Source organism: Cavia porcellus, unplaced genomic scaffold (genome assembly GCF_034190915.1).
Source record: "Cavia porcellus strain 051 isolate PalLab524CR breed Dunkin Hartley unplaced genomic scaffold, mCavPor4.1 scaffold_23, whole genome shotgun sequence".
NCBI lineage: Eukaryota > Metazoa > Chordata > Mammalia > Rodentia > Caviidae > Cavia > Cavia porcellus.
In genome coordinates this window covers 6,968,057-7,039,010 of record NW_026947506.1, presented here as the reverse complement: position 1 = coordinate 7,039,010, position 70,954 = coordinate 6,968,057, and the positions used below count along the sequence as shown (strand labels likewise).

Here is a 70,954-nt window from a genome sequence, read left to right as displayed (position 1 = left end):
AGGATGAGCCCAGCTCTGGATATTGGCTTATAGCACAGCACCTGTAGCCAACAGTAGTGACAGCATTCTAAAATACGTTCAACGGGCCAACAGGAAACAGGACCTACAGGAGCACAGGACATTCTAAGGGGACAGATGTGCTTAGTGCCTTGGCGGGGGTGACGGCACTTGATATGTAAACACTGAATGTGTGCCTTGTTCTGTTACTTCAAGTGTACTGCAGTGAAACTAAAAATACAAAAACTGCAAAAAGGATCTGGAGTGCACACATGGAAGGAGGTCTCAAGGAAGCGGGCAGGCAGCGGATCCAGAGTCTGCAGGGAAAGGTTTATCTTGAGAAAGGAAGGAGATTTCTCAGATAAAGACACGCTAGGGGAAGATAGAGACGTTCGGAGGAGACGGGAGGGAATGTGAGAGCTTCATTATTGGATAAAGTTCTCAATAAATTACCAAGCCATTCTCCGCCAGGAGCGCAGGAAGTGGGGGTGGACTGTGCACCCGGGGAGAGGGGGAAGATTGGGAACAGCTGTGGGAAGCCCCCAGACACCGGGGTCTGGTGTGGGCTGGCAAGGACCGGCTTGTCTTGGAGCCAAGGTGCGAGGTCGCCCAGCAGCATGGGCCAGAGGGAGAGGAGGCAGATGTGCCTTAGCCAGGCCGCTGCCCGACAAGGTGGTGTGGGGACAGGACAGCAGGGCAGGGAACGGGCTGTGCCTGAGGACAGTTGAAAATGGCTTCTGGAGGGACCTGTGAGATGAAGAAATGGGGACAAAAAGTAGGTGGGCACAGCCTGGGCAGAGGAGAGAGGGAGGGCAGCCTGTGTCCACTAGGGCCAAGGTCTGAGGGCCTGGAGGAATGCAAGGGCTAGGTGAGAGAGTGACCATGTGTGTCTGGACGCAGTGAAAAAGCGATCACCAGAGGGCCAGTGAGGCAGAGTTCTGGGGGCCTGGCCTGCTCCGAGGCTAATAACCTGTCTTCACCCTGACCTGGAGAAGACAAGGAACCTCTGGAGGACAGACGGGCTTCACGGACAGGCTGGCGGAGTGATCACCCATGGAGGAACAGGTACAGGAATACGCTGGGGGAGAGTCAGAGGAGGAGAAAAGCTGCCTGCTTTCCCCATGGTCCAAGAGTGCCTTCCTGTGGTGGTCGGTGTGGTGGGGTCAAGCAAGTGAGAGCTGGAGGCCGTTATTAATGGAGTAACAGGCTCTGTGGAGATGGTGGAGTGGAGGGTGGCGCGATCTGAGATGGTGCGACACGAGAAGATGCTGAGAGTGCGGGCTGGATAGTGAGGTCGTCCAGCCTGACCAGAGTGACCAGAGTGAGTGGGGATGGGAAGGACTGTGAGACTGTGGGCTGTGATGCTAAGACAGAGCCGGCAGGATAAAGTCACTGGGTGACACCGCAGCTGCCATCACGGTGACACTGACAGGCTTGTTATGTACCTGCAGCTTGAGGAGAGTTCAAAGCTAGTAATGGAAACTTTCATGTTACACCAAGGAGAGAGCGAACCCCTGAGACCAAAGGAAATGACCTGAGCCTAAATCCTACCACCGTGGGAGGCGGAGACAGGAGGATTGTGAGTTCAAGCCTGGCCAGGCAAGTGAGTGCCTTAGCAGACTCGTCTCTAAGTAAAATAAAATAAAATTTACAGAGATCTGGATGTAGCTCAGCACAAAGGCCCTGGGTTCGATCCCCATTACAAGGATAACAAAAGCAATCACCTTATCTGGGACAATGTACCTAGGAAAGAGAAAAGTTAAAAACAAGAACTTTTAATAGCTGGAAAGGGAAGAGGCTCCAGCAGAGGTGCAGCAGGAAGTTGAGGGGAGGAGCAGTCAGAGGGATGTGGCCCGGGAGGCAGGGAGAGAAGCGCGGGGCCCCTGTGGGAAGAGGAAGGAGATGAGGACCAGAGCGGAAGGTTTAGAGTCGGGAGCAGATTTGAGAAGAAGAGAAGAGAGCCTCAGGGCCCGGGAGGGAAGAGCCACAGGCAGATGTGACCTGTGTGTCACTGGAGTTCCAGCACAGAGGAGAGAAGGCAGGGGTGAGGAGCTATACCAAGAACTCACGTCTGGAAGTTTCTCAAATCTGAAAAAAAGACAAATAACGCAGATTCAAAACCCACATGAATTCCAGATAGAAAGACCCCAGAGAAATGTGTGGGATGACACGGAGTAGTCGAAGATCTGCAGGCTGTGAAGAAAACAATGCATTGCTCACCCAGGAAAGACAGAGCAGCAGCAGAATCCTGCCCGGAAGTCTAGAGGCCAGAAGAGATTCTAACAATGCACTTTACATATTGAAAGAAAAGGAGGTTCAACTTAGCAGCTTAGGTCCTGTGAAAATACTCTTCAAAACTGAAGGGGAAATTAAAAACCTGTAAGCATGCACATGACCAAGGCCTCAAATGTGGAATATATAAAAACTTCCAAATTCCTTTGCCAAAACAAACTGGTTAGAAAGTGAGCAAAAAACTGCAGAGACACTTAGCCCAGGAAGATATATGGATGGCAAATAAACACTGGCAAGGTGTTCAGGCTCGGTAGGCTCTCGGGAATTGCAAAAGGAAACTGCAGTGAGCTCTACCCCACACTCCGCTGGGCCAGCGAACACTAGATTAGTGAGCGCACCAACTTCGAGCAAGGTCTGAGAGAATGGATCTCTTGTACTTTGCTGATGCGAGTGTAAAATGCTCAGTCACATTGGGAAAGAGTTTTGTTGTTTATAAAGCTAACCATGCTCTTACCCCATGACCAGCAAGACAGTTCATCCAAGAAAATGAAAACTCCTGTCCATACACATCAGCTTCGTCTCTGAGGTCCAAAACTGGGAACAACTGAGGGAATGGTGCACACGTGCTATGTCCCAGTCGGGGCGTCATTCAGGAACACAAAGGGTGGACAGCTGATGTGTGCCACAGCTTGGGTGGCATGCAGGGGCGCTGCGTGAGGTGAGAAGTCAGGGTGCAAAGGTTGCTGTGTGATTTTTGTTTCTATAACTTTCCCTAAACGATGACATCACTATAGAGGACAAACTAATTGCTACTCAAATCTATACCAGTGATACAATAGGTCAGAAACACACACACACACACACACACACACACACACGCCTTGTGTCGATCTCAGATTCCAGGGTTTCATATGAGCTGTAGTTATGAGTGAGATACTACCATTGGTCCCACTTGAAAATGTTTTGAATTGGTGGTTATTTAAAAAATGAAAGGGAACTGTGACTAGTGAGGTGGCACATGCTGTAAATTTAGCACTCTATGAGGCTGAAGCAGGAAGACATTAAAATAGCAGAGATCCTGTTTCAAAATAACAAAAAGGGCTGGGATGTAACTCGGTGTAAAGGTCTCGGGTTCCACTTCCAGGACTGAAACAAAGGAAATAAATAAAACTAGGGAAGTAAAATCAATGCAATAAAAAACAACAAAGGGAAAGTTACCCTCAGGGTGACGGGAGTGACGGCAGACTTCTCATCTATGGCACCTGACGTAGGGGGCGATGGGAAGTGAGGACCAGTGAGCCTGGAGACCACAGTAAGGTCAGGAGGAGGCTGCCAGAGTCATGGCCCGCGGCCCCGGGACAAGGGCTGGCGCCCGGGTCCTGTTCATGTGGTCCTGCTCAGCATCACCATGAGCCATCGTGGGACAGACTGGAATTTTTCAGGCACCTTTTCTAATTGTTCTCAAGGCAGACTCTCCCGTGGTGGTTTAGAAATACAGAGGAAAGTGGAAAACATGGTACAGCTCCTACACACCGAGTGCACTGTAATTTAAAACACTGACAACGTGGAGAATGAAAGTAGTTTTACATCTTTGTAAGGAAACCTGGAAAAAGATGATTAAGCAGTGCTTGCCTGTTCATTCGGTGCATTATCATTTCTTTGCTGCATTGGTCCTCCTTTCTCAGCCAGGCCATCGTCTAACAAACCTGTTTCTGAAACGTCAGAGGGAAGCAAGGGGATCACTTACGGGCAGCTCATGGTTTGTGTGTGTAAATTGAATAGCTGATCACTGACAGGCAGATTGGACTGATGGATTGAAGAGCTAACAGCAAATTTCGAGGTTGTTCACAATTTCTTGCAGTTGCCAGGTCATGGTGACATTTGAACCGGATTGTTTGAGGATTGGGCAACTGAAATCTCACACGGCAGAACCATGCAAAGCCAGGGCTGCCTGCATCTCCAAACGTCGATGATGGCTCCTGAGGGGATGCGGAGGGAGAGACAGGCAGCTGGGGAGCATGTAGAACCTGTGACACATTCCACACGTCATCACTGATTCCTGATTGTCCAAACTAAAAGCACCCATTTATATCTAAAACTGGAAGAAAACTAACTTCAAACCCTTCTTCAAACCCTAACTCTGAACAGCACATCGAGGAGAGGGGATGAAGAGGTGGCAGCCTGTCAAGTCCCTGTTGTCCTGGACGAGGGGTGGAAGTGTGGCCGGAGGGACTTTTCCTCAGGGAAAAGATGAAGCTCAGTAACTATCTCGGACAGCTAAGGTATTGAGTACTGAGTACCAGAGCATATCTCACCAAGCAAGAAGAGAGAGAGAGACAGACAGACAGAGACAGAAAGAGAGGAGAGAGGAGACAGGAAAATAATAGGAAATTATGGAAAAAATGATAATATAATTGATGTCCAAATATATCAGCAATCACATAAAAGGGCTCACTGCCTGCTACAAGACAGATAACCATCAGATTGCAAGTTGAAAACTCCATCCACCTGATTCTTATAAGTGACACACAAAGAAACAAAACCACACTGAAGATACATAGGGCAGGCAAACCCAAACCCAAATAGTGATGTGGTATAAATAACAGAAGTCCGGGCTAAGGACTTGGGCCTCGGGAGCCTCACCAGGAAGTGGACCCTGGACCTCTGCACTGCTGGAGGGGAGAGGAAGGGGCTTGGGCACAGTGGGCGCCCTCCATAGGCAGGTGGGAGGGTTTGTGTGGGGCTGCTGGGTCCCCGAGAGGGCGAGAGCAGAGCCACGGCTGGGGACAGATGAAGCCCCACAGCAGGGCGTGGGCCTGGCTCCCGCAGGAGGAGAGTCTGTCGTGCACAGACAGAGCTGTCCTTGTCCTGGAGGTGATGGGAGCACACAGGTCACTGGAGTCCGGCTAAGGCTGGGCTCAGGCACGGGGGGATGTCAGTGCGACGGTGAAGGCCGGCGGGCTTGATGGTCCCGTTGCCTCAGAGTGGAGCTTACCGAAGACACCTGCAGACACGGACGCTACCCAGGGCCGGCCCAGGGATCTGGCCGAGGTGGTGGTCATTGCTTACGATGTCCCGAATGGAGAAAGGAAGCATACTTCTGGGCAAGGAAGTCTAGGTACCAAAGAATGGAGCTGCAACTTTTTAAAAGTTTCTGTCCAGTAAATTACAGAGTGAACTACTTAACACCATTTGTCAACTCAAGCCACAGAGGGTCAGCGGTCTGGGTGGGCTCCCTAGAGCCATCAGCTTGGGGTCCCCAAGACTGACATCGTGGTCTTTGGGCCAGGTCCACACTTGGGGCTACGGGAAAATCTGCTCTCAGCTCACGCTGGGTTCAAGCAGAGCTTGGGTCTTGTGGTTCTGGGACTGAGCACCCCGCTTTCTTGTGGACTGACGGCTCCCACTGCTGGAAGCCTTTTTGAGAACCCTGGCCCCAGGACCCCTGCTGCCATGGCCAAGGCGATCTCCTCTGGGTCTGGACCCCTCGGCCTCACACCTCTGCCTGCCCCATCCCCCCACTAGAGAGGAGGTCCAGTCCCCCCAGAAAAATACCCTTAAGGTCACCTGAAGAAAACCCTTGGTAACTAATCCCGCAGAGTCCTTGCCATGTCATTACCAGGTCACGGAGTGGCAGCTTGTCGTGGTCACAAGCCTCCTCTCTCTCACAACGCTGTACAGGGTTTGATGTGATTTTGTCCCCGAAGGCTCACGGGTAGCAGGTTGGTTCCCAATATGTGATGGGACATTTCAGAGGTGGCACCTAGTGGGAGGTGATCGGGTCATGGCTGATTCCATTGCATGCAAACCCCCAATTCCAGAGGGAGGCGAAGAACCCGGGGAGCCGTCTCTGTGAATGGGGGGTCGCTGGCAAGGATGGGAACCACACGTGCAGCTGGCACCTGGGTCTGGGGCCTGAAGTGGCAGGGGGCCTGGACCAGTGCCCGGACCTTCCTGTGTGCGGGGGACACTTGCCTCATGGCCTCATGTGATCTCACCCCTTCCTCCTTTCAGACATCTGGCTGTCTTCACGGTCACCTCAGGGGCTTTTGCAAAATGAAAAAGGCATGGGGCTGTGGCTATGATGGCCAGTTCTGAGATGGAGCCTGGAGGGGCTGGGGAATCCTGAAGTCTTTTGTGTTCAGGTACAGGTGTGTGTGTGCTCACGGTGGTGTGCTGTGTTTTTGCGTGTGTGCATGTGTTTCCATGCACTCCAGTTACTGGATGGTGTCCTGAGGCGTGGTGCTGACAGGGTCCACCAGGGGGCGCTGCCTGCCCGTGCAGAGCCACGCATGCCTTGGGTGTGTCTGAGAAGCCACCTCCCAGGGCTCCCCTCTTGTCTGCTTACAGCAGAGAACCTGCGGCCCTGCTCTGTCTCCTCAGCTGGCACTGCAGCCATCAGACCCGACCCAGCCATGGTGCCTGGAGGTCCTTGTCAGGCCCAGCCCCAAGGTGGCAGCTGGGAAGCCCATGCTAAGGGCTGCCCTCTCCTTCAAGGTCCAGAGGTCCTGGGGCGCCTGGAGCCCTGCCAGGCCAGCTTCTTCCTGCTCTTGCCCAGCCTGAGCAGGAGGCTAAGACTCAGTCTGGCTGGACAGGCTGGAGCTCTGGGCCAGCTGCCTGGTGCTGAAGCCTGATGACTGGCCAAGGGGAGAGTGACCAGGCTCATGGAACCACGGCTTTGCCTCTGCTTAGGGGCCAGAGGGGACACAGGTGGGCAGTACCAGGGCCCCTAGGTTCCCCAGGCGGCAGCCTTCACAGCAGGGAGCTAGGGTAGCAGGGGGCAGAGCCCTTCTTTGGGGCGAGGGTGGACTATTCCTTGCCAGGTGTCGTTGATCCCGAGGTCACTGCTGGCCACTGTGCCAATCTGCACGTGGCCCTGCAGCACAGCTCGAGGTGGGCACAGTCCGTGCACTCTGGTTGCACCAGACCAGGCCTCCCACCACCATGGAACGTGGGCAACACACCTCAGAGCTTGGTTTCGCTCCTGTACAGTGCTTCTTCCAGTGGTGAATGTAAAGATCAGGGGAGCCAGGTGTGATGGGCCGTGGCCATGTACTCCCAGCACCCCAGGGGATTGCAAGTTCAAGTCCAGCTGGGGTACTTTAATGATTCCTTGAGACCCTGTCTCAGACTAAAAAGTGAGAGAGGATTGTGGATGTAGCTCAGTGTGAAGACCTGGGTCCAGTGCCAGCGCTGAAAACAAAATCTCACGGGGTGCACGCTGCAAAGTGTTGCTGTGCTTGGCAGGGACCCCCGTCACCCTGCTCCTTTCAGCCACCCCCCACCCCATCCCAGCAGCCTGCATGGCACTGCTCTCAGACCAGCACTGTGCACCACGTCACCGTGGCCCGGAGCCAGCCGGAGCCACCCCATAAGCATGCCTTCCCCAGCCATCCCTCTGGGCTTAGAGCTCACAGCTCACAGCTCCTGCTGGGCCTAGAGGTCTCCGGCAGCCCCAGGACCCCCAAGGTCAGGCAGGTTGAGATCTGAGCGGCTGCTGGACCTTTGGCTTGCAGGGTGGGAGATATGGGGATTTCAGCCCTGCAGAAGTCCGGCTGTCTGGTCTGAGCCTTCCTCCTGGTCCCCCACAGGGGCCATAGTGTGCAAGTCTCTATGGCTGAGAGGTGAGGGCCAGAGGGGAGGTGAGAGTCACAGGTACCCAGCTCCCTGGTGCTAAGTGACAGGCCAGTGCCCAGGCAGGCAAGACGTTCCTGTTCCCAGCTCATCACCCCATCCACTTCCTTTGCAGAGAAGGGACCTGGGGCTCCGGAGGTCAGGGTTGGCCTAGCTGCCCAGTCCAGTTCAGACACTGCAATGTCTCCACTGTCCCCCAGCACCTCTGCATCTGAAGATATCCTACTGGGGACTGGGGACAGGAGGGGACAGGAGGACAGCGCAGTCTTCTGAGGGCACTGGGCCAGCTGGAGCAGAGGTCCTGGAGGGAGCTGGGTGGCCCTGCAGTCCCGGGCTGCAGTCCATCCCCAGAGGGCATTCAGGCTGCTGCTGTGGGCCGTGGAGACCCTGGCATGTCACCGAGCCCCTCGGGAGCCCCACTCGGCCTGCTGCTCTCCCTGCCCAGGTGGCTGGGCCTGTGCTCCTCACCTGGTTCATGCGGACAGGCTTCGTAACACAGTGCCCTACTCACAGGGCAGCTTAAACAGAAGGTTCTTGTGGGGCTGCTCTCGGGGCTGGAAGGCCGAGGTCAGGGTGGCAGCAGGGCTAGTGCCTCCTGGGCATTCTCTCCTGTCCTCAGCTGTGTTGCCTCTGTCTGCACACAGTAGCCCTTGGGTGTGTGTCTGGGTCCCCTCTCTCCTCCTCAGAAGGACAGGGGTTGTGGCGGGTCACAGCCCAGATGAGCGCCTTGGTGAAAACCCTCTCTCTAGTTACACCCAGGGGACCCTGGGATTAGGCTGTCAACATCTAGGTTTTGAGGGGGCCCCCATGTGGCCCATAGTGGCACTCCAGAGATGGATTTCCAGGACTTGGGGAGAAGGCTGGAACCTCCCCTGCAGCCAGGGGTGACCTGGGATGACCTGCTCTCTCCGGGCTCCGCTCCAGTGGTGAATGGAGGGACGAGCAGGGTAGGCAGATGGGCATGACTCCTGCAGATTCCGCAAGGTGGCTGAGGCGGGTGACCTCAAGGCCAGCTTGGCTGTGCTGGCCACTGGGGACTTTGTGTGCCAACCACAGCTCTCAGCAGCCCCATGCTTGGTACCCAGCCTGTATAGACTGGGCCGCCGCTGCCCCTCCTGGCGTCCTCTGGGTTTCTCAGCCTGGTTTTTATTTTCTACCCCACGAGAAGGAGCACACTGCCTGCATGTGAGAGCTCAGACACGTGCTGGCCCGTGTCCACTGGCCTTGGCGGTGGCCTGGGAACAGGACACGGTCGCAGGAGTGAGGGCCATTGGATAATCACAAACATGTGCTCTCTGATGAGGACGCTGCAGGCTGTGAAGAAATCCGAGTGCTGTTAGGGGAGCAGGGCCACAGGCCGGCCCGGCTGCCCACCCGGTCCTCTGCGGGGCAGATGCTGACCTCTCATGGTGCCCAGCCACGGAGACAAACTCAGCTGCCAGGTCTGCAGTCATTCTCGGGTCTCACCCAGGCTGCTCGCACACGTGGGACGCAATCAGTGCAACCCGAGGCTTAGCTGCAGAGTGTGCTTGGTCAGGATGCAGGCCAGCTGTTCCCCTGCTTCCGCAGCCAGCTGACCTTTCCAACTCCCTTCCGCATGCTCACTGAATGCTCAGGCTGCGTTTTCAGAAAGGCCCCAAGACCAGCGGCGTCAGCACCACTAAGAATTTGGTGCTGGAAGGTGAGCCTGGCGGGGCACACCTGCCACCCCAGCACTCTGGGAGGCTGAGGCAGGAAGAGACAAAAAGTTTCAGCCCCGCCTGCGCAGTGTAGTAAGATCTGGCCTCAAAATTTAAAAATTCAGAACAGAGCTGGTGTTGTAGCTCAGCGTGGAGGCCCTGGTTTCGATCCCCAGTACTGTGCCCCACTCCAGAAAAGGAAATGCAAACCCTGGCCCCATCCCAGACTCACGTGTCAGCATCCCGGGGTCCCAGCTCTCTGCGCTCTATCCAGCTCCTGTCATGCACACTCAGGCGTGACAGCCACCACCCCACAGCCTGCTCAGGGCCGGCGTCTGAGCAGACAGCTCGGGGCGGAGCAAGCCGAGTGCTGAGTGTGTGGAGTGTGTGGGAGGGAAGGCGGCCAGGTAGGGAAGCAGGAGGAGCCAGGTCAGGATGCCCCAAATGTCACAACAGCACCAAGTGCGAGTTTTCCTAGAGAGTTATGGGGCTGCGCTAGCGGTTTGGGGCTGGATGTCACCGTGACCTTGGGCCTCGAGGAAGAGCATTCCCAGACCATGCTGGAAATGGGTCGGAAGTGTCCAGCTCATTCGGGGGCTGGTCAAAGAACAGTCCAGATGCATGAGGCTGAGGCCCTGGGCCGGGAGGACCCGGGGATGAACTGAGCTGGCTTTGAGAACTGCTAAGCAAATGCAACCTACTGAGCTAAGAATCCGGGGGTGCAGATGACGCTGGGGGCTCCTCAAATGATTCCCAGGTTTCTGGACTGCGGACAGGAGTAGGTAGCGTCATTCTTTGGAGAAGGGGACGGAGTTTGGAGCTGTCTATGAGTTCAGCTCAGGACAGGCAGGGAGGGTGAGCTGGTGGAAATTCAGGTCTGCAGCCAGGGTGGAATCTGGAGGTGGGGAGGCTGGAAGGGTCCCCACAGACTGCAGTGGAAGGAGACGGTGGCCCTGCCTGAGCCTCACACAAGCATGGCTCTAAGTCCTCCACCCCACAGGACAGAATCTGCACTGAGGCAAAGACTTGGGGACAGGGTGTGGGGAGTCCCTCACATGGCCCCAGAAGTGGGTAAGGGGGAGGCCCAGTGTGGCCGGGCAGCCAGAAGTTCACACACAATCCCCAGGGGTGCACGAGGCCCCCTCCCTGCCACCCAGACCCCACAGAGGTCCTTGGAGAGGAACAGTCTCTGTGCCGGAGGGACCTATCTCCACACACAGAAGGGGGTGATCTTCCAGAAAGGGAGATAGAGAGGAGGGGTCCCCAGGGCAGGTGGCACCGTCAGGGGCTCCTCTGCACTATCCCTGAGCCGCACAAGGTACCTTGGGGTAGCTGGACGGTGACTTTGGGGCAGAACAGCCTGTTCTGTCTCATTTCTGTAGCTGTAGCAGAATGCCCGAGGCTGACACTGCATAAAGAGCAGAGGCTTCTCTAGGCTCAGGGCTCTGTGGCCAGAAGCTTTGCGCTGGCATCTGCTGGGCTTCTAGCAAGGGCACCATGGCTGGAGAGCAAGGGGTTCAGGTACCTGCTTTCTGATGGCCCGTCCTTGAGGTAACTGACCCAGTCCCCTGAGAGCCAGAACTCATCCCCCCACTGTGAAACTAGCCCAGCTCCCCGAGAAAGGCACTGACTGCTCTCACTAATCACCTCCCAGTGCCACCACAACACAGTTAAATCTCAATCCGACTTTTACGGGAAGAGAAAGTGCCGTCTGGCTCCAATGGGCCTCTGGGGTCCTCTTCGCACTGATGCAGGCCTCTCCAGGGCTCTGCCATGCAGGAGCAGAGAGCTGGGCAGGTGACAAGGGTCCTGCTACCTCCTTGCAGGTGTCCCTGCCTGCACCGTGCTCAGCAGGGTTGCAAACTGGATGCCTTCTTTCCTCCACCTGCCTTTGCACTGCACAGTGGGCTGCTTGGGGCCTGGAGGGTTGATAGGCTGTGCTGGTCACAGTCCAGCTTGCAGGGTGGGCTTGCTGGCTGGTAAACAAGAGTGCACAGATCAAGGATGGCTCAGGACATCCCAAGGACACAGAGAGTTACAGACACTGGTGTAAGGGTCCTGCAGTGGCCACATCAGGACAGCACTCAAGATGCCATCTGAGTGTCACCTGCTAGAGCAGGGAGGGAAGACCCTCAGGCTGGGGAGACCCTGGACAGGCTTGTAAATCAGGGGCCACCTCGACTGGCAGAGAACAGGGTTGGGAGAGAGGCCCGGCTGAGCTGCGGGGGTCTGGCCTTGGCTCAGAAAGAGGCCCGCAGGGCTCTGTGAACAGCCCCACGGGCAACCTAGCAAGGTCACTCTGGCGACCTGGGATGAGGGGGCAACTAGGCCAGGGGGATGGGGCCAGAGAGGAAAGGCAAGCCGGGGCAGACAGAGTGGGCGGGGAGGCCGGGCCGCGGCCCTCGTCCTGAGCATCCCAGCTCTGATCTTAGCTTCTCTGACCGTCGCATCTCTGAATTATAAAAGCAAAAACAAATAAGCTTGTGGTCAAAACCCCAAATTCCCCGCACTTGTTTTCAGAGACATTAAGTCCTGGTTCCTTGGTCTTCCCAGCAGCCTTCAGCTCCCGGCGAAAACTCAAAGAGGAGCTGGCATGTCCTTGTGGACCGTCCTTATTAACTCCATTTTATCTAAATTGCACTTAGCACCTGACTCCAATTACTCGCCCCGGCAGAGCGCGGAGTCTGATTAATTGCGTGGCTGGGCTTCCACCCAGTGCAACCCTGGGCCCGGGCGCCATCCGTCTTCATCAAGCCGCATCCTTGGAGGCCTGACAGCAGCATCCGGGAGGAGCACGCGGCAGCCCACGCTGCCCGGGGACCGTTTATACTCATCACTGCTCTTCCCAGTCTCTGTCCCAGCTCCCACGGGCCCCTGACTCAGGCGCCGACAGCAGCCGGGCTGTGACCCAGAGCTACGGTGGCAGCTGCCCTCCTGATGCTGACGGGCCCTGCCACCTGCAAAGCCAGGGACCATGCCAACCATATGCCCTGGCTCTTCCCCGAGCCGATTCTCTGAGGCTGGCCCTGTTGGGTCATCCCCATGTCACAGTGGGGAAATGGAGACCGCTTAGGGCCACTTAGGTCTGTGCCTTCCTGCTTTAATGCCAACACGCAGAATGGATGCCACCTGTTTGATGCTGGCGAAAGTGACTCCATTGGCTGTGCCAGCATCATCCAGGAGACAATCCCTGGCCCAGCAGGGCTGGCATCTGAGGGTCACAGGAAGTAGGGGTTATGCTTGTGGACTGTGCTCATGGGAGGTCACCTCCCATGGATCCATCAGGAATGGTCTCTTGATGATCAGGTGCAGGAAATGTAACCAGGGTGTGTGTACATCCACACATGCTTGTGTATGCTTACATGCACATGAAGCCAAATGATTAGACCCAGGATATAGAAAAGCCAGGCTTGGTGGCAAATGCCTACAATCCTGGCACTCAGGAAGCTAAGGCAGGAGGATCATTTAGGGCTCAAGGCCACCTTGGGCTACACAGTGAGCTCAGGGGCAGCCTCAACTACATAGTAAGCAAAAAGAAATGGGACTCAGTTGAGGAGGACCACAGAATGAGAAGGAAGCTGCCGTGGTCCACCGCCCAGTGAGGAGACCCTGGTACTCCTTAAAAGGGCCCCTTGGGGCATAGGGCACAGCCCTACTCACTCGGCTCAGGCCCCAGCTGCATGACTCATGTGTCAGATGAGGCAGGAGGAGGTCACTGGCCGACTGTGTTTATACCACAAACCCAAGAAGAGGAAGAGACAGGTGCCTGGGTGGGTGAACTGGAGGGTCTTGGGGGATGCAAGGGAGAAGTCCTTTGGCTTCTGATCTGCTCCAAGATTTCCACAGAGAAGCATCGGCCTGTGTGTCTACATGGCCTATCAGCCTGGGAGCCATAGCTAAGTCCCATCGACCCTAGCAACAGGATGGAGGTGAAGTCCTACTGCCAGCTTGGTCTAAAATGTATCATTTTCCTAAACCTCCTCGCAGACAGGAACCTTGTCTACCGAGCCAGACAGGATGTGTTTTAGGCCATACGTCTTGTCACAGCTGTTCAGTATCAACTCCGCTGTTACGACGCTGCAGCCACAGATAGGGCAGATGTAGGGGGCCATGGCTGTGTTCCAGTGAACTTTATTGGCAGAGAAGCCAGCAGGCCGAAGGCCAGGGCTGTGGCCCTTGGCGTTTTAAGCCCGTTTTAGAAAAGAGTAGGTGCTCATGTAATTTGAGGTCCCCTGTGTCGGAGGAAGCTGGGCATGGAGAACGTAACCTGAACTGACCCCTGTGGCAGAACTGAGGCCTTCAAGATGCCCCTGCCTCTTGGGCCGAGGCCCCAGGAAGCAGAGACCATGGTAGATGCTCTTCACGTTATGTTCCTTTTCCCCTGTGTGCATGGTATTTCCTATTTTTCAGAATCCTCATTGAATATGAATCTGCTTGTAATGGCTGAGATGCGCATGCTCAGGACTGTCCCAAGTGTCCCATTGAGATGTAATCCCCCCCTTTTTTTAACCAGGGATTGAACTCACGTGTGCTTGCAAGGCAGGCACTTATGCTACTGAGCTAAATCCCCAGCCCCAGGCTGTAAGTTCTTTGCCATCAACTAGAGGAGTTTCCCACAGGTCCCCTGCCCTCTCTGCAGCCCCTGAGACTGGGGCACTGAAGTCCTTGGGGCTGGGGTGCGTGCAGCTCTGGGCCTGCACTTGGCTCAGCAAGACACATCACCATCCCCTTCCCGGCCCTCGGGGGCTGTGGGTGGCACCCACCTTCCCTGCCTGCAGCCCTCGCTGTGCTCTCTGCTGAGTGGGAAAAGCCCCCGTCCTCTCCCTGGTCCCTGACCCCAGCAGCTTTAATTAGCTGATGACACCAGTGCTCCATAATTTCCGCCCAAGCCCTGCTTTGATTTCTGAGCACAAACATTGCTCAGGCCCACTGATAAGGTGGAGAGGGGCCGGCTCCAGAGCCTGGCAGCTGCCGGGCCACGGTCAAGGCTGTGGAGAGCCCATGCCGCTAATCCCCTAATGAGGAATAGAGGCCACCGAGGGCAGGGGCCAGCGGGGGAGAGGGTCGCAGAGGGGAGGCCGGCTGCATAGAAGCCCCTGGAATGCTTCACACTAACCAGCCGGCCGCGGCTGTGCTCGTGGAAACTTGTGCTAATTATGGGCAGAGCAGTGCTGCTCTGGACAGGATGCGCCTGTGATCTTGTGGCCTCTGGCGATGTGTTTCAGAACTGTGACATCAGCATGAACAGCCCTGGTGGGTGGGCAGGGTGGGAATGTGCCGGCCCTGGGAACCCAGAGGGCTGGGTCTGTGTTCACAGGATTCATCCCCACCGTGGCCGCTGCCCGTCGCTTGCTAGCAATAGAAGCTTCTGGTTCACCACTGCGTCCATTCTCACTTCCCCACCTGCAGCCCCCTTTGAGGCATGCACCAGCCCCCTCTCCAAGTTACAGATCCGGAAGCCTTGGGGGACATCATCCAGCAGAACTTAAGCCCTGTGGTTCCAAAACCTCCCAGAGAGCATCTGCAGGGGCACAGCTTTTTGAGTTCCACCAAGGAGGCCTCACCTGAGCTAAGGAAGCAAACTGCGGAGGGTGGAAAGGAGAGGGTGATAATAAACCGAAAATTAGGGCTGGGGCAAGCCAGACTGCCTGCCAGGGACTAAAAGGCTGAGCCAGATGTGTCCTGGAAAGAGAAAACATCTGCACGACACAGGACCCACAGTGACTCCAGACTCGGGCTCCTGAGCACTGTGTAGGGAACCAATCAGAAAGCAGTCTCAGTCCTTCATTTGAATCCGGCGCTGTTCATAGGACCAATTGGAAAATGATTTTCCCCATTGCTCATTTGCATACGGACACAGCCTATCAAAGGCCGTTGTTTCTGATATGGATTTGCATATGATGAAAGGCCAAGGGAATTCTCCATAGGACAAATGTCCCATCACTGTCACTGCACCATGTTGGTCTAGGTATTTTGGGATCCAAAGGCCTTTCTTTCCCCTTATACTTGGGGCTCTGGGGAGCCTCTGCAGGACCCGCCCTCTCCCTGCGGAGCATACTTCTTTTTCTGCCTTTGGTAAAACAACACACTTGCTGCCTTTTCTGCGTGTCTCCTTGGGGACACCAAGCCCTCCAGGACCCCCATCGGGTGGCAGGAGGTGGCAGAGGAGGATGAGGAGAGGAGGGGCTGTCTCCTTTGCAGAGTGTGGTTCAGGACACCTGACATCCTGCCCCAGGGCTTCTGCTCCCCAGAGCTGCCCTGGATGAAGGGGTCCCCCACAAACCCGTGCTGCCTGAAGCCGATGTTATCCTTCCCAGTCTGCTGAGCGAGTCACCCGGTGGCTTGGGAGGACCACAGGTCCCAGGCAGACAGGTGCAGCATTACGTATGTGCAAAGGGTTATTTCCTGCAATCTTTATGCATTTTTATCTGGATTTTATTAGAAATTAACTTCTTAACAAAAAGGCTAAAAGTCTATTTTAAAAATCTAAGCTCACTTGCTGTATCAACCCGGAAGCCTTGCTGAGTTCTGGTGCCCGGATGACTCAGGGCCTGCAGCTCTGTCTGCACAGAAGCCCCACGGTGACCCGCATGGAGGCACTGTGTTTATTTATTTTAAAACTGCGGCAGCAAGGGCTCAGGGTGCTGGCCAGTGGGAGAGCTCTTGCTTAGCATGTGCAAAGGCCCTGGGTTCCATCCCTAGCACTTTAAAGATGCAAAAGCAGGTTATTTGTTGAAAAATATTTCTGCTTGCTAAGATATTTTGGCTTCCTTGAGTAGAGTGACCGTTGTGTCCCAGCACCAGTTTCCTGATCAAGAAAATAAAAGGTTGGAGGAATTCTTTCTTCTCCACGAGACACCACCTGGATCTGAAGTCCTCTAGAGGTGACGCCTGCCTGTCAGTGAAATCCAGAAGACCCTGAGGACCAGAGAGCAAAGTTTTCCAAAGGGATTCCCAATAGCCTTTCTAGGAATGGAAAGGACTTTATATTGAGAATATAACCTCAGCCGATGGTACCAGCTGAACTGTCCCGGATGTCACCTGCTATCTGAAGCACAGCAAGACATTAACACCTGACACTGGCTTGCTGCTGAGGTGGCCCACGGAGCCGGGGCCGGGGCCTGCTGCCCTGCCTACCCGGCCCCGATCATTGTACCCACGGGGAGCTCTTCTGTTTCCATGGTCACTGCCGCGCTGGCCCCGCTGCTGATCCGTGTCATTTTTTTGAGCACGACTGCTGGACTCAAGGAACCCAAGCTGTGTTCATCCTTCAGTCTCAGAGCTGAGCCTGCAGCTGCTGGCTTTGTGCCCGTCTCTACTGCGTGCTGACTGAGTGACAGGTGTTTCTAAGCAGGTCTCCCCAGCGTCCCATGGCAGAGAGGGAAAAGAATTCCTTTCTGTCCCAGAACATGTCCCAACCAAAGAGGCCTCATCTTCCATGCATGCCCGTGCAGTTACATCTGATTTGTCCCGGAATCGGTGAGACAGTGCAGGGCTCCCCCTGGGTGGCAGGGCAGTGCAGTGGCCTCCTGGAAACTTGGCAGGGGTGTCTGGGACCACGGCTCTGGCATCGGGCCACCTGGCAGAGGCAGCAGGATGAGCTTCCCTTGATCCCCACACGACTCTCCCGCCCGAGACAAGGCAGGAGCAGGCAGGAACCGAGCCAGTTGGTCACACCTGTGCCACCCTCTGACCTGGAGTCATCTGTACTCTCTTGTCAAGTGCCTGCTGCGTGCAGGGCACTCATGGTAGCACTTTTGCCCTGGAGAACAGCACAGGAGGACTTCACATTACCAGTGTGGGAGGCTGGGTCCCCCTGGTCGATCCTGGTGTGATTGCACAGCAGGAAAGGGGGCTAGGAGGGCACACCCACCTGGGAATAGCAGTGACCTCGCAGATGGAATCTGGGTTCTGCCTGGCGTCCTCACCTTGGGCTCCCTGGGTGTCAGAGGACATCTGATGCCTGGAGGCACCTTCCCTGTTGACTCAGATGGGTGGCGTTAGGAACAGCCCTTCGTGAGCCATGACACAGGGTTAGCTCTGGGATGTCGTGTTACGTGTTTTTTATATTCCAGAGGAAACTGGGGTGACACAAGGGCACCCACCTGAAACTAGCTGTGCCAAGGCTCAGGGTATGGGCAGCCTGCAGCTGCCCTGTGCTAATCCATTCAAGACCTTCATCTCTGCTGCCTGGCCTGGCCAGGGCGCCCTGTGGGGGTGTGGATGAGGGCACACAGCTCTCCAGCAGGGCGAGTGTCATGTCCCTGTGCCTATGTCCCCGTGTTTCAGCCTCCTGTCCCTAAGCATGCCTGTTGGTTCAGAGCACTGACCACCAAGGCCACTGGGCCCCTGAGAGCACAAGTTGGCTCCACACAGCACACCTGAGCAGTGCTGGGCAGAAAAGGACCAAGGCGTAGCCTGGGGCAAATCAGAGGCCAGGTCCCAACCCCCTGGGCTGAGTCCAGCAAGTCTGTGGGGCCCGGAGAGGAAGAATGCAAGCTAACGACAGGGCTGGGTGTGTGTGTGTGTGTGTGGGGTGGGGGGGTGGCCCAAGGCAGAGACGGGAGGGATTCTACCTCTCACAGGACACTGGCGTGAGCCATGTGGGTAAACATCGGGCTCAGGGGTCCTGGGAAGCAGCCCACACCCCGAAGAGATGCTCTGGCCAGCATTCAGATCTAAGAGGGGGCCTCCTCAGGTGATGCCAGCTCTTGCCCCATCCTGAGACTCAGGACCACAGCAGGCAGGGCCTTGTGTGCTCAGAGCTGGACAGGCGAGGAGCGGGTGGCAGGGGACGTGTAGTCAGGGTTTACAGGGGAAGAGATTTAACACAGGACACATAATTTACAGCATTATTTATAATATTCACCCAAAGGGTCGAATGCAGAGAAGTGCAGGAGAGCTGTCCACTCACTAGAGACCCAAAGAACCCAGCTGAGGGCCTGGATCCCACGGCAGTGTCCTGCATGAGTCCAGCTGAAGACCTAGCACCCACGGCAATGTCCCACGCGAGTCTATCAAGGACTTGCACTGGGAAGGCCTAAAGGACAGCGGTGGGAGCTAGAAAGTCTGTGCAGCAGGGTGAAGGAGCTGTGGCAGCAGGCGAGGGGTCTGCGGTGCGTCCAGAAGTGATACTCAAGGTAAGAACCAGAGCTCCCCCAAAGAGAGCCGCAGCCATCCTCAGTGACAGCGAGGACCCGAGCTCCTCTGATGATGAGAACAGCCGAGTTCATATCAGGGAACCAGCGTGCTGAGCTCCTCCAGGAGAATCCACAGCAGTCTTCCCCTCCAGCTCTCCGCCTGTGCTGTGGGCAGCGATCCTCAGGTGCCCTTCCTTCCACGCCAGCACCGCGCTGACTCAGTTCCGCTGGGTGCCACAAGGTGACTGATAGTTAACCCAACGCAGGAGGATAGGTGTAGCTGAGTAGAGACAACGTAGAGGCAACAGGACAGAGTGGCGGTGACACAGTTTCCTTAGAGGAGCCTGAAGGGTGGATCCAGGCTGCTGGAGGGGTTTCTGCTCCCCCTAGAACACTATGCTGGGGGTTGCACGTTGAGCAGAAAAAGGCGTCACTTCGGGGACTCAGAAGGCAGGGAGTGAGCCAGCTCTAAGCACACTTGCTCTGTTCTGGAGTTCAAGTCCACGTATGCACAGCCCAGAGTTCGCGCAGACCCTGCATGGGCGGCTGGCACACTTTGTGTGTCTCTAGATGGCTCGGAATCTCCATGGTCAGGTGACACCTCACAGATGCTTGCTTCACTCTGTCATTTAGGGCACAATGACCAGGAAAAGCCTGTCCTTGTTCAGGGCTGGCACGATTTTGGTTTTTGGGTGTTTTCAGTCCGTGGTTGGCTGGATCTGCAGGTGCGGAGCCTGCCGCTTGGAGGTTGAGTGGCCTGGCCATTAGGTGACAGGGTGGCAGCAGGGTCACACAGGTCATGGGAGAGTTTGGTGTGGGACTAAGCAGAGAACATAGAGCTGGAGCCCAGGAAGCTGAGATCTGGGCCAGGGGCCCCCTGTCCCCAGCTGCACTGCCAGGCCAGTGAGAGAATTGCCCCTCCTTTTCTCCACGTGAGGCCTCTGGGCTTGGTCTAGCAAGGAGGGCGTGGAAGCCCACCCAGCCACTTCCTGGAGTCACAGTGCTGCTGGGAGGGGCCAGGGATGTGGCCTCAGTTCGAGGGGTCCCCATGCCCCATGGAGGCCGTGGCCGGCTCTCGGTAGAGGGGAGAGATGGTGCAAAGACCCAGAGGGCCAGCAGCCTGTGCATCCTCTCCCCTCCGTGGCATTCGGATGCCCAGACGGGATGCAATGCCAAGCCAGGGAGGCTGGGGTTGCTGTGGAGGCCGTGTGGGAACTTCTGCTTGAGGGGAGCTGCTCAAATGGGTCGCCGGGCCCCTTGGACACAAAGCCCTGTTCCCATCTCTCCAGCAGAGCCAGCGGGGCCTGGGGCAAGGCTGCTGGGGCTTGTGGACAATGGCCTCATCCCCTTGTCCACGACCCCTGGCCACAGCCCTGCGAGAACCGTGAGAATGGACTGCTCAGAAGGCCCCTCCTGGGAAATGGCCGGTCCTCCTGGTGCCCCAGGCCTCCTCTCTATTGGCGCCCTGAGCCCTGGCCAGGGGCAGTCAGGCAGGGGTCTCCCGTGGGAGGTTGAGGCAGGCCTGGCCCATGGGCACAACAGACAGGAACAAGATGTATCTGTCCATGGGAGCCAGGAGTTTGGGTTAGGGTACCCACATGTGCTGGTGGGGGAAGGAGGACACGAGGAGGACAGGGGCAAGCTGGACAGGGAACACTGTCTAGCCAGGTCAGAAGACTCCAGCAAAAGATGGAGGGACAAGGATTGGTGTGCACCTTACCAAGGTGACCAGCAGGGGGCGCCATGGCCTGAGGGGCCGGGATGCCCTTCCAACTGTGAGCAGAGCAGGGGCTTTGTGGGTTTTGTAGGAGCCCCCTATCCCCAAGTGGCCTTGTGCTGATTATCTGTGGATCTCACACCGGGCAGCTGGGCTCCTGGTTGTGATAAGGAGAAGGTCGCACGGTGCTGGGTAGACGTGAAAGAAAGCAGGAGACAGGAAGTGGCCTCCGCCCGTCACCTGGACCTGCAACCAGTCACACAGGAAGGACATAGGGCTTCCCTAGAGGTTGTGGCGGGTTGACTCGGCTGCCAGCTGGAGCAGAGCAGTCTGGGTGGGTGTGACGTTCAGTGACAACTCGTGGGGGCTGGGAAACCCAAGCCAGCCCTGGCCACAGCTGGTCTGTCTGAGGGCCCGGCCTCCTTTGTGACCCTCTGTGCAGGTGATGGCAGGCAGGGTGCTCCGACCAGCCTGGGGACAGCAGGCTGTGGGGACCCTGGGGAGGGCAGCGCTGGGGCTGTGGGGAGCGAGGGAGAAGGGGCAGAGGCCTCCTGCCAGCCTCAGGGTGATGGGGGCTGCGGGTGGGTGTTGGAGACACCAAATCTGGGTCACAGTTACGTGGCCCAGCTGGATTCCTCCTGCTGATGTGTTTCACTTGGCTCGTGGGGTGCTTCTCGAAAATTATGTCTTGACATTTTCATTGAAAAGTCCAGATCTACAGTTTCTCTTGGAAATCAGAGGGCCTGGCCACACTGTGTGAGGGAGCCGCTGCCCTCCGCCCGGTGGACACGTTGCAGGACCTCACCATGCTCGGCAGCGCCTCCCTTTGCGGCTCTGCTCCTGCCCGGGATCTCTGAGCGTCCAGCAGCAGCAGTGCTGCCCAGGCCTCGGTCCTGTGGTTGTCTTCCACTGTGACTTCTTGTCCTCAAGGTCATTGACATCAATGGCCCGGGATGAGCATGGGCACCAGGGAGAGAGCGTCCTTGTCCCTGGAGCCGGCGGCCCACAGGGGTTAAGCTTGTGCTGGCTGGGGCGATCCTGTGGTGGGAGTTAGGGGGTTGGGGTATCCTCTCCCTGAATGTAAGGAGACGGCAGGCTCACCCCAACACCAAAGAACACTTACCCCCAGAGAGATAAAGGGAAGCAGAGTGGAGGCTGCCTGCCAGCCTGGAGCAACCCCACATGCCAGGAGCCACGGCAGCCACCTGTTCCCTACCCCACGCTGTGGGCTTGTCTGCTGGGGTCCCTCAGCTCCGGGGTGGGGGGCATGGGGAAAGCAGACAGGGGACAGAAACAGAGATGGGAGAGGGGGGAGAAAGTGACAGGGAGCAAAGAGACCCAGAAACAGAGTCAGAGAGAGGGACCAGGTGGCTTGAGGAGGCAGCTGGTCCCCAGACTGTGGCTTCTCGGCTGGCCTGGATTGAGAGACCTCCTGCCCTCCTCTGTGCCCACCCACAGCTGCGGGGACTGCAGTGCTGCAGGCCTGGTGCAGCCCATGCTGGTCCACGCAGGGCTTGGACGCTTAGGAGGAGGTCTCTGTGGGCTGAGCCTCTGCAGGGGGCAGTGATGGTGACAAGGAAGAGGGTTCTACCTCGGAGCCGGCCCCGCATCCTCCAGGCTCGGGATACCAGCAAGCCACGCGTGGACTGAGGGATGCATGGGGGGGGGGGTGAAGTGAAAACCACATTTTTCCATGTGAAGGCAGAGCTGGGATGAATTTGGAAAGTAACATCAGGATTTTGGACACAGTTTCCTGCCATCTCGCCTCGGATGGCTTCACACAGCTGGGGTGGCTGGACTGGGGGCTGCTGCTGCCATGCAGGGGAAGGCGACTGGGTTGGACTGCGCTTCCCCAGGGGCTGGTGAGCTTTGGGAGTCCCCACTCAGGCTGGCCGTGCAGGGCCAGAGCCAAGCCACTCAGTCGGAACGGGCTTTTCTGGCAGCTTCCAAATCTGTCTTCCCAGCTGAGGCTCGGCATGGGTTCCTCCCACCCCGCCTTGTGGACCTCAGGCACTGGTCATTCATCTTGGGCCTTCAGTCCTGCAGAGTGAGCTGGAGCCTGCACCCAGAGCTGTCTGGCTGTGAGCATCTGTATCACTCCCGCTGCAAAGGTCCAGAGGATGAGGAGCACGCCTCTTTGAGGCTCTGCAGCCTCCCTCTCCATTAGGCATCTAATTTGGGGAATTTTTCTGCTGCTGGTGGCCTCTGAGGCCCTCTGAGCTCACGCTGCTGTCACGCTCTCCCTGGCTGCCCCTGGGCTGATGTCTATGCTGCACGTAGATCAAATCTCTCCTCTGGTCTCTCCTGATCCTCCTCCTTCCTCAGCACCTGCCCTTCCTGAAATTGGGCCCAGGGCTCCCTGGACAGAATAGACTCCCTTGTGGCACCAAGGCCCCAAAGTGGAGGTGGACAGTGCTGGGAAGGGGGCCATGACACCATCTGCCCCACCAGTTTCCATTCCTGGAGCTCAGAGGTGGTGGTCACCTTGGGAAACCCACCCTCCACTACACAAGCTACTGGCCACTCCAGAGCCAGGTATAAACCAGGTCTGCAGAGGTGTATGGTGTCCTCTGGGGCCTTTTCCTCTCCTCATCTCTGTTTAAATAATTGTGCCTCCAAGCACACCTCACGCAGCCTGTCTGGAGAGGGAAGCCTGGAGAGCAGCAGTGGTGGATCCCAGCCAGTATCCCAGGCTGATACTGTAATCACCGCCAGACTCCTCCGAGCCCACATCTTCCCCAGCACCTGCACGCACCTCCCTTCTCACCTTCCGGAGTTGTGGCGAAGCAGGGGTGCCTGTCCTCCTCCTGGTGTCACTCACAGGAAGTGCATGTGCACACGGTGGCCTGGGAAGGCCCGGAAGAGCACACAGGATGTCTCCACAGTGCAGAAGAGATCACCGAGGGGAGCTGGAGGGTGGACATGCCACTGCTTCCCTTCCCACCCCCTAGCTCTTTCCGCATCCAGAGGTCCCGGCTGGTCCCCTTAGAGAGCGTGGTCCATGCCTCTCACTGGTTATGAAGGAAATAAAGACCAACAGATCGCGGGAGCCCTCTGTGTCAACACACGAGCTCTGGCATAAAGCGTGGCAGCGCATTTCTGGGCAGGGCCAGTGACTGAATGGACATCTGTGAGCCCTGGCGGCCAGGATCCCGAGAAAGGAGGTGGGCAGAGCACGTGTTGTAGTCTGCTGACATCCTCATTGTAAAAAAGTCAGGCGGTGGTGTGGGAGATGTGCCACCCGGGCTGGGGGCTCCTTGCCTTGTTTTGTTTATGTTGGCATTGTTACTACTTGGCTGTCACCATGGTTCATGACACTGTGGAAGCGACACTTAACTCACCTGTCTCTTGGCTTTGGGGTCGCTGCTCTATACAGATCCCCGAAGGGGGCTGGGGACTCCTGGGCACAGGGTCGGGGTGCTCTGCAGGAGTGCTGCGCACTGTCCCCGCTCAGCGGTCTGCTCTCTGGGTCAGCGGGTACCCAGCACCATGCGTTAGGACAGAGTCAGGCCTGGAAGAACCCAGAGGTTAACCTTAATCTAAAATGAAACAAGAACCGGGGTGAATGGCGAAGTTTTAAAAGGCTGATACTGTAATCACCGCCAGACTCCTCCGAGCCCACGTCTTTGCCAGCATCTGCACGCACCTCCCTTCTCACGCCCGTGGCTGGGCCCTTGTGTCCCCTCTGTAGGAGGGTGACTCTCCACACCATAAAATGATGACTTGGTGTCTCCTCTGGCAGCGGAAGAGGGCCAAATATATATATATATATATATATATATATATATATATATATATATATGTGTATATTTTAAATTTGCAATTTATAAAAGCTTCTTTCAATTTCCTAGTGAATTGGCGATTGCATGCAAATTATATCTATCAGTTTGTTAACTGACAGACTTGGGGACACCTGCAGTGTATTTCTGTCGCCTCTGAGGTGTACAGTTTTGTAGCATTTTGAGTTTTCTGCATGTGGTTTTACCTCAAATGCTCTCTCCGTGATGATACCATATATAGGTCCATGTCATAATGGCATATATGAATTTTTTCTTTCTTTTTGTTAGTTTTGCTTAATTCAGCCACAAATTTAAGTATCATTTCTGTTGATTTCATGGCTGGTCTTTATGACATCTGCTTAGTAACCTTTATCTGAATTTGCTCTCAGTTCTTTAATTAAAAGTGTAAATGAGATGAGATCAAATTCCCATCGAAGTAGAAGACAATGGATCTTCCTTTGTATTACTGAAACAAGTCAAAAGTCCTTGCTAACTTAGGGGTAAAATAATATTCCCAATCGAACTTCTTGGCTGGTCTCCAAGCCCCAAGGCCACTCCCAGGGTAGGTGACAGGGATGTGGATGGTATGTGAGGCAGGGACCTTCCATTGATAATGTTTGGCCCCAGCCTAGAACATCGGGGCCACCTGCCCCAACCTGGACCCCCCAACCCACAGCCCAAGTAAGCCTCTCCTTTTTGCAAGTGAATTGGGCACATACTTCGTGAGAGTGTTGGTGGTAAAAACACACAATTCCAAAGCGCGGGCAGCCAAGCCACAGAGTGGTAGAAAATATTTACCAAAGATGCATCTGACCAAGGGTCACTCTCTGAAATATGCAAGGAACTCTTGAAACTCAGCAACAGGCGAACAAACAACCTGATTAGAAATGAACAGAAACAATCCGCCCAGTGTGCATGTGGTTGCGGCTGCTTGAGATTCAGGGAGAGATAGACCCATGTGGACGTAACAAGGTCAGCGGTTTCCAGGGGTGGGGAAGGGGTCAGTAGGTACAGCGCTGTGTGGTGGACTCAAGTTGTCCTGGGTTGGTCCAGAGCCATGGAGCACACAGCGATGCAAACCTCGTGGAATCTCTGGGCTCTGGGCGACCGTGGTGGGGCACTGTGACTTTCATCAGTTGTCACAAATGTGATACAGTGCTGGGGGATGACAGGAGGCTTCTGTGAATGCTGTGCTTTCTCCTTGAATTTCTGCTGAGCCTCAAGCTGCTTTATTAAAGTGGTAAAAACGGTATCCTCAGTGCATCTGTCATACATGTTAGTAGCCACCTCAGTGGGATCCACTGGCGGGCTGTTTACTCTCTGCTGGGAGCTTCCCCTGCCCCAGGCCCTGAGGAGACCAGGGATCAAGGCTCCTGTCATCACACAATCAGGCACAGTAAGGGGCTTCTCAATGATCCGTGCACCATGGAGCCGGGAGCAGGGCCGCAGGCCAGGGTGGGGGTGCTGAGAACCCCCAAGACTGGGAGTGGTGGGTGATCAGGCAGAGTGCAGAAGAGGCCAGGCCAGAGCACACAGGTGGGGAGCAGGTAGAGGGAGCCCCGGCAGGAGACTTCTGGGGCCAGAGCTGACATCTGACATCGTGGCAGAGTCTATGAGGAGGGGCTGGGGCCCCCAGTGCTGGGCGTCTCTCCAGATGCATCCCGAGATGTGAAGAGCTTTAAGCCAAAGAGCGAAATGGTCGGTGGTATGTCCACTGCCTTGTGTCTCCTAGGACACAGAATGGACGTGGTGGGGACATGGGAGGGCGTGGTGACGAATTTTGGACTGCTGCGGGAAGCGATCACAGGCTGTGAGGAGCAGGACGCTTCTCCAGGACGGATGAGGAGCTAAGCCTGGGTGTTGTGAGCTCTCCAGCTGTCAGGGCCTCCCACCAGTGTGGGAGTCCCCAGGGCTCCCCAGCCCAACCCCTCGTCTCGGACAGGGACCAGCGTGGGAACCACAGCGACCAGAGCCTGGGTCCAGGGTGATAATCCCAACCCCAAGAAACCGTGGAGATCAGATGTCACGGCTCATTTACACAGCACCAGGCGCGGCGCCTGACACATGGCTGTTGGCTGCGAGGGACTCATAAATAACACCCGTTAGCCCCCTCAACTCATGGCTTGCTGGGAAGGGAGGCCGGGGAGGTAACTGAGGAGCCCGGGCAGTGGACAGCATACAGGACCCGAACCCTGCCAAGCCCACGTGGCTGGCCCAACTGGAGGGCGTGGGCTTGTGGTGCCCTTGGAGATGTTCACCAATATATGAGCACCCCAGGTCTCTCAGAGCAGCAGGACAGCCTCTGGGCCTCCCGATGAGGTGATCATGTAGAGGGCTCAAGTACGGAGGCTCAACAGGGCCAGGGGTCCTGCCAGCCTGTCCCCGGGGTGCCGCCACCCAGGCCTTGCACACAGAGGTCCCTCTGCCTTCCTGTGTGCTGCCAGCGAGACAGGCAGGGTCTGCTGTCCTAGAGGACCCTGCGCTCTGCCTCCCCCAGTGCAGACAGTCTCTTTCCATCACAGCTTCTGTGCCCTCCTCTCCTTCTGCCATCGCAGCCCAGAACTTTGAAGAACAAAATCCAGGAGTGAGAATCTTCTCTGAGCAGCTTCGGTCTGCCCCACTGTACCCTGGGCAGAGCGATCACAGTGGCCGACTTGGCGCCTAGAACACGGTGAGGCCGGGGGTCCCACGAGAGCCACAGCTTGGTCACTCACCCTGCCCACTGGCACTTGTGGGGCCCACACTCGATCCCACTGTTTTCGCGCTTCATAACCTGGGTCTTCAGGGCTGGGGGGGAACCTGGGGGTCCCGAGCTTCAGAGTCAACTTTCCTTATCAAGGACCCACCAAGGTGCCCGCTGCAGTGGGGGGCACCGTCTGTGTGTGCAGAGGTGCTCCCTGGAGAGGTTTGCCTTGAGGATAGGAATTGCGCAGACTCCAAGACGGACGGGGCCCGGAGCCTGTGGCCGGGGTCTCAACTGGTTCCTCCAAGTCTGCTCCCGGTTCCTCTTGTTGCTGAGGGGCTTTAGTTGTAGCTTTTGGAGGGGTTTTGGGATCTCCGGCCCGCCCCCCATACTGAGACTAACAGGTTCTCCCTCCCCAGACCTCTCCGTCTCCCCTCCTGTTCTGCCTTTGCTTCCCATCTGCAGGCCCCGTGCTGGCTGGTGCTGGGGCTCGGACTTCAGACCCTCAGTCCCTGCTGAGAAGTCCAAGGTCTGGCCAGGTGGGAGCACACCAGAAGTGGGACAGGGCCTTGGCGGTGTTTGTGCTGCGCACCGGATGGTTTCCTCTGCCTCCTCAGCCATCCCGCTGGCACCCCTGACCTTATTTAGGCTCAAAAAGTCTAGAAAAAAAGAGAAAAACAAAAGAAAGCAAAACAAAAATGCCACTTCCGGCCACACCGCAGAGATGGAGCGTGTGGGAGAGAGAAAGCTCATGCATGGATTTTATATGTAAACGAGGAAGACACAAAGGCATTTCCAGACATGGCCCTTTGAGCCCGGCCCCCCAGCCCAGGTTCCTTATCCCCGCTTGGAGAGAAGCTGGTTACAACCGAAAGGTGCCCACTTCATCTTTTCCTTGTTGTTTCTTTAGTAATTTTTTAAAAAATATGTTGATCGGAGTCCTACGTGATTGTAGTTTAGAAATACTCGGTCCTGAGAGCTCATAATGAGAACCAGTGGGCTCCTGCCCACCCTGAGCCCAGGCCCCAGAGCCCCGAGCTAGGAATTCTTGCCGTTGCTTTGGGCTTCCCTCCTGCCTGCTGCAAGACAACAGGCTTACGTTGCCGATTCTTGATTTTCCGCTTTAAACGTTGTTTAATGAATTCCTACAATGGAAGGCAGGACTGAGCTCCTTAAGCCTCCCTGCGCGGGTGCATATGTGCGCGTTCTTCTGGCCTCCGCCCGGTCATGGTATTTAGACTGTAGTTTTTGGCCAAATCAATATTCGGTATTTACATAGTTATGACTGTGTCCGTATTATTCACAGCTAAGCCATGGAGCGCACATTTCCTATTTTGTACAGATTTTTGTTTTACTTGGAATAAACAGTTGCCAAGTTTCCCCTTTGTTTAGTGCTCCATTAATGATTCATTCCTGGACTCTGGGCTGCAGGGGGGCTCTCCGAGCAGCTTGCACGGGGCATCTGTGGATGGCTGATGGCCGGGCTGCCTCCAGGCATGCTGGCCGCTGTGGCCCAGCGTCCTGCTGCCGCCCTGGGTCCGTGGGAGGCCCCCGGGTCTTCCCTGCATCGGGTCCCATTTAAACACCTTGGTCCCCTCTTGGTTTTCTCTTTGGCTTCCTGAGAAGTGTTTGGTGCTGGGAAGCTGAGTCCAGCGCCCAGAGGACCTGGGCATCCTATCTGCCACCTCTTGGGGATTTCTGACCCTCGGAATCTGACCCCATCGCCTCTGGGCTCCCGGAGGTTTGAGAGCATTCTGGTCCCTCCTCTCTCATGGCAGAAACCCCTCTGAAACCTTCCAGAGTTTTCTTTCACCCGTGGGGTGTCATTTCACGTGGAGGTCCTCAGTGGATCTTTTCAAACTGGAGGAGACCCATGATCACGACAGCCTGGTAAACAATCTTTCATTATTTTAGTAGGGTCCCGTCATCCATGTTCCCTGTTCTCTCTCCTAAAACTTGGCTTCCCAATGGGCCCTCCCGGAGAGACCCTCTCCTGTTTGTGGGCTTCCTCTCCTGTCTCCATCTCTTTGTTTGGGTTCTATCTTTTGGAAGCTTGCCCTCGACCTTGCTGTTGGATTGGGGTTTTTTCCATGCTGTTGTTTTGGATATCTGCCATTTTAATTTCCAAGGGTACTTTTGAAATTCAGAAGGATCCTTTTAGCATTTATTTTATTGCTATTTGAAAGGCAAGTGGTTTTTATTTCATGGATGTAATATCTTCTTATTTCCTGGAGATAACTGCAGTTTAGTTTAGCATTTTTCTTTTTTTTTTTTTTTCCCCTTGCTTTAGTTTTCTCTGTTTCTTCCAGATTCTTTTGTTCCCTTGCACGGTTCTCATCTCTGACCTCACGTGGCCGGGGTGGCTCTCAGAACCTCACACCCCGGCAGCTCTGAGTGCTGGGGAGCTTTGCTCTGGAGGACCGGGCTGGACCCTTCTCCTTGGGGATGCCGGGTCTGTATGGATTCCACCGGGCCGGCCAGAGTTCCCCCAAGCAACGTGCAGAATCCTGCTGAGGACCGCAGGCGTGGCCCGTACGTCTCAGAGCCAGGCCTTAACTTCCATACCTTCTGGTGTTCTGCTCGGGTGCTCGCCCGCATTACAGCTCTCACTTAGGAGTCCAGGGCCCTCTGTTTCCCTCTCCCCGGGGAGCAGAGCTCTGCTCCCCACCAGGATTATGGAGGAGTCGATTCTCTACAGTGCAGATGGGGGCCAAGGGTTAAACTGTCCCCAGGCTCTTCTGCAGCCAGTCCACAGCCACCTCAGCTCCGTCCAGCCGCTGTGTATAGATGCCTGTTGCTCCCAAGCCCGGTCCCTTCTGGGGCCCCACGCACTCTGATTTGCTTCCAGGCTCCAGGCCATCTGCTTAGATGTCGGCCTTCTCAGACGTGCCTGATAGCGGCCACTCCCCAGCTGCTGGGACCAGCGGTTTTGTTAGTGCCCTTTCCTCTCCATTCCGTTTGCCCATCAAAGGCTTTGTCCGCTGCCCGCTTTCCTTGCTGCCCTGTCAGCAGGTAGGAGAGAAGTACTCCAAGAGTGAATTCGGTGTGGGAACCCAAAGGTCTTTATTGGCTTGATCCCCACATGGCGGGGCCTCGTATCCCGGGGCCCGGGAGCCCCGCTGCCCCTCTGCCTCCTGAGCCCTGGCCTCAGCTCCTTCTCTCTGAGCATCTCCACCAGCCATGCTGGGGTGGCCTGGTTTCCCTGCTCCACGGCTTCCTGAGGCTGCACAGGAAGCGTGCGGGTCTCCTGCAGTTCTCCTTTGGTCCCAGCAAGGCACAGGGATCACAGCTTGTGAACCTTCCTTATCCTGATGGTCACACCTGTGCAGGGCTGTACTAATACCTCCTGTGCCAGAAACTCAAGTGTGACATTGTTCCCTAGAGGATGCAACTCGCTAACCCCTCCTCTAACCCCACCCCAGAGACACCTCCCTGCCTACAGGGGAAACTGAGGCTGCAAGAGGACCCCAGTCTCTGAGGTCACCAGGGGTGACCCATCTGTCTCAAATGCTCTAAACCCAGTCACACGTGTGAGGTCTCCTTGGCCATGCGATGTGACAGGTGCAGAATCCGGAGATCGGAACATGGGTGTCTTTGAGGGTCGCTTCCCTGCCCAGAGGTTTCCTGTCACCCAGCGATCACTGTCTTCACCCATTGCCGGGTGACTCAGCGTCAGGTCACGTGTTTTCTCCTTCTCCTTTTAGCTGTTTTGACTGGAGCGCCTGCCTGGCCCTGGCTTCTCTATCTTGAGTAGAAATGCCTCCTGAAGAAACCAAGTGAACGATCCAGGTGGCCACAGCTGGGATCCTGGAAGGCGACCTTCTCTGTGCTCAAAGGATGGGTCGAAGAAGGACCAGGCTTCAGGGAGAGTCCTGGGTTGGAAACGTGGCCTATTAGCCCAAGAGCAGCAGGAAGAGGCCCCAAACAAGGACAGGGATAAAGAGGAGGGGACACCATGGGAATTAGATGGTGACTCTTACACACCCCGGAAGCATGCACACGCATAGTGTAAGCTCTGTGGGAACAGCAGGTTGGGAGTGGTGGGTGCAGGTCCTTGCCAGGCCCTCCCTGCTGGTGCTGCATGATTGCAGATTGACGTCCAGATGGAACAGCCTGCCTGGATTCCCAGCTCTACCCACGAGCAGGGAAAACAGCCCCCGGAAGGGCTGTGGCCATTGCACTGAGTTGGGCTAACCTGCTCCCGACACCAGGCTGTCCGTGCAGAGAGCCAGTGCCCTCTTCCTCCCCGCCCGGGCCTGGGCACTGCACGGATGCCACGTCTCCCTGGAATGGCTTCGGGAGCACCGCAGGGTGTGTCCGTGCTGGCTTCCCGTCTTCCAATCCATAGGACACCTGTGCTTTCACAACCCCTAGACGCTTCCCTCACGTGTATTACAAATACACGTGATGTGCAAATGTGTCTGCAAAGGAGTCAAGCAGCACTAAGGATTTCAGACGAGCATCTCCCTGCGCCTGCCTCTCCTTACCGACACCCATCCTCATGGCGGCACCACGGGCAATGGTTTGACCATTCTCATTAATTATCTAGCTTCATTTATATATGCAAATGTATATATACACACATACAACTGTACATCTGCAATTACCTTAATGGACCTTGTGTTGTGCGTTATATATAATTCTGTGGTTTGCTTTTTGATGAGTAAATCTTGGGGAGTTTTTGCACACCCACACATACAAACACTCTTTTTGCCAGCCGTGTATTATTCCACATCTAGGTAGACTCCTCATTAGCTGCACCATGCCTCAATGGAGTTGAAAATGTTCCCAGGGAGCCTGGTAGACTGGGCAAACCAAACCCCAGAGCTCTGGTTCATGAGAAAAGAGGAGTCCAGCATAGACCAAGAGATGACATTAGATCCACCAGCCACAAGCCTCGACCTAGCTTCTGACCAGGGGCTAACCCTCACAGACAGTCATTTCTTTTGGCTCTCCGTGTGACGCAGCTACCCGCCCACCCCTGGGGGCTCTCTATCACCTCTGTGACCTCAGGTCTCCAAGTGTGGCTGGTTAAGACCAGTCACACGGTGTCTAGGGTCTTTGCTCCGGTAGACTTAGGTTGTGCTAACCAGGGATGACGAACCTTTTAGAGCTGTCAGGGATGATAAGCTGTGACACACGTGCTACAGGTTCACCTCCAGGGAGCATCGGACCAAACCACAGGAGGAGGCCCCAGCCCCGTGTGTGTGTGCCTGTGTGTGCATCTATGTGTATCTGTGTCTGTCCGTGTGTCTCTGTGTGTGTGCATGTCCGTGTGTCTGTCTGTGTGTATCTCTGTATCTCCGAGTGTCTGTGTGTCTTTGTGGGTCTCTGTGTGTGTCCGTGTGTGTGTGTATGTGTGTATGTACTCCTGTGTCTTGGGGGACGCTCTGCTGACTCTCCCGAAGCTCCGTGTCCTCTGCAGGTCAGTCCTCTGCAGGTCAGGGTGGGACCTGGAGGCACGTGGCCCTCCGGCAGCTCCCGTGGGAGGGCCTGGCGGCCAGGGTGGCGGTGCGGTCCCGGCCCTGGAGCCTCCGCCAAGCCCCGCGTGGCCACCCTGACCCCTTGCCCGTCTCCAGCCGCCAGCGCTGTTTTCCTTTGTGATTTACGAGCCTGTTTCGCTCTGAGTCGCTTGTCACGTGCTACTTGTTTTTCACTTCCCGAGGTGTTTTGGCCCACAGAAGCGACTGGTTTTTACGAGATTAGTCTGTCAGCGGCTTCCTGTGGGGCTTGTGGGTGTCAAACCTTCCTTCCTTGGGAAGGGAATCCCCACCCTAAAGCTACACACATAACACCTTTTTGTGTCCTAAAGCGTTTATGGCTGTGTTTTTATCTCTTTAAAATTTTTATTTTTATACGAAAATGCACTGTAGGTAGCAAAAGTCCACACAGAACATGTGACTCGGCTAACAAGGTCCTCCGTCCCCCGCAGGGGGCCCCTTTCACCGCTTTCACAGCGGGGTCCATTCTGTCACCCAAAAGGAAGATCACATTTAGAAACCTCTGAAACTATTTTACTCGTGATACATTTCACCTGCACATTCTTACAATGTTTTCACTTGACATTTTGTTAAGATAACTGCAGCTTTCCATGCAGATGTCAAAAAAATGTGACCTGGGCCCCAGTTTGATCACACTCACGTGTGTGGTTTGTCACACACGTGGCTTCCCGTGCCCGCCACACTCACCTCCCCCGATCTCGCCGTCTTTCCTCCCGTCCCTCACCGCGGCTTTGCCCACCTCCCTCCCCCCCACCGCAACCTCTGGCACCACCGACCTGCCCTTTGTTTCTCTAACTTTCTCGTTATGAAGTGTCACACAAACGGAACGTGCGGGGTGGGGACCTGTGCTTTCATTCAGCACGTCTCGTCCTCCTGTAGTTCATCCGGGCTGGACGCCCTCAGTATGTTCTGGGCTGTGGTTGTACTAAGCTTGTTTAATATTCAGCAGGTAAAGGACATCTGGCCTGAGTTCTGTTACGGGCTATCACGAATACGGCTGTTTTGAACATTTGTATGCAGACTTTTATTTTAATGGACCCAAATTTCATTCCTCTACAAACATACCTCAAAATTCAATGCTTTTGGTCATATATAGTGATCCCATATTTAGTTTTCTAATACATTGACAAGTCATCTTTAGAGAGTGACATTATATTTTATATATATATATTAGTTTTGTCATACACTGGATGTTTGTGTTCCACTACAGTGCACGTGCTGAAATCCTAGCCAACGACATGGTGCTGTTAGGAGCTGGAACTTGGAGAGGTCATTAGTTCATGAAGATGGGGCCCCCAGCAATGGAACTGGTGCCCTTTCAAGATGAGACAGGAGAGACGATTTTCCTCCCAGCCTTGTGGGATGTACTGGGAAGAGCGCCACCTACGAACTAGGACAATGCAGTCCTCACACCCTGCATCTGCTGGCCTGGATCCTGGATCAGAACCTGTGTTTTTAAAGCCACCAGTCCGCCCTATATCTGTGATGCTAGCTTGAGCTGACGCAGATAGGTTTCTAAACACAGAGCTCTCTTTCTGTTTGAAAGAGCCCCATAATATATCAGGGTAACACAGAATATTGGAAGTGATCCTGGTATGAGGAAGTCTTCATATTTTCTTTCTTCTTCTTTTTTTAAAAATATCAGTGCCAGCGAAGCAGCAGTAGGGTTCTACTAAGGTTTTTAGGTACTAGTAGCTTGGTTTCCATAGGCTAGATTTCCAGAATTGATCATTTGAGTAGCTATTGCTTCTTACTTCCCAAAAAGTTGTAGTAATTCACATTACTACTAGAAGTGTGTACTAGCACTGCAAATGATCATTCAGAAGTCTTTGTGTGATGTTTTATAACTTTTAAGCTACGTATTTGAATTCCTTTGAGCACAGTGTAGAAGAGGGATTTAACTTCTTCTTCTTCCTGCAAATTGTTCTAGCTAGCATTTACTGTATGAAGCCACCCCCAAGCCTTAGTTTGTAATTACATTTTGTGACTCTAGAAATTAGGAACTGGGACAGACCTTAGCAGAGAGGATGTGGTTTTGGTCCATAATGTCTGGACACTGGGCAGTGGGGACCCAGACAGCTGTAGGATGGTCGAGAGCAGGGATGGTGGGACATCCCTACTGCACGGCCTGCTCAGGCTGGCCAAGCTTCTCCCCTGGCCAAGCTTCTCTCCTCATCAGGTGAGAAGAGGAGGGACCTGTTGTCTCTCTAAAAGCATGCGGCTGGAACATGCAATGACATTCCTGCCACGAGCTAGCACAGAGGTCCAACCACTCTACTCCTTAGCTCACTCCTGCTGCAGCCAAGCAGGCCTCTGTTCACAACCTGAGATGTCCCCAAGGGTCACTCCAGGGCCTGCCTCACCCTCTGCAGGCTTTTCCCCTTCAACACAAAGGGCTTGGGCCTGAGGGCACCATGGCCCCAGCTTGCTCTGTCCTAGCACCTTGGGGATGGCTTTAGAAGGGCCGTGGAGAAGCCTTGGAGATAAAGCTTTGGCCCCTGTGCATGTGGAGTCTGAGCTGGCATCGCGAACCATCGCGAACCATCGCAAACCATTATGAACCATCATTTCTTTTTTGCAAAGAGCTGGTACAGGATCCTGCTTTGGGCTGTTTTCCACAAGGACGAACAGGGCAAGGGCATTGGGTTTCCTCAGGCAGCTCCTTTCCACAGAGCCTGAGGGGATTCCTGGGGAGACTGATGTGTGACATGTATGTCTGGGGTGTGCAAACTCATTGCTTATTCCTATAAATCCATTCTACTGCCCATGGTCTCAGCAGCAAAGGGTTGGTTCTAGGTAGGTTAACTGTAAGATCCCTTTGGGCAAAGTCCTCGGCCTCTAAGGGGAGCCTTAGGGCAGGATGGAGTGGAGTTTGCATATGCAAGTTTTCTTGGAAGACAGGAAGGCGATGAGCCACTATTTCTATTTGTTTGGAGAGCATGTTATGATCACTACGATGGGAACCTCAGCACAGTAAGTCAGGTCAGTGCTTCCCTATGTGCGCTCACTTCCAAGGGGACTTTGGGTGGATGCTGCTTACTTAGCAAGAAGGAAAGATGTGCAAGTCTGCTGCCCGTTGAAGCAGAGTGCGGGAGGAGGAGGTCCTGTGCTTCTGTGCATGTTGGGCACTGAGCAAGGACACATTGTCACTGGTTGCAGCCTGCATCTCTCCCTTCGGTGGGCTGGAGATCATGACATTAATGCCCCTGTGCATTTACACTCACCCAGACGTGGCTGGGACGGATTACCGCAGGATGGTGGGAAGATGGCGGGCGGGGGATGCCTGCTGTGTTAGTCCCACAGCCCCACAGCAGTCCCACCTCCTCTGAGGGGAGCTCGCCACCACTCTCCCCAGGACTGTCTCTCCCCAGGACTGTCACACATGCAGATCCTCTGTCCACGGTGCTTTTCCTGACATCTGAGCGGGCTCATGTGTCTCTCCACCCAGTGTGAGGTCCCAGCTGAAAAGCCCGGCTACACTGCCGACCTCCATGCCTTGCTTGGTGCGTCTGCCCTGGCTGTCTCCAGCCTGTCGGTCTCAGGTAATCCTGGGAGTGTCCCGTCTCCCGCCCCCATGGACACTGGCCTGAGATACTGAGTCATCATTCCTAGGGCCAGGCTGAGGGTTTGGCTGGTTGCATTTGCAGTGCTTGCTATGGGCACGGTTCACAGGAGACTCTGGGCTTTGTGCCCCTTCAGGGTGCAGCCGATGTACCCATGAGTGTTGGTGATTTCTTGGCTCCTGAGGTCTGTGCTCATCTCTTGGCTTTGGAGACTCAGGTGTTTCCTGAGACTGTGGGATCACTGCAACCTGGGGCCTCGAAGCAGCAGGGATTTGTTCACTCTTCTGGTGTCACTGACCATCCTTGACACTCCACAGCTGTGCAGTCAGCTGCTGTGCTGCCTGTGTGTCTGCTTCTGTCCCCTCTGGCCACGCCTTGCTGACTATGCGCCCATCCCACTGCAGCCTGACCTCGCCCTATAAGCACACCTACAACCACCATGTTGATAGACAGACCAGGTCACATCCTGAGGTCCCAGGAAGGTGGATTTCTGGGAGCATCTGACCCAGGATGCCTGCTAAGTTGCCCTTTCTGTCTTCCTTTAGTGCTTCCCTGGGTGATGTCATTTGCTGGACTCTGTCACACGGATGCATCTGTCTGGTGCACCTTACTCTGTGCCCCATGATTCCTAGCAGAAATGTGTAGGGGATCACGAGGAGAGGCTGAGCACCCAAGGAGGGACCAGACCTGCACCAGCTGTCCAGAGGGAAGGGGTGGGACCCAGATTCCCTTGAAGTCAGCAAACCCTCATTTCCTCCACACGAGCTATGAGCCACGATATGTAGGTAGCGCCTGAGCCAAGGGGTGGGGGTCCTGAGGTCTCTGGGGCCATCGTGGGGTGTCTCCATCGTGGGCCTGCACTGCCCCTCTGGTCCTCCTGAATCATGGGGTTTGAGTGGCAGCTCCTCTGCAGGACTAGGTGGTCTTGGGTATGGATACATGACCTTGGACTAGAAATATGGGTAAACCGGCCTTAGACAGGCTCAAGGACACTTTGAGGTCAGATGCATCCTGGGTCAAATATCAGTCCCCTTGTTAGGCAGCTAATTAGACTTTAGCAATCTCAAGGGACAACAAGGATTGGCCCCAAATCCCGTGCATTGCCAGTCAAGTAAAGAAATGAAGACTTGACTATACATATGTTTACAACCATTTCTTAGGTCTCTGACCCAGCGTGACCCCCCAGATCACAGAGACTTCTTTAGGAGACACACTACCCAGCCCTTCTGACTCCTAGCACTGGGATCTCTGACTCCAGAGCAAAGCACACAGCTTTCCTGCCTCCTACAGCTCACACCCCAATGATATCAGGAAGGAAATTTCTTTAAAGACCCCCCCCCCACCATGGCCTGGGACCCGTTAACTTAAGAATTTACTTTTGTAGGTTTCTGGCACAATCTAAGCCCCTAAAGAAACACCGGCCACCTAAAAAGACACTTTACAATTCCAAAATAATTTCTAAGTAAAATTATTCATAATTACCCCAGTTCGGTGAACCCCAGGGACAGCTCTGGGGTACGTAAAAAGATACCCAAACCCACACTCTGCAGATGCCTCCATGGTGTACCCGTGTTCCTGGTGCAGGTGTGACCCTCTCTACATAGACTTTACAATGCTGCCCGGACTTCAGGCCTGGGGGTCCTGACTGGGTTCTTTCATCAAAGAATGGAGGCCCACGGACGAGAGGGGGACAAGCTTCCTGGGGACACCCAACTCCTAACAGACAGTCACGTCCACCACACTGGGCCATCGTCAGAGGCCTGGGCAGCCGGTGTCCAGGGACTGGAGAGAATCAACACCAAAGCCCAGAGGGCTGTGGAGCTGGCTGAGGAGTCAGACTTGATTTCCTTTTGTTCCCAGGTGCTGCAGGCTGCGTCTGGAGATGGTTTCTAGGTTCCTTCTGTCCTGCGCCAAAGAACTAGCCAAGACAAACAGAAAGGACAGCAAAGTTTTGCTGCAGGTTGGGAAGGAAACAGGTCCTGAGAAGCGAGCTTGGGCCAAGAAAAAGTAGGAAAAAGTGTACCCAGCAGCGTGAAGGTGGCCACCATGAAAGAACAAGGTGGCAAAAACTCCACGGCCACTGTCCTATCATGCAGTCTTCAGGCTGACACCAGGTCCAGGCCGTGCTATCAAAGACCTGCTGGAGTTCTTCGGCAAAGTCCGCGTGCAGGGCTTTGGAAACTGTTCTGCGCATGTGTAGCCCCACCTCCTCCCCCAGCCGGTTGTAGCAAGGCCGTGCTTTCCCGGTCACCCACATGGCAGGCACCGGATGCCTGCAGCAGGAGACCCCATGGCTGCCGGAGGACTGAGTTTGCTAAGGGAAATCCCAGGTACGGTTTTCTTAAAGACAGCTCTTTAAGGTATAATTCGCACCCCATACAGTCACCCCTGAGAAGGACACAGCTCAGTGGGTGTTGGCAACTTCATCAGCTGGGTCAACGAGAAAAACCTGAGAGAAATCCGGTACCCCTCAGCAGTAATTCTCCCCAGCTGTAGGAGACCACTAACCTATTCTGTGTTTCTGTAGATTTTATGTAAATGAAACCATAACATATAGGCATGGGACAGACTGCTTTCCCATATCATAGTGGTTTCGTGGCTCACCGTGCATGTAGTGTGTACCGGAACTATGTTCTTTTTTATGGCTGAGTAATATTCTATGGTATGGATCGACCGCATCTGGTTTATTCATTCGTCTTTTGAAAGGCATTTGCCTGTGTCTGTCTGTGTGTAAAGTCGTTGCCAACCGCTTTTTGTGAGGATGGTCTTGGTTATTTGCATTGGGTGAACACCTGGGGTGGAATTCCCGCGCCCCTGCTGACTCTGTTCCATCCTTGGAGGAGTGGCTGTGCGTTTTCTAAGTGCTCAGGGTTCTAACATGGCCAACGGTGTGACTGTCCCTGCTTCCGGGATTGCTGTCCTGGCGACAGGAACTGGTATCTCATGAGGGTTGTAACTGGCATTTTCCTGACAGCTAATGAGTGTGACCTCTTTTCATGTGCATATTGGACATTTGTGTATCCTCTTTGGACAGAAAAGATTTAGGTCTTTTGCCCATTTTTAATTTGGTTATTTGTATTCTTATTATGTTATAATAATTCTAGAATAAAATATATGATTTGGAAATACTCGCTTTCATTCTGTGGGGCGAGTTTTCACTTTTTGGTGGTGGTCTTTGAAACACAGCAGTTTCTGAGTTTGATGGGTGTTTCCTTGGTTGCTTTTGGCATCCTGGTTATGAGTCCTTTGTGAACCCCAAATCCGTGAAGATTTATGTGCATATTTTCTTTTAAGAGGCACAATGGTTTTAGCTGTTTCATTTAGGCTTACTTGGTGTTTGATTTATAAACCACAGAGGTTTTACAACAGTGAGATATTTGAAAGGAATGATCTTCGGTCGTTTGCTCAGTGACAAATTTATAATTTTTATAGCTGTATTGATTGCAAAATTTCATTTCTATGTGCTCATTTACTTACTTTTCCAAAGCAACAGTAATAACAGCAATAAACCCCTGTGAACCCTTGAGACAGTCTGTTAAGTGATGTGTGGCGTCCCGTGAGCCTCACACTGTGTCCCACATTTTCTTGAGACCACAGTCCCATCCGAGGGTTTAGATCAAAGAGGCCTGCCAGAGTTTTGACCTACAGCATCAAAAAATATAATTGCAAAAATGCTAGGCAGGAGACATGTTTTCCTTATGACTCAGGGAAGCCCAGAGGCAAAGCAGTTCTCGGGCTGAGAACTGAGATACTTCTTATCTGAGGGGTTTAGAGTAGGGCAGGGTTCTAGAAGGATCTGATGCTGCTGAATTAGGGAAGGGGCCAGACGCTGGCACCCAGGAAGGGTTGGACAAGTCCCCTCTCCAGATTCCCCGTGCATCTGAGAGAAGTGAAAGGGGTCACAGGTGTGTCACCTGCATTATTTGGGAGACTCAGGAAAAACTGAAAACTCTGGTTTAGAAAACAGAAAAAGGGCCTCTACGGGACCAGAAATGGAAACATCATTCCATTCTCCTGTGCTTTCTCCTCCTACTTCTAGTGTTTTTCACTTGATCTTTAATGTCGTGCTTCTCAGGGTACAGAGATAGGTGGGGTGACCCCAGAGCCTCCCAGGTTGGGGTCTCTCCTCAGTCACTGGACCAGCACACTGTACGCTGGACTGCCACACAGCCCACCATAATGAAAAGCCTAGGATACCCTAGGGAAGGAGAGGAGGGATGGGGCAGGATGTCTGTGAGATAAGGCACTGAGCCTCACGCGTGCTGCGGGGTCTCTGACTTCACTTTCAGAATACAGGCTGAAAGGCTTTGCAGCTGGCGGTCTGCAGTCGTAGAGCGTGACCCTGAGTATGGACCCCTCTGCCCTGGCTTCCCCTGTGAGGCCAGTTCTGGTGGTTTGTGGAGCTTGCTGGGAGACAGGGATTGTCTTATTTGTTTTTACGGTGCTTGGAAGAAATCCTAGATACCCATAATTTTGAAGAGTAGAGGTTTAGTTTGGCTCACGGTTGCAGGAGAGGCAGTCCAGGTCTGCTGGCTCCGAGGCAGGGACCTCGTGGTGCAAGGGTGTGGAAGCTACTTAGCTCATGGCAGATGGACAGCAGAGCGGGGGAACAGAGCCAAGAGGAGAAAGTGAGGAACAATACAGACCCCAAGGTCACATGCCTGTGACCTGCCCAGACATGCCCAGGAGCCTGCCTTACTAATCTCCTGAGCCTTTCTAAAGTGCCAAAGAAGTTGAGAGTCCAAGATGAACAGCCACAGGGGTAGAGGGATGGCCACTTGTGGAGAGAAGTGACCCCACCCACGGTCCTGTCCCCACATCTCAGGCCCCATGCACCCCCTTGTCATCCAAGGCACAGGAAGGAGGTGAGTTGCTCCACTGGGTGGGATGTGACCCCCACACCCTGCTCTCCCGTGGGAGTCTGGGAGGAGGGAGAAGGAGAAAGAGACAAAAGTCTCTGCATTTCTGAAAAAGCAGTGTTAAAGTACAAGAGGCTTGTGGCTGTGACTTAGCCCTGTGACGTTCACAGATCTGGGCTCTAACTGCAGGGCGCTGCCCTAAGTCACGGTCAGTGCTGCAGGGCCCTTGGCTCTGTGGGAATCGCTGTGCTCCTTCCCATTTAACAGGTCAGCATTCCAGGGGACAGATTCCCAGGGACCCAGCACAGCACCTGCCTGTCACTCCTGTCCTCCTGTCTCTTGGCTTTTTTTCCTGATCTATTCTCTTATCAATAAAGCTGCTTCTGAGTGTGTATTCCCAGGCCCAAGTGCCACAGCCAGCGTGGTCGTGGAAAGAGAAACCACCGCAAAGGACTGTGGGCAAATGCTAGCGACTGTCTCACAGCAGTTATGGGGGACACGAGAGAAGCTCATGAGCTGCCCTGGGTCAGACCTACAGGAATAGAGCTCCGTGGGCACGGCCATCAGGCTGGGCAGCGACACAGTGACATGCGATCCATCGCTGTGAGTCCTTTCTGTGTCTCTTGCTATGCATGAGGAACACTGCCCAGACGCAAGGGCTGTGTGCGTTTGCCTGCAGAACACTCCCCTGCGCGTCTCACCCGCAATCTGTTTATTGTTTTTGCTGAACTGTGTGAAAGCTGTGCACAAACACCTCAGCTTGCATTTTCTAAAAATGTTTTCCCAATATAACTGTCACAACACGCGCAGGCCTAAACAGTAGCCTCCCGGTGTTGTTCAGATCCAGCTCGGGTGACTGTCCCAGGGTGCTCTGCAGGGGCCCAGGGTGGTCTTCACACTGCCATTGCGCTGGTCTTAGGCCTCCTCGGTCTTAGTCGGTGGCTCTCTCGCTTCTGCTTGCCACTGGTTTCCTTCTCTGTGTCGCTGCTATTTTTTAAAGCATCCAAACCAGTTACTTGTGCTATATGATGGTCGCGGGATGTGTGTGTGTAGGGGGAGCAGGGGGCCCTTGCTCTCTGGCCAAGGCTCCCACGTTCTTATTCAATAGCTCCCAGATCCTCTGGGACTGGGAAATCCTTGGAGAAGAAATATTTGGATGTGGCAGTGAGAGGCCACCACGGCCGGTCTGTATCCGGCCACCCTGTTACCCCAGAGCATCTTCTGTCCACCTCTTCCCCCTTCACCAGTGAGACTGGGCCTCTGGCTGCTTCCTGTTTCCGTCCTCCGGTGAGCAGATGGCTCAACTGTTCTAGAACTTTCTAGAATGGCTGCTGTGATCTCACTTGTTTCCCGACAGCAATAAGGGTCGTGCCAGGCAGGGAAATCTCTGTCTGGATGCTTGTAGAGATAAAGGCCCCCTTGCTGGTCTGTCGTGGCCGCCTGGAGTCAGGCAGAGCAAGCTGAAGCAGGCTGGGTTCCCTTTGGGTCGGTGATCACCAGACACACCAGGAGAAGGCTACCAGGAGGACCAGCTGAGGCCCTGCCGGACCAGAGTCCTGTGGCAGCCCTGTAGGGCCAGAAACGGGGTGTTTCAGCTTAGCTGGAGTGTCCCAAGCACAAAGAATTTGCTCAGACTGAAGGGAGCTCTTAAACCACTGTTACTAACACTCCTGCTAACCCTAAAGACACTGGTGATTAATATGGTGATGCTGATGCTAATGACAGAGCCCTCAGTTTGGAGCCCCCTGCCAGGATCAGGCCGAGCACTTCCTGTGGGTTAACCCCTCTGTTCTCCTGACAGCCCACCACGCGAGGCAGTTGGCAGGTCGCACAGAGCGTACAGAGGCACTGTCCCTGAGACCTGTGGGGTCTCGTCTGGCCCTGAGCTCCTTATCAGGCCTCCTGCTTCATTGTCACCATCGCCACCCAGCTGCTCAGGCCATGCTCACTGGGGGTCACATCTGCTATTTAATTCTCGGATACCTTGCGTCCGATTCATCTGCAAATCCTGAAGCTCTGCCCGAGAATGGGCCCTCAGGATGCCACTTGCTGTCCCCTCCAACTGCCCTTCACCAGTCACAGTAAGCTAGGCTGGTCCTGTCACACATGGCGCCCCGATTTTCGGGATGTAAGATGACAAGGTCACCCTTGCTTGTGTTTCGTGAGCACTGCAGCTCACAGGACTCTCTCCGAGCTTCCCTCACTGGAGGGCCATGCTGGTGACATCCTGAGTGTGTGCTGGCACCGCACCAGGAGAACGAGCACTCCCCGAGGTATCCATGTCTCCATGCTCTTGGCCGGTGCTGGTCACAAGGTCACGCCTGACTGGAACAGCAGGGGATAGTGCAGTCGTCCTGAATGCAGGTGGCCTTCCTGGGGATGCCAGGAGCCAGCACGAGCCACTGCCACAGTTGCTACAGACCCAGTCTCCGTTCTCCCTCTCACAGCACTTTGGCAGCCTGGCCAGTGTCCCTGTGTCCTCTCTAGCCCTGTAATCCCTTCTCCAGTGACCAGCAGAATGGTGGGGAGCAGCTGAAGCTGGAGATCGATCACAGGTGCGGGGCTGCAGCTGGGCCAGCCCCGAGAACATGTTGCTAGGCAGAGGGGTTTCTGCTGACAGCGACCTTCCGAGTGTATAAGTAAACGCAGTCTGGGTGTCTCTTCTGTCCCAGGTGTCCAGGCCCGTCTTGGGGATGGGTTGGGCTAGGCCCAGGGACAGGCAGGAGTGAATGTCCACACCCTGCGCTTGCCCCTGGAAGCTCCCCGAGCCAGGGCTCGATGGCAGGCAGGTGCCGGTAGGTTGCCAGGCTCTGCTCCCCACACAGCAGACGATGCTGCCAAGCACTGTGTCCCCTGGCACTGGCTCAGAAGAAAGGCCCAGCAGGCCCCGGATGCCCTCAAAGGCTGCCGCTGCTGCCCGGCGGCTGCGCCGAACACATCAATCCTTGAAGTTCATTAAACTTTGGAGCTGGCTGTACAGAGGGGAGAAAAGACCCATCAAGGATGTCTCAGAGGGGTAGAAGGACACGGAGGGCAGGGAGATGGGTGGGAGGGGCTGTGGTGTCCAGGTGAGGGCAGGGTAGACTGGGCAGGGGCAGGGGCCAGCAGCCAGCACTGCCCCTGCTCTGCCACCGTGCTGGTGAAGGGAGGCCAGGAGCAGGGGAGCCCCAGAGCCAGGGCAGAGGAGGGGACAGAAGCATCACAGCCCAGAGGGTTGGCTTCCGCTTCCCTGTGGACTGTCCCATGTTCCTGCGCATGTGGGCAGGCTCTGGTGGGCCGTCACGACAGGCTCCTGGCTACCCTGGGGGCAGGGCTGTCCTCCTGCCTCTCTGTCCTTCCTCTCCACAGTGGCACCCCGTCACCCCACCCTGGGGTCTTCCTAGGCCCGCCTGCCCACCCAGGTGCCAACTGGCATCAGGTGAGTGACCCCCACGTCATTCTTGGTGGCCTTCTTCCCAGCCTCTCCCTGACTGTCTTACTTCCCACCGTCCCTCTCAAGGGCCCCCCCTGCTGTCCCTGTCTCTGCCCGCCAGGTCTCCCCGTGGCTGTACAATGCTGACCCCCGGCACCTCCCCCTGCTCCACTCTGGGAACACATCGTGCGTGTTCAACACTTTTGTTGGTACCTTGTACAAGCAGCTCCATCTGTTTTTCTGGAATTTTCTTGTGCTCTCTTGCCTTGGGCAAGGGGCAGGTGTGGGGGCGGAAACTGGCTCTCCAGTGAAGGAGGTGGGCTGGGTCCTGCTGGCCAGTGACCCTCAAACGAGCTTGTACAGCACAGAGTCATAAGCTCTGTGTAGAATTCCATGGCCTGCTGGTCAATTCATTCCCTTGTGACAACTGGGCATACTAACTAGATCAAAAGACTGTCTCCAACTATCCTGAGCAGTTACATCATGTGCATGCGGTGTTGGCACATGTATAATGTCTTCCAAGGGTAAGTGTCCAAGTATGTCACATAATAAGCATTATCTATGTGCTCACTACCTTTCTGATCTGTTTGGGTTCGTAAACAGAGCATGTATCTGTGTATGCATCTCTACTTTGGTGAGCCTTGGCTCTCTTTTCTTGTAAGACAGGAATGAGACAACATCATAGAGAATCTGGGGAGACTGAAGACCCTGGAACACAAGGAAGGTATTCGGGATGCGCTGGAGGCCTTGGTGCCCACCTCGTGTCCCATATGCTGTGTAGCTGTGACCCGTGCGCTTAGTGAGGACCTTAGTATCTTTCCATGACACACACTGTGTTTGTCATTTTTCCCTACATGGCATCCCCCTCCCTTCCCAGTGCCACCTCAGCATGCTCATAGGCCTTGCCCATAGGCGAGGGTACAGCCACTTGCTTCCCACTGAGGGCACGGGATGCTTCTGAGTAGGGTTGGTGAAGGAGTCACAGCTACTTCCCCATGAGTTGTCCCCATAAAAGGTTCTCAGATGGACCTTTTCCCGGTATGATAGATGCTTGAGGCTTTGTCATTAGCCCTGTGGAGGAGGCTGAGACCAAGGAACTCCCATGGCTGTCTGTTACTGTATCTGTCATCTTGATCTTTCCAGGGAGGTCATGGAAGAAATTGCTAGAAGACCTTGGGTTCCCTGGGCTGGGTAAAAGGCTGAAGGTGTGGCAAGAGAGGACTGGTGTGTCCTGGGCTTTGCAGCTGCTCAGGGAGGAGGCCCACTCCTGGGGCCTACGGATAGTGCGTCCCTAAGGGCAGGAATGACTGCTCCCACAGAATAGCCCCATAAACAAGTCCACAGCTGTGGTGGGTGCCGGCCTAGCGAAGGAGGAGCTGCAGTCACGGGAGGCGAAGAGAGACAGCAGCCTCGGTGTCCCCCACCTTGATTGGTGAACCATCAGTTCCGGCATCGGGTTCTAGTTTGGATCTTCGAAGCCCACCAACTTCCCATGTGACGAAGGCTTGGTCTCCAGGCTGTGACTCCAAAGCCCCTGGGCCAACTGGTCCTGGACGGTCCCTCTGAAACTGAGAGCCAAAAGAGACCTTTCCTTTTCTAAGTTGCTTATCTCAGGGATTTTGCCCCAGTGACAGCAAGCTGACCACCACACACCACTGGGTGGGCACTAGGTGTGTCCCTGAGCTGCCCCTTTTCCAGGAAGCAGGCACGATATTTGCCTCTTAACATTGTCGTGGAGATTAAAGACAGTGTGGAATCCTGTATCAGGAGCTCCCGGGACACTGTGACACTTGATAAATGTGGTCCGGGGCAGTTGCAGCAGAGGGAGGAGGGCTCTGGGAGTGGGAGGGTTGTGCCTTTGTCCTAGCTCAGGGGTAGGGTTTGCAGCAGAGAGGCAGAGCACGTGGACAGGGCTGTGACGAGGGCAGGCTGGCTGCAGAAGAGCAAGGATTGAGCACAACAGAAGACCACAGACTTGGGGCCCAAGCCCACACCTGAGCACGTGCGGAACTTGGGAGTTTCTCCGTGGTGACGGTGGACTACCCTCCAGCCATCTGTTCTGAGTGTCCCATGACAATCAGAAGGCTGATTGGACACGGCTTGTTTGCAGTAAGGATATGCAAACGCAGGTGGGTGGAGCCTGAGCAGGAAGAACTCTGTGGTTGGATCTGCACCTTCCCAGGGAGAGGAAGGCCCTGGTCATGGTCCCACGTGGGCCATCCACGTGCCCAGATCTGAGGAAGAGGACACAGATGGCCAGGCCTCTGCTGCTCATCCCCTCCCCACCCCTGCCCCAGGAGGCAGCTTGGCCCCAGTTCATTTTAAAGTGAATAAAACAAAAGAGTAAAAGGAAACAAAACACAACAATGAGAATGATATTGGACTTTAAAAACAAGACAGTAAGAAATCCACAATAGTTACTATATTGCATATCATTACCCTCTTAACAGATGCTCAGGCTACCAGCTTTAGGTCTGGAAAGTTGATCAAGCAATACAAGCATTAAGTTCGTTTTTCAATTCGGTTGCTGTCATCTCAGCCTGTGTTCCTCCGAATCAGCTGGTTGCTGGAAGGTGGAAGGGGTCCTCTCTCCCTGCCTGTGTGCCTGCTGACTCATGAGAGGGTGCTTCCTGTTCTCTCCTGACAGACTTAACTGCTGCTGGCCACATCTCCCCTTCTTAGGATACGGTCCAATCTCTCAGAAGAGGAGAGATGAATCTTTAATGTAGAACAGAATTGGGTTGAACCAAGCTCAGAATAGCTGTCCAGTTCCTGGCTGCCATGTCAGGGGACCTTGTGGTATGGGGCTGAAGATTCAAGGAGGACAAAGAGGATGCACCCAGTTACTCATGTCTCTGTCCCCCTTGCTGACCTGCCCTTGTCATTCTGCCAGGGTACAAGGCCCAGCTTTGAGAGGGCCAGTGTTTTCTGGAGCCCATCAAAACCCCTTCCTAAATGGGGCTTCCAGGCAGCTCCTGGGATAGGCTGCAGGGACACAGGCAGCTGGCTGCTATCCACTCCAGTGCAGTCCTTATCCAGGGACACAAGTGAGAGAGAGGCTTCCAGGTTATAGGAGACACCAACAGAGATCTGCCAGAGGACACACCGAGCACATGTGGGGACCCCCCCAAGCTCCTGGCCTCTGGTCTCTGCCCCTCCTCCCACCAGTGCTGGAGGGACTTTCTTTCCTGGGGAAGGTGGGAAAGGAGACCCCAGCAGGAAGTGGATAGGTACTAGCACTCCGCGTCACTAACCAGAAGGGCAGACACTGTCAAAGCACAGGGAAATTCTCAGCAAAGAAGCAGAGCTGGATGTCACCTAAACCCTTGCCAAACTGGCAGAGACATCTGAAGCCCAAGGGTCTCTCCAGGTGGGTGCACCTAGGCTGGAGATCCTCATGTACCCAGCTGACCGGGCAGGGAGGCCACACAAGGGACCAGCTGTACTGGGCTTTATGACTCTACAGAAAAGCCAGCCACAGACCGTAGCTCCGAGGAGATGAAAACAGACTACAAATTGTGAGTTGGGAGAAAACCTTGGGGAGTGCATTCGTGTATTTTAACACAGCACATAGAAAAAGCTGTCTGTATTAGCACATGCAGGATTCAAATATAGCAAGACATCTGTGCCAGCTAATCTTAACAGTCAGCCGGTCTGGATTAACCCACTAACGTCCACAGCTGAATGTGAGGTTGGGAGGAGGGGGCGGTTGCAGGTGGTCCCTGGGCACTGGGGTCTGTCCCTCAGTGGAGCTCTTTGCTTACTCTCTGCTTCTGACCACCCTGAAGTGAGCAGTTCTGCTGTCCTGCACTGCTGCCCTGATATTCCTGCCTTGGAGCTAGCTAACCTTGGACCGAACCCTCTGAAATCACGAGCTTATCTAAACCTCCTGTTATGGCTTCCAAAACTCTCATGCAGTCACAGGTGAGGCTTTTTCAGAGATGGCTGAATCTGGACTGTGTGACTGATTCGTGATATAATGTTAGGATTAAGGGGTGTTAGCCTTAAGGGCAGGTGATTACTGAACCGGCCCACTGATTGGTTTGGCATCAGCTCTAAGCCTGATAAGCTAGATGGAATATAAAAAAGGGGGCAGAAAGAAGCTGCTAAGGCTGCTTTGATTTGTTTTTTCACTACTTTGTTGCTTTTGCTGTCCTCTGCCTGCTGAACGAATTGTTCCTCCTCTGTGATGCCTGTCTGGCATGACACCCTCTGAGGTCTATTATGGACCAAAACCTCCACAAACCAAGAGCTAAACAAACCTGGCCTCCTCTAACTTTGGGTGTCAAGTATTTTGTCTCATCATCAAGAAAAGTAACTGAGACACCTCTCCTCCATTAAATTGTGGGTGTCAGGTAGTTTGATTGCAGCAACAAAAATACAGCATCCATGAAAACATACTGTGGTAAAAGGGATAAAAATGGAGGGCCAGAAGAAAAGAGGGAAGGTAGTTTGCGAAAGACCAAGATTTCTTTGCAAAAGAAACCTCCATCAAACACATCTTCAATGTAATGCTTTTCCGACTCTTCCCGTAACCCAGGTTAATAGCAACAAGTCAGACATAGGACTCCTGTGCACACGGTGGCCCCCTGGAGTGTGACCCACACCATGAAGAGTGCTTCTGATGACTGTGATGTGCTCTGACCTCAGGCACCAGCCCGATGGAGGAGGATGTGGGAGGAATGTTGCATGCTGGGAAGAACACCAAGGATGCGTGCCCGGGGCCCCTGACGGTGCTGGTGTTGTCATGGGAACAGCTGGCCCCACTTCCTGACTGTTCTGAGCGAGTGGGGCTGAGTCTCATTTCTAGAGAACACACTCATTGTCAAAAAGGTGAAAAGCACGGGTATTACTTTCCTGCCGTTGTGATGACATAGCTTCCTAAAAGAACGGGTAATGATCTATAGTTTTCATTACGTAGATATTGGATTTTTTAAGAACGCTGAGTTGGTTTTCTCTTTAGTTTCTGGAGGAGGGAACTTGTGTGCTAAGGAGTTTCCGGCTCCCCCAAAATCATATTAGATGTGGCTGATGGTGCAATCTGCCCATTTGTGATTTTACCTCTCAGCTGTGTGTGGTTAGGTTCTGGGAATTAAATCCATCATTCAGTTTTGTTGATGTTATTCCTGTTTTGCAAGCAGTCTTATGTTCTAACTCCCCGAGGCTCCTTGCATTGAAGTGTGTCTTCTGATGCCTTTATAATTTAATAACAGTGTAGCTGGCTACTGAGTTTGGCGCCCCAGGCTTTGCAGAAATGATCCTATTGTCTGCAGCAGTTACTGTAGCTGTGGGGATGCAGGGTACCAGCCTTGTCTTCTTTGTTTCTTGGCTAGAAGTATTCTATATTTATCTTTTATTTACTTTTGTGTCCAATTTATGTCTAGATTTGCAATTATTTTGTATCTTCCATGCCAATTAAGATTTTTAAAAATTTCTTTTGGAATTTAAAAAATTTTAATCTTCAGGTATTTACATATTACGTTTTAGTTTGTGATTCTTTGAGATCCTTCTGCCATCAAGAAAAATGCAATCAGATTCTCTAGAAAAAGCAAAATGCTCTAAAGGAAAGTTATGGCACAGATTTGAAACAACCTAAAACTTGGCATAATCTTAAGAGATTGGTGTCATTTAAAAAGGGAAGTCTATTTACTTTAAATCTTGGAAATTCTCAGTAGAGCTGCAGATATTCAGTGATGGAGCACAATACTCTCATGTTTACATACCCACAACAGAAACACATGGCTGACCCAGAAGACATTGCTGTAATTTTTGTAGTAAAAGAAGGTTGAATATAAGCAAGTCCACATGATTCAACTGAGTAATAGCCACATTGTAAAAAATTCAACGTATTGTTTTTTTATTTTCAGAGTCAACATATAAACAAAAAAATAGAAGACAAAATTGTAGTCGACAAGAAACTATAAACTACAAACTGGATAAGTCATGGTATTTTCAGGAGCTGGAAGAGTGGGGGAAATTATGGTCACAATGTTACTTACTGGAGGGGAACTTTATATTTACTATAAGGTACTGATTATATAATTCAAGAAACATAAAGGTTAGTATAAGGTAAAAGAAATATGTAAATATATTAATATAGAGACTGATTTCCACCATCAGGGAGCACAAACTAAAGACAAACACTCTTCTATTAAATTTGAATTTGTTGGGTCCTATAAATTCACGATTCACCCAGCTATCACCCAGCCATCCAGGCTGTCTCTTTCAATGGTCCTGTCGAGACACCCAGACCCGGGCTTCTAAATTCTGTTCTCCTCCACATGAGCCAGGTATCGTTGGAGAAATGGTTGGCGCCAGATCAGGGACGAGGGAAATTACGAGATGCTCCCGGGACACCTGGTTGTATCAGAAGCTAAGGAGCTTACTGGGCCTCTGTTGGAAGGACACTGGGGCTAACTTCCCAGGGTCCAGCTGACTCTATTTTCTCCTGATTAGCTGCCCTGGACACCTTGGAGGTTAAGGGCAGAATATATTTATGGAGAGAAAGAAAGCTTCTGTCTGAGGGAGAGACAGAAGGGGTCCCGAGTGGGTTGCCGATGACTCTGTCATTTCTAGGGGCTTTTATAGAGCAGAACCACAAGGTGAGGTGGTGGGTCCAAGGTGGGGAAAAACGGGAACTTGCAAGGCAGGTGGGCACGAGAGGGGACAGAACTGTGGCCAGCCAATAAGGTTAATTGTTCAGGTAAAACTGATTAAATCAGGAACAAATGGGGAAGGGAGTCATGCAGCAAGTGGGCGTGCTTACAGAACAGTGACTGTTTCTGTAGAGCGGCTGGGATGGGGACTCCTGGCTTCTTCAGGGTGAGAGAGACCTGTTTAGACTATTGATCCTTAGGATGTGGTGTATTGGTTTCATCTTTTGTCCTGAGGCCTAGCTTACAGTGGAAGGTGTCTTGTCTCCCCCACAATTGCAAGGTATCTGGCCTTCTGCACTGATTCCTTCGAGGGCCCAGCCCTGTCTCACTACCTATAATATTAACAAGAGGAAGGTGGATTGTGGGTGTTACTGGAAGCCACCCTGATTCCTGGGTGCTGTCTCTGAAGACTCAGCTCCTCCTATTCCAAGTCCCACTCTGAAGCCTTTCCTGATGGTTGGAGCATCCAGGTGGACTCTTGTACCCAGGGCATTTGGATCTGAAATGCAGACCCTGAAAACAGGCAAAGTCACTGCCAGGGACACTGAGATTTCACCCTCTAGGTGGACTTCTCTGCTGGCATTCCTCACTGTCGCACACCCCAGGTCCCTGTGGACACCACCAGTCTCCTCATCCTCACAGTGGTCTACCTGGAGTTCTTACCTGTCTCCAGTCTGCTCGCCTGCTTTGGGCTGTCTGTCTAGAGGACCTGAATTCAGTGTATCCCCACTGTGATGATTTTAGGAGGTGGGCACTTCGGGAGGGGATCTGGTCATGAGGTTAGAGCCAACAGAAATGGGATTAGCACCCCTTAAAGAGGCCCAGAGAGTTTATTTTGCTTTTCTGCCTCATGAGAACACAAAGCTAAATCATTGTCTATGAGGAATGGGCCGTCACCAGACACTGGATCTGATGACCTTGACTTTGGGCTTCCCACCATCCAGAATCATACAAAATAAATATTCTATTCTATTTTGTCACCATAGCCTGAGCCAAGACCTGCCCCTGTTGCTAGGATTCCTGTTTCTCCAGGCTGGAACTCTTTGGGATGAGAATGGCTGATTTCTTGATTTGTGGCTTTGCAGTTCACTTAAGATCCTTCAGAAACAGAAGAACCTCAAGCTGATGTCCTTTCTATTCTTAGCACCTAAATGTTCCTCAGGCAGGGAGGTAGCCAAGAGAGTAGCAGGCTCAGGAGGACCCCTTGAGGGCAGAGGAAGGGACAGATGTCTCCCAAGAGCTTCCCGGAAGACCTGGATGGCGGGGCCCTGTGTGTCCTGACCCTGGGATGGCACTTCAGGGGGCTCTGTGGTTCCTCCTGGGTCCCTGGAAGAGACTGATCACCTTATACCACCAGCTCTGTGCCCTTCTCTTCATGTGGAGCTGGTTGGTGCATCATGGGTGAGACAGTGAGTTCTAGACTCCGCCCCTGGATCTGGGCCAGTCCTGCTGGTGCCACACAGAGGGCCTGGGACCTTCAGGGGCTCAAAATAGGTAAAACAGAACCGTGAAAACCTTGACCTATCATGACGGTCTCAGGATGCAATGAGAGGGCACTTCCAGGTCATTTTGAGTCAAAAGTATCATGACTTCCTTTCCTGGGGTAAGGGGGAACCAGGCTTGTGGCATGCAAATTTCTCCTTTCAACAAAAGTGATTTATTTATTTAAAATTGCAGCATTATTTGGGATAGGTTCCTGCCGGAGTATAAATTGCTAATAATTATGGAGATGTCCTAACATGGCAGAAGGCCAAAGGCCACAGTTTATCCCCCCAGTGAATACTTTCTCCTCTTCTTTCTCCCCTCAGCCCTGAATACAGCAGCTTCCTCTTTCCCTTCCAATCAGTTCCTAACTTGTCATTAACGCGGGCCCTCAAACTCTGCTCCCTTGGTCTCAGGCAAGTGAAGCCCTGTGGGCTGTGCATCCTTCCCGAGCCCTCACTAAAGGCCTCTTTTTCCTTCTGTCTCTCTATTGTACCAGAAAACCTCACAATTTGCGAGTTTGCTACTGTAAGATATTGACATAGATCTTCAGCCAATTAAAATTGTTCAAAACATTTTATGCAAATGAACCCTGCTTATTGTTCCAGGCTACAAAACATTAGCACTGTCTTCCCTGATGATTTTTACTCCTATGGAGCAGCTTTTTTGAAGTATTTATACAAGAAAGTAACACGTAATCCAGACCCATGAGATGGTCTCTACGCTGAGACAAAGATGGCACCTGTCACTGGCAAAAGCTTCCTCCACCCTCCCCACATGACCCCCGCCTGACTGTGGAGCTGCGATCTGTCACTGTGCACTGATTTGCATTTTCCTTAGTGTTCTATCAGAAGAGAGAGTGTTCCTTTCTGTGTGGCCTCTGTCACTCAGCACAGTTATCTAAGGCTCATTTGTGTTGGATGCGTCAAGAGCTCATTTTTTCTGACTGATCTCATGTCATATTTTGGTGTATGTGATCAATATAGAAAAACAACAATCGGTCATTCTGGAAAGTCAGAGGATACTTTATCAGACAGGTTCTGGACATAATCGTCATGGTTTTGGTTGACATGCCCCGTGCCCCTAAGCCCGCCTGGGCCTCAGTCACCTCTCCTGCAGAATGGGAGCACCATACACGCTGTGCTCAGCAGTGTCTGTTCAGGGACGGAGCAGGGCAGCCCCCTGACCTGCACTGCATGTGATGAGCGCGCCTTGTGGGCAAAGCTGCTGCTGGCTCTGGTCCTGTGGGGCTCTGAGAGCTGGGGTTTGTCTAGGGCTGACGAGTGATTGATCAAGGGAACAGGGACCGTTTCTACCACAATGAAGTGTGGCTGCACTCTGAGAAATCCCTGGCGGAGCTCTTCCGGGTCACTGCTGGATCCCAGCTCTAAGTGAGAAGACAACAGCGTGAAGTGGTTCCCAAGGCAGCTGATCCTCAGCAGGAATAAACGTGGCACAGGAAAGCTGCTCAGGGGCCTGGGGGCTCTGCCCAAGCGGTCCCACCCTAGTGGCAAAGTGAGGCCTCCTGGCAGTGGGGAGCTCCCCTCCCCTCCCCTCCCCGGGCACACCCCACGCACCTCAGTCACCACTGTGTCATTTCCCATCTGCGCATCTTTTGCCCAGTGAGGTCACCCCACTTCTCGTCAGGAAGGACCATCTGGGATCTCTGTCCTCAAGCCAGGCTTTGACCAGTAGAACACATAGGAAGTGACCCTATGTGATGTCCAAAGTTGGTCACGGCAACGTCACAGACCTTTGCTAGGTCCCCTGGGGACACTGGGATCCACCCCCTCAGCCGTGAGGAGGCTAGAGCAGCTTGTGGCGAAGCCCCAAAGGAGGAGAAGCCACCCCATCTCCTTGCTCAGATGTCCCCCAAGTGTCCATGTGATAAAGGCTTGGCACTGTTTTGCACCATCCGGGGAGGTGGGGCCCACTGAGAGGTCTTTAGGTCCCTGGGTTTGTGAACCTCTTTATGTGCAGTTTGCAGGACACAGCAGCTGCAGAGAGCTTTCTGAAGGTCGCCAGGAGCCCATATGTTATTTTGCCTGGTGTTACAGATGAAGACACTGAAGGTCCCAGGGGCCAAGGCCATGCAGAGCCAGGAGCTAGGAGAGCGACACGGGAAGTGAGGCCTGACTGTCCCAGTGACGAATGCTCTTCACGAGCCGTGAGCAGCCTCGGCTTCAGCCTGGGGACTCGCTCCTTTTCACTTGATTGAGAGAACAAACATCTTTAAGTCCCCTGTTTGCTTTAGCATACTATATAGACAACCATTTCTTTGTTCCCCATGTTTAAATTAAAAAGTGCACATTACAGAAAATCTAAGTCACCTCTAGGTGACAGCTCGGTGGCACTGAGTCCATGCGTGTCACTATCCTCCGTCTCCACAGGTTTCAGTCTCCAAATTGAAACCCAGAACCCCCCATCTACTGATGCCCCGATACCTCCTACTAGGCGAGACCATGTGACTGTCTGCTCCCACTTAGCACCCATGGTGGAGCTCGCGTCAGTTCCTGTCCTTTCCATGAAGCCTCTGTTTGCCCAGAGGCACCATCTTGCCATGTTCTGTGTCTAAAACCTGCCACACGCTGGAGTTGCTGTTCGTTCTCCGCTTGGCCTGCGTGGATGGGGTTTTCTCAGCTAGGACCAGGGGGAGAGACAGGGACCTGGCCACCGGTGATGCTCCAGGAGTTTGGCCTCTGTCCTCAGCCCTGGACACTCACTGCCCAGCGTAGCTTTGATGGTGGACCTTCCCCGAGTCGGGCTGGGTGAGGGTCCTCCTCCTCCTCAGGAGCCCAGAGTTCCCTCAGTCATTGGATGACGAGGGCCAAGGCTGTGTCTTCACCTCCTTAGCCTTCCTGGAACCAGCACAGGCCGGCCCTCTGGAATTGTGTCCCAGCCCCGCCCTCCAAGGACCCTCCTGTGCAGGCGCTGGTGTTGTTCCCCTTTGTGATTAAGGTAACAGGCACACCTTGAGGCCAGGCAGCTTCTTCGGGTCTCCTCTGGCCTCCCAGAGCTGGAATCTCTATTTCCAGCTGCAGCCGAGACGCTCAGCCAGGGAGGTGCAGGTGGGGAGCGTCCCATGGACAAATCAGCACTGTGTCTGCACCTTGTGCAGTGACCCCCAAACATCGCTGTGCTGACACAGCTGCCGTGGGTCTCAGGCAGTGGTTTGGGGGCCTAGGGTTTGATGTCTAAGGAACCTCAGATGACCTCCAGGCTGCTGGGCTCTGGGAAGAGTGGGTGATGGTGGGGAGATGGTGCTGGCCGCTGGGGACAGCTATCCGATTGCTGAGTTGAATAGAAATTCAGGCAGGGAGGTAGATGTATTGGGTCATTTGGCAACCTTCTGGGGTTGCTTTGCTTCCCTGTGTATTTTCTAGAGGCTGAGCAGAAGTTTGTCAGATAAAAGGTGAGTTCAGTGAGCCCTGACTGCACTCAGCAGGCTGTCCCTGAACTCTGGGACTAACTAGGAAACCTGTCAGAGATCGCCCCAGCCTCTACCAACAGCCCCGCAGCCCCCAGCAGCTCTAGCCGGAACGCTGGCAGGAGTCAGGCATGCAGGCTGACGGTCCTGCTCCCAGCCTGTACTAGCTCTTGACCTTAGCAACCTCCTCCCTGTGGACTTGGGAGTCCCTCTTTGAAGATCAGTGGTGTCACCACCACCCCCAATCCCTGGGATGACATCAATACAAGGTTGCTTGACTGAATGATAAAATCTACACCTCCCTTGGGAGGGAATTATGGTCCCACTCCTTGGGATCCAGGCCACGTGTATCTCGTTTAAGCAAGCTTTCAAAACAGGGGTGCACGGTCTCTGGTCTATGCTAGGGTTTCATGCATCTCCTAAAAACTCATGCTTTGGCAATTTAGCCCCCAAACTCATATGTCAATGGTGTTTAGAGGTGAGACTTTAGAAGGTGATGAGATTCAAGAAGGTCACAAATGTTGGTCCCCATGATGGCGTTAGAGTTTTGGGGTGTAGACTGAGCACCCTGCTTCCTTCTCGAGCACACATTTCTTTATTTCACACTTGTGTGCATAACATAGTCAGGTACTGGAGGACTTCCCATGTTTCACAGACTCTGTTTTCTCTTGAAATTGGCTTATAGAGAGAATTTGCAGGGTCCCAAAGGTGTCCATCTCCTGAAGCCACAATTCCCCAGCACCTTAGCAGGACATCTGCAAGCCTAGGATCCTATGTCACCTTTCCTGACGCTTCCGTAACCAGCTTCCAGCAGGATCTTGGGCCTCCCTGTGAGTGTCCCAGGCCAAGCCTCTGGCCCCTTTGTACTGTGACAGCCCCTCCCCAATTTCCTGGGCTCTGTTGGGCTCTTTGTCCCAACCTGGGTTCCCGGGGCTTTGCCTCCCTGGAGGATGAGGGGTTTGATCACTCCATGGCCTCTGATGTCCACATTGTCCACTCTCCTTTTGGGTCATGGACTCTGTGAAGTGTGGATATCCCCAGTCAGCTTTCCATCATTCCCCTGTTGTTTGAAAGCAGGCCTGTTCAGGACCTGTGGACGAGAGCTTGTTTGTGGTCAACTCTGTGTAGCTTTCTGTATTCTGAATCAGAAGTCTCCTGCCTCAAGGAAACTAGAAACCAGGCAGAGATTTTGTTTTTCAGGCTCCATTAAAAACAGTCAAAGTGCCTTAGCTATTTGGAGCAGATGGGGCAGCCAGAGAGCAGAGCTTCCCTACTGGGACAGAGGTCTTAGCAGGTCAACAGCCCTCACTGAGGCTGACCACCACTCTTGCTGGCCACAGCCTGGGCACATATGCATAGTAACTTTCATCTCTTTTAATCTTCACATAAACTCTGCATGTGCATCTTTTTTTTATTTCACTATAAGGACCAGGACGGGAGAGGTCAAGAAGATGCCCAAGGTCGTGCAGCTCGAAGTCGGGGGCCCTGGGAATTGAGCCTGTTCCCAGGCCGTTCCCAGGGTGGCTGCAGCTGGGCACGATATTTGCTTCCTGCTCATGCGCTCAGTCGCTGCTCCCTCCTGGCCACGGGAGATGCAAGTCGACTCCAAAGATTCAACCTCTCACAGTGGAGAACCCGGCCCTTCCAGAACCTGGGTCTCCTCGCTGGGCCATGGGGCAGTGCGGCAAAGGGACTGCCAGGTATAATACATCCCTCAGCGTCCATTCTATGGCTGCAGTACTCAGAGAGGGAGCTGGCAGATGCCCTTAGGTTATGGTGACTCTGCCCTCGCACCGGATTAATACGGTTACCCTCGGGCTGGGATGTTTTAGAAGTGGCTAGCTGCCTTTCGCCCTGCTTGTTCTCGTGCCCTTCTGTTTTCTGTCATGGGTGACACAGGAAGCGACCATGCCACACCCCGGCCCCTTGATCTTGGATTTCCAGAATGGTGGAGAAAAGCTCCCCGTCTTTCTATGGCCTGAGTTACTTTGTTGCAGTGGTGCTAAGTGGATGAAGACCAGGTTCCTGCGGCTTCCAGGTACGTGTGTGGTTCTGGAGTCTCCCTGGCCAGCAGACCATGGGTTCTCTCCTGCACCCCATCCCATGGAACCCACGGGGCTCTGTTTTTTCTCCCTGGATCCCCCAGGGTAGGTGCAAGGGGCTAAATGCTTCCAAAATCACCCTGTGGATTAGTGATCCATCCCAAGGACGGGACATAAAGCAATGTCATCTCTTCCCCACCCCTGGGCCCATAGAGTCCCCGGTGCGGGACTGTTGCCCAGATGAAGATCACAGCAAATTGTACACAGTGTAACCTCATCTGGTTAAAATGAAGCTAGAAAGCTGGAGCTCTGCTGATGCGGAATGCATGGCTATTTTTACACCGTTTTGAAAAATGTGTTGGATTCAGCAAAAACCTTCCCCCATAAATGACTTCCTAATTTTTGAATTCTTTTGTATGTCAAGAGAAATGCAAACCTTATATTTACAATGCACTTGCTGCTGAGTCATGGAAGTGTAATTGTGTGTTCTGACGGCTCTTTCCTTGGGACAAGAAATCACATTGACCCAGTACAAGTTCTCATTTCCCAGCTTTGGAGAAAATGACAGAAGCCCGAGTTCAGTGGGGCTTCGGCAGACACAAGTAGCCAGAGTGCGCCTGCTTGGACCAGGGCTTGCATTTTGCTTCTTTTTGATTTCCTGTTCCTCGGAAGAAACAGTTCAGTAAGAGCTGTTGATTTCTTGGTCCAAAAAAGCCCTCTTCAAAGTCAAACTAGCAACACGATGTAACACACGTGCACACGTATTTCTCAGTCCCACTTGCACCTTACACATGCCCCCGTTTGCTTTCTAGGTGGACCTGGATGCGGACCAGCAGTGAGGGCAGGGCTGAGCAGTGCGTCCGTCGCTCCCGGTGCATGGACAACTTGGTGTTGGAGAGACAGTGCACTGTGGGTGGAAGCCAGTTACCAGACGAAGAGGAGGCGCTCTCCTTAGCAGTGCCCTGGCACCTGGGCGTGGAGAAGCACATGCAAGCCCAGCAGAGGACTTGGAGTGGAACTTGGTGGTCAGTGCCTGGGCTTTGGGTCTAGTGCCTGGGCTTGGGCGTGTTTCATGGTCAGTCTTCCTTCAGTCTTCGTGAGAGGCTGAGATGCTCTGGTCCACAAGTCTAGAGGGCTCTGGGCCTGTCTGCATCCTTTCCTGCTGCATCCAGCACAGAGTTCGGAATGTGACTGATACTCAGATCATATTTCTCCTGTGGAGCCTGTTCTCACCCACAGCCTTAGCTCTTCTTAATACAGTCACAGAATTTCCTCATTTAACCTCACACCACTGTCAGCCATTCGCTATTTTTAAAATCACCTGCAGAAATTGCAATATTTGGAATTGGAATTTTTGGAGACTTGTCTAATGGCCACTTGTACATTCCTCTTGAAACAGGTGGAGGAATTCCTTTATTGGCTGGGCATGAAGGAATCAGCTAGGATGGAATGTTCTAGAAGGTTCTAGAGCTGTCGTTCAATTTGATGAACCCAGGGACACCGTGAGACAAGGGGGATCTGTGTCATCTGGTCTAATAGGAAAAGCAGTGTGTGCAGACGGCCTGGCACAGCTGGCGTGGGCAGCACAGGTGGACAGTAGAGGCAGTCCCGACGCTGGTCACAACAAGAAGTTAGGCTACCCCCGAGACAGCAGTCTCAGAAAACAGTCAGGCTTTGAGAGCAGCTGGTGGGTGGTGGCTGTCTCTAGAGCATCGGAAAGATGCAGGGTTAGGTCTCTAGACTTAAGGATGAGCACCTCTTTGAAGCAAAGCTCCAGCTTGAGAGGAGAAAGGGCCAGCTGAGAATTCACCTTTAGGCACAAAACAAAAACCCAGTTACTACGGGTGGAACACAAGACCGTCTGTGGGTGTGGACCTGAACTGAGCCCGGTTGGGGTTACCAGAGTTGCGGATGTCTGAGTGTCCTCCTGCAGGGGCACCAAGGCATGGAGACAGAGGCAGAGGAAGGCTGGCATGGTCGGGTCACTCCAGGCTCATCTCTCTGGACACACCATGAGTTACCATCCCTGCCCATGCGGAGACAGACAGGAGCTCAGCTGGAGAAGGGCTGCCCGCCATCCTTGTAGGTCAGTCCTTCCGGGAGACAGGGCTGATGAGCAGCTGCACAGATTGCCGCCTGGTGTTCCTGCACGCTGGGTACCCGTCGCCCATGTACCCGTGGACTGCTGCTGCAGTGATACCATCTACTCTCTCCTCTACACACTGTCCCCTTGGCCATGGAGGCTCAGCACACTCCTCGGCTCTTCCACTCGGTGCTCAGGAGAACCCTGACATCTCCAGCACCATCTGGGATGTATGGATGGGAAGACAGGCTTCAGAAGATTGAGTGATTTCCATCAGGTGCCAGGGTGAAGAAGTGGACCAGGTCTTCTTTCCACTGTGATACCCAGGCTCCGTGCATAGGAGGAAAGAGAAGTAAAAAATTACTTCTTGTCAGAGGACTGAGTGACATCTCAAAAGGCCCTGAGATACGTGGGGTCCACTGCCTCATGGATCAGGGGCAGTGTCTAAGCAGGGTCTGGACGGAGACAGAGAAGGCCCTCTGTGGCCATAAATGGTATAAATAGATGGGGAAATGCACGACTGAATAAATGCAGGTGTGTAACTGGTGTGTCCTCGTCTGCTTCCATGGATGCAGAGCAGGACAGGAAACGTGCTCGGTGGGAAGCCTCTGTGAGCTGGGTCCCTCCGACCTGCCACTTGAACCCCTCAATGCTCGTATTGTGTTTTTAGTGTTTCCCTCAAAGTTGTGTGTTGCAAACTTAATTCCAACTGGCAGAGTGTTGGGAGGTGAAGCCCACATGAGGTAACTGGGTTGTGAGACCTCAGCTGTCATGAATGGTGGATACTGCTGTCTCCGGAGAATGTCAGCTTTCTAAAGAGTGGGATCTGCTATAAAAGCAGGTCCAGTCCTCTCTGGCTCCCTCCTTTGGCTCTCTCTTGTGCTTCTGCCTCTACCATGAGTTGGTGCAGCTTGAACACACCCACTGGTTGCTGGTACCACACTCCTAGACTTCCCGGATTTCAGAACTGTGGGCACATAACCTTCTATTGTTTATAAGTTAACCAGTCTGGTGTGCCCTGCTGTAGCAGCAGAAAATGCACCAAGACAAGAGGCTCCCCATGTTGCATTTGAGCTGGTGCTTCTGCCTACCCAAGTAGAGAAATTGGTCGTCATGGCTACAGTCACTCAGCATGCTGGGTGTCCCTATGGGTGTCCTTGCCCCTTGGGGTCCAGCCCTGTCTCCCCACTACCACTGCCCTTTGTGCCCCAGGTTGCCATACTCACTTGAAGGAGCTCAGTGTAGTTGAGAGAGACCCATGGAGTGGGCTCCAAGCAGGGCGAAGGTGACAGATGCCCAAGCAAGGGGCTCTGGGAGAGGCTAAGTGTGCTCAACAGGACTTTCCAGGCAGCCAGGAAGGGCTCAGAGCATGCCGAGAAAAAAATAAATCCTCCATTTTGTGCCTGCAACAATAAAATTAGAAATAACCAGAGAAAAGCAAGACCTAAAATTATCTAACCACACACAATCTAAAAATAGTCTCCTAAGGATCAACAAGGCAGGGAGGAAATTTAAAGAAAATGAAAGGATTTAAGCAAACAATTAAAACACAGATCCCCTCACAAAGTGTGTGGACTCGGGCCAGACCATTCTCCGAGGGAATGAGGTTCCTTCAAATAGCAAGTTTCGTAAAATTACCGTGGAGGCTTTCACAGCAGAAGATGTCCACAAAGATGCTCTTCATAGAACAGAGATAGGGGAAAGAAATAGGCACAATGCAGAAAAATAAGCTAGGAACCGAGGCAAAAAGTTAGGCAGCAGTTGATGCCTTGAAAATGTATCTCTAATACCCTGACAAGCTAGCGACAGTGCTTGTAACAGGGAAAAGGCGACGGAGTAGAAGCTTACCAACTCAGAAGTGAAACTAGGCATGAGACTCTCAGGACACATGGGGAAACCGAGGCCAATAAAATTCGGACAACACCAGAGCCAGAGTCCTGGGTTCAAGTGTCACTGGGGTGCCTTGGTTTCAGTCTGTTGCCCCCAAGTTCCCTTCCTCTGCCTTATTCAACCTCCTGTGTGTTTCCTCAGCAAAATAAGGGGACCCCTAACAACCGCCAGGCCTGAATGAGTTAACACTGGTCACTTACGGGGCATGGAGGGGTCTCAGCCTGCTCCCCACACTGCGCTAATTACGGGAGCTCACAGCAGCCAGGGGCAGCTGCGCTGTGCAGAATCCTGTTGTACAGAGAAAAAAAAAACCCCACATCAAGAACGGTGAAAAACATCGTTTGAGGGCCCTGAACATGCTCCGTAAGATTTTCCAAAATGCTGCACGATCAGACTACAACATGATGGAGGAGCGGAGAAGCCTGGGCTTACCACGGCCTCTGTGCCCGGGGCCGGAGCTGACCCCCGTGGGCACTGATTCATGATGACTGTGGTGCACAAAATGCTCGTGATTTTCACAATTAATGCCTATTAAATTCTTCATTTCCTCCAGCTTCCCATGGTCCGAATATAATTCCTCCACACCAAAACAGGCCCCCTGACTTAAGTCCTTGATGTCTTAGACATTTTCTTGTCCCTGGGACAAAATACCCAACAGCCACAGCTTAAAGGAGGGGAGTTTTATTTGGCTTCCATTTTTAAAGCATTTAGTCCATGGGTGGTTGGTTCCAAGGCCCAGACAGCTTAGGGGAAGCCCTCGTGGAGAGAAATCGCTCATCCCCAAAGCAGTTCACCCAAAATGGAGAGAAAGAGGAGCCAGTGATTAAAATAGACCTTCGGGGTCACCTCCTTTAGCTACCCCCAGCCACGCCCCACCCCCACACAGCACATTCAGCCAGGAACTGATCCGAGGGTGAGCCCGCTGGGGAGCACAGCACCCCATGACCCAGCCACCTGCCACACACATGAGGTCAGTTTGGAGCACAGTTTGGGTCTCAGCCATAACATTGGCACCAGCAGAGTTAGGAGGTGGGGCCAAGGGAGCTGTGGGTTATGCGGGAGGAGCCTGGGAACATGGATCCTTTCCTCCTGGGAGGCAGGCACCCTCCAGCTCTGCTCTTTTATACCCCCAGCTGAAGCAGCACAGCGCCCTCACAAGCAGCCAGGCAGACACCAGCACCAAGTTCTCAGACTTCCGGCCTCCAGAACCCTGAGCCCAATAAACTTTTTGCTTTATAAATTTTCCAGTCTCTGTGATAGCAACAGGAAACAAGCTAAGCAGGCATGATGGAGAAATGGTGTCTCCTGACTCTGGTGTTCCTAGAAACATCAGCCCAGGGAGACTGATTCGTGCACAGGGGTGATGACACATGACAGGACCTGTTAAATTGAGAGTTACAGGGAGCGGCGCGTTGCTGTGAATGTCTCTCAGTGTCCCCTCCCCTTGAACGCTTTTATCCCGAGGCTCCTGCCACTCTCCGAAGCAGGTCTGTAGGTCCTCTGTCCCGAGGCTCCTTAGCTGTGCTGTCGTGGGTTCCCTGATGTCCTCAACTCATGGTTCTGACAATGTGTTATTTACTGTCATGAGCTTTAAAATTTAAACGTTCACTGTATATTTTTATCGCACCTCATCTGTCTGAAGAAAAGATTGTCATTGTTGAGGAAGAGAGGAGCTTCCACTGGAGACTAGCAGAACTTGGGGTGCTGTGTGGCTGTGCAGGGGTTGTGTGCAGAGGCGAGGAGGAGCTGCATGATGAGAAGGCAGATGGGCTCTCTGTGGGCAGGGCGAGGCCGCTGTCCAGGAGGCAGGGAGTGGGGGTGGGGATCTGACTCTTGAGGTACCACGTGGAGTCTTACCAGCTCGAAGCAGCAGAGCTGGGCTCCTGTGACCCCTAGGGATGGCAGGGATCAAGCTCAGGAGTGCAGGGTCTTGGGGGGAGGGGTACCCTGCAAACTCAAAGTCCAGGACCAGACGAATCTGCTCATCTTGTGCTGGAGTGGGCAGAAGACCACGTATGAGTGCCCTCCAGAGCACAGTCACACCTTTGACACCTGTGGCCTGAGTTTAGTTTTTCCCTAACTTTCATAGCATGACACTTGCACATAGAAATAAAATGGAATTGGGTTTGCAGTCTGCCTATGTACTCGGGGTGGTCCCTGTCGCTGGAATGTTCTAGCGGGGACTGGAGAAACATTGGGTAAAATGCATGGGCGGGTGGTGTGCCCTGTGCCCAGGGGGTGGCATGACATGTGAGGAAGGGTGTGCTGTAAAGAATGAGGGTGGTGCCCACTCATCAGGACGGAGGTGCTCGCGTCGAGGCGGGCACGATGGTGCCCAGGAACAGCAGGAGGCACGTGAGGATGTGGGGACACCTCGGGCAAGTGCAGCTCCTCAGGGAGTATCTGAAAATGCATTGGGTTAAGTTTTAAAAGTTATTAACTTGGCTGTAGCGAGCTCTCGCAGACTTAGACACTCGGGATCTTCACTTCCGGAAACCATCCTCTACCATGTCCTCCAGGACCCTCTCCCTCTTGCCGATATGTCCGTGGTGCTCCTGCTGGGTCTCTGGTGGAGATGCTTATCCCACCATCCCTGCCCGTTAGCGTCTCTTTCACAATCTCCTTCTCATCGAACTCTTGACTAATGAGGCTGGAGATTTTCTGCTCAGTTCAATAAGCAATGGTTTCCCTTGACTCCTGCTCAGTCCTGAGCCGTTTTCATGCTGAATGTGCTTTTAGGACTCTTCATGATCTCTGATACTTGATTCACCAACTCACATTCTTGTTTTTGGATGCATTTCTTCATCTTTTCCTTTAGGGGATTTTTAAAAGACCGATTTTTAAAAGTTCTTTCCAGATCATTATTTCCATTTGCTCTTGGGGAAAATTCTGCCATTTACCAGAGCTGTCACCCACATTTTTGTGTTTGCTCCACATTTTTGGCCTTCACACTCATTTTGCCACAGGTTTTATTTTTGTGGCTGTCATTTTAAACATTTTCTTTGCAAATTTCCTTGTTATTGTATGGTGGTTTTCCAGATTCTGCCAGGCTCCCTATGGTCTACACCTCAGGACAGAGTCTAATGAAAGGGCTCCAGCCCTCACCCTTTGGAGATTTGCAGTCTCTCCCCGAACCTGTGAGGGGCAGCTAGAAGCACCCAGTCGCACAATTTCAGGGCCACCATCTCCCTGGGATGTGATGTTGGCCATGCATGTTGGAACTGTGCAGTGGACCCATTTCAAGTCTTAAGATGGCTGTTGCCTCCCCCTCCTTGAAGGTCTGCTGTCCAGGGTCGGAGTATAAATCACATGTTTAAGGAGCTTCATCGGAGAGTGGTCCAGACCCTGTGTGTTCCTTGCCGAACTGTGATGCAGTCCCAAGTTCTGAAAGAGTGCCCTTCAATTCCAGGATCAATGGAAAACTTGATTCCTCTGATTTTCCCATGTGCCTGTGGGTGTGTGTAGGGCATACATGTTGTAGTCAGGGTTTGCAAGGGTATAGATTTAATATAGCACACATAATTTATAGGATTATTTTGTAATATTCGCCTTAAAAAGTCAAATGCAGAACAGTGCAAGAGATCCGTGAACTAGAGACCCAAAGAATCTGGCTGAGGGCCTGGATCCTACAGCAATGACCTGCAGGAGCCCAGAAGAAGACCTGGAGTCCATGGCAATGTCTTCTACCAGTCCAGCTAGAGGCCTAGAGCCCACAACAATATCTCATGCAAGTCTGTATTAAGGACCTGCACTGGGAAGGCCCAAAGGACAGCAGTGGGAGCTAGAAAGTCTGCTCCAGGAATGAAGGAGCTGTGCCAGCAGGCGAGGGGTCTGCAGTGGAGCCAGGAAGTGATACTCAAGGTAAGGACCAGAGCTCCCCCAAAGAGAGCCACAGCCATCCTCAGTGACAGCGAGGACCCGAGCTCCTCTGAGGATGGGAACAGCCGAGTTCATATCAGGGAACCAGCGTGCCGAGCTCCTCCAGGAGAATCCACAGCAGTCTTCCCCTCCAGCTCTCCTGTGCTGTGGGCAGCGATCCTCAGGTGCCCTTCCTTCCATGCCCAGCATCATGCTGACCCAGTTCCTCTGGGTGTCACAAGGTGACAACCCACCATAATCGCGTAGTGAGAACAGCCTGGTTGGGGCTTTATTGCCCCAGACTGCCCCATGTCTGCTACAGTTGCTGGGCCAGAGCATCCTTAGAGAATGATGGCGGTCATTCTTTAAGGCTGTGGGTGGACAGGGAACTGAGCTGGCTCTTGCAGTTCCCTCCGCCGCCTCAGACATCCAGAGAGGGCCTCTCTTCCAGTCCAAAAGCTCTCTGGATTTCACACAGCCCCAGGGCTGCATCACACGGTTATTGGATGTGATTTTCCAAAAGCACACTTCACTTTGCATTTGCATCATGGTCAGGCAGCTGTCTGTCTTTCTGCCTTAGAGGGAGAAGGTAGAGCCAGCTGAAGACTTGTAAACACATACTTAAGCCGTTGCACAGTTCCTCCCTGATAGCTGACCTCCTGGGCTCAGTAACCCCAGAAATATTTGATCTTAGTTCTGCAAGTTCCCAGGGCCTTTGGTTGATGGAGGCCAGTACTGAAGCCATCCTTGCCAAAATCCCATCACAAAAGAAAGGTCTCAAGGCCTCCATGGGAACTGACTGCGTGTTCAGTCAAATAGGTCTTCGGGAAGAGGGCTCACACCCCTTCCTATGCCTAAATCAGTTCTGGGCTACGGGAGAGCTGCCAAATTGGTTTCTCCATGCCTAGCATGGTGCCTGGCACATGGGTATCTCTCAGCCACTGAAGGGAGATCACTTTACTCCTAATAATGGACCGACCCATTGTCACGTCCAAGCAGAGGGAAGGGATTAAGAGCAAAATGATTCACCCCCAGCAGATTCAGTTTCCCAAGATGACAATGTGGATGTGCTCTGGGTTTTGGAAGTAGATGGAGCTGCTTTTCTAAATGCTTTAGGTCTGGAAAACTTCAAAGGTACTTGGCTAAGCAAGGCCCCTGCTAATTTTTAAACCCTGGTCTATTTTAAGAGAAACACAAGCTGCCCATTTCTGATTCACTTACACTCGATTTATCAAAACGGTGTTTTGTAAGAGGTGTTCGCTGTCCAAAAACCCAAGTGACCCCTGCTAGAACTGTTGCATCCTGAGGCAGAGTGTTGGTTCTGCTTCTCAGTCCTCAGTCCCAACCCTGATTTAAGCTGAAGTTTTCAGGTTCCTGAGGGCCTCGGAGGTCCTAAACAGGGCCGCTGTCTTTCTCTGATTCTGAAAACTAGACAGAGACTTTAAATGAAGAAGTGGTGGTTGGTTGTTCTCAGATCCTCAACCAAGGCTTAGAGGTTTGGCTAACCGTCTCAAACCCCCTTCCCAGAGGAGAGTAAACAGAGCCTTATAAAAACACACCATTTGTGCTCCATTGGGCAACATGATAAATGAATGTGTTTTTCTGTGGTCATCTCTGGTCTGCTGGAGAACGGTCTGCATTCATTCTTACGATGCCCAAAATGACAAACCATCAGTTAAAAGTATATTTTAAAATTGAGGGCCCATGGCACACAGTGAAAGGTACAAATTTTAGGCATGCAAACTGGAGAATCTTGTCAAATGTATACAGCTACATAACTAATAAACACATCAAGATGCAGGATTTTTTAATCACCTGGGAAGTTCACTTGTGTTCTTCCCAGTTGGTTCCAACAGTCCACAAGCCGTTGTGGTCCTGGTCTCTGTCGCTGTGGTGTGCAGCCTTTGATATGGTCTTCACGATCTCCTCCTTTATATTCAGGTCCTGTTGGGGTGCCCTCCACTGACCTGTGGCTGTCCAGGGACTTTACCTCTTCTGAGACGTAAGTTGCAAACATACTAGGCATTAGCTTTCCCATTCCAGGAACAAGATACTCAACTTTAACATTTAAAATAAGAGAAGTTTCATTTGGGCTCCTGGTTTCAGTGGGCTCCATCCAGGGTGGGCCGTCTCCATGCCGACACTGCATAGTAGAGTGGCGTAGTGGAGGGACCTGCTCGATGAGAGGCAGCCACAGAGGGGAACAGGGATAAGACCACAGCTTTCCATGCCTCCTCCAACCAGGCCCCACATCTTAACCACTCACTTAGCTGCTGAACTCATCCACGGAAGAGATCTGCCATGATCAGTCACCTTCCACACACGAGACCTGGAGGAGACATCTGAGATCTGAACCATGGTGTACTATCACGTCTGCCTGTTCATCGCCTCCTGTGCTCTGTCCTGCAGCCCCCGCTCTGCAATGGCTCAGGCCCAGAAGCAGCTCATACAGCAGAGAACTGACACCTCCCTCCACCGAGCACTCGAGCCAGCCCACCGCCACGCGAGGGAGCTTGAGACCAGCCAGGCTCTAAGGTGACTGTCACCAAGGCAGCATCCTGAAGCAGCCTTGTAGGAATCTCTGAACCAGAGACATCCGGCTGGGCTGTGCCTTTGGCTCCCAGAAATCGTGAGATAATACATGTTTGCTATTTTAAGCTAAATTTTGGCATCCTTTGCTAATGCAATCACGCCAGATTAATTTTAACCTTGAACTAAGCTGTGAATCCAATGAAATCATTCCGTATGTGTTCTTGTGTACCTGGCTTCATTTTTTAAATAGAAAATCTGCAAGACACATTCATTTGGCTGTATGGATCAGTACCGTTCATGGCCCGGATATGAGAATTTATTCGTCCATTCTTTTGATAAACACTTGGGTTGTTTCCAGCTTTATGCCTGCTTAAATAAAATTTAACAAAAATGCTGTGAGCATCTTACACAAGTCTTTCTGTGGACATACGTTTTAATCTTTTTTCTTGGTGAATACCTAGAAATATAATGCTAGGTTATTATTAGTTAATCTTATGAGAAATTTCAAAATGTGTTTCAAAGTGGCCATGCATTTTAAACCTTTTATATTTATTTGAGTGACACACGGATTGATCCCAGGGCCTTGGCACTGAACAACACCCCCTGCCTTTCCTTACTTTTTATTTCGAGGTGGAGTCCCACTTGCCCAGCTTGGGTTCAGACTCGCGATCCTCCTGTCTCAGCCTCTCGGACTTCGGGGACCACAGTCACGTGACACTATCCTGGCTTCATTTTGAACTTATTTTGTGAACTGTCTCTCTTCAAGGGTTCCTTCTGCTTCTTTGCCAAGCTTCTCTAGATGAAATCTTAGGTCACAGATGTACATACATACCCTCTCTCTCAATAACATTTTAAAGTTATAAATCCTTCCCTTAGCACTGGTTCACTGCATTCCACAAATTTTGACATATGTTCAGACATCATTCAGTTTAAAATATTTACTAAATTCTAAATTTGGTTTCTTTCAAAAAGCAAAAAAACAAAAAAAAATTTGCTCTGTTGGTTTTATCATGTTGTATCTTACTGGATTTTATTATATGTGATAGTATAAACAAAAATTTTTATAGGCAAAGAGATAATTTAGAAACCATTGTTTGTTTTCTGTTAGCTGGTTCTAAATACCCTGTAACACTTTCATCCTTTTGAATGGTTTCACACTGCCTTGATATGTTTGAAGCCACAGTATATGAAGTTATACTCAAATATTTCAAGGAAAGAGTTACTATGGTAACTACTATTAAGTCGGGTTATCTTGTGGTGAAGCACTAGGTTGCTTAAATTGTTATGCTATGACCTGTATTGTTACGTTGTTATGTCCTCTTTTATCTCAATCTCCCCCCTTTTTTAAAAAAAATTATTTGTTTATTATTATTATTTCTTTAATTAAGGGAAAAAACAAAAAAATTAGCAGGATATATTACAGTAACTTTTTTGATTTCCTATTAACTTGATTGAAGCCCTGTAGTGCTCCCACCATCTTGTTTTGACTGTTCTGTTCTGTTTGATAGTATCAAGTTTGAGGGTATAGGCAACTACTTTGAAGGCAATAAGATTCACTATGATGACCATTCTGGTTTGACTATTATCTTCTTTTGAAGTCCTGTAATGTCTCCAATGTTTAGGTTTTATTGGTCTTGTTCTGCACTGTTTTGTTCAATTTTATTATACCTAATGATATAGGCAATTCTTTTTAAGATAGCAAGAGGCATTATGGTAAACATTGTTGATTACCTTGTATTCTGTTTTTACATCATGTGCTATGTCCATCCTTTGTTTTGACTGACTGCTTTGGTTTGTCATATTTGGTTTTATTCTCTTCCAAAAAAAAGTAATAAGAGCTATGGGAGTAATAAAACCCATAATGTGTAAATGTTGTTGTAAAAAAGAGAGGGAAAAAAAAGTGCTCTAAAGGATACAACTGCAAGTGTGTTTAGGTGTGTTAAGATAGATGACCATATTACTGAGTTTTTGTTGGATCACTGAACACAACTGTTTGCAGTCTCACTGTTTGAATGTCCACTTTGTATGCTTTAATCCTGTAACTTGAACAACTATTTCTAAGATGGCAATATGTAATCTATTAACTAGTGATTTCTTACTGTTATTTTTGAAATTCTATATTACTTGTACCCTTATACTGTTTTGTTTTTTCCTTTAAATAAAAAAATTTGCTTTCTTCCCCAGCAATAGATTATTTTGAAATACAGTACTTACTTTTTAAAAATATTCAAGATGTTTCTACTTATAGTTATTAATGTCTAATTTCACTATAGTTAGGGACTATAGTGAACTATAATTTGTTATATTTTAATATTTTAAAATCTATGGAAGCATTACGATCTGTCTTAAATCTGTCTTGGATATTCTAAGTTCACTTTAAAATAATGTCTATTCTAGTGGGAAGAAACTGGTCAAAACAAAAGAGAAATTAGGGTGGAGGAAAGGGGAAAGGAAGGAAAAATATATACACACAAAGATAGTTAAAATGGTCACACAGCTCGCTTCCTTTAGTTCACTGGAAAGGAAGGTTTGAGCTAGTGTTGTTTGGACAATATTTCTTGTTATATCTTATACTTTAAATAGCTACTATGAAAACAAAGCTATGCGATGTATTCTATTGTTACTGCCCTCCTCACCTGTTTTGAAGCTGTTTTATTTTTATTTTTTTCTTTCTTTAAAATAAATTTATTAAAATAAAGTATAAAAAATTTTATATTTTATTTATTTTAAAATTTATTTTTGTATTTTACTTTTATTTTTTCTTTCCTTGTTTAAAATAAATTTATTA

At 52.6% G+C, this 70,954-nt stretch overlaps 1 long non-coding RNA gene across 1 annotated transcript; it reads left to right on the top strand.

Annotated features, from left to right (window-relative positions):
- Nucleotides 1-40,658: 40,658 nt before the first annotated feature.
- LOC111755716 (uncharacterized) lies at nt 40,659-60,419 on the top strand. Its single transcript, XR_002790264.2, has 4 exons — nt 40,659-40,790; nt 57,188-57,461; nt 57,661-57,799; nt 58,616-60,419. It is a non-coding gene; the product is annotated as an uncharacterized LOC111755716 (long non-coding RNA).
- Nucleotides 60,420-70,954: the final 10,535 nt, after the last annotated feature.